At 43.9% G+C, this 72,089-nt stretch overlaps 3 protein-coding genes across 3 annotated transcripts; all 3 read right to left on the reverse strand.

Annotated features, from left to right (window-relative positions):
- Positions 1-4,216: 4,216 nt before the first annotated feature.
- Positions 4,217-5,173, reverse strand: LOC123348411 (olfactory receptor 11A1-like). The gene has a single exon (XM_044985933.1). The coding sequence runs from the start codon at positions 5,171-5,173 to the stop codon at positions 4,217-4,219; it is 957 nt and encodes a 318-aa protein (XP_044841868.1).
- A 15,921-nt stretch (positions 5,174-21,094) lies between these two features.
- On the reverse strand, positions 21,095-22,024 carry LOC123348412 (olfactory receptor 6B1-like). Its single transcript, XM_044985934.1, has one exon. It carries the CDS (start codon positions 21,866-21,868, stop codon positions 21,095-21,097), a length of 774 nt encoding a protein of 257 aa, XP_044841869.1. The 5' UTR covers positions 21,869-22,024.
- Positions 22,025-30,217: 8,193 nt separating this feature from the next.
- LOC123348414 (vomeronasal type-2 receptor 26-like) lies at positions 30,218-49,642 on the reverse strand. Its single transcript, XM_044985935.1, has 6 exons — positions 49,572-49,642; positions 41,825-42,116; positions 37,176-38,033; positions 34,169-34,396; positions 32,698-32,824; positions 30,218-31,137 (listed from the first exon to the last, which is right to left on the reverse strand). Exons 1-6 carry the CDS (start codon positions 49,640-49,642, stop codon positions 30,218-30,220), a joined length of 2,496 nt encoding a protein of 831 aa, XP_044841870.1.
- Positions 49,643-72,089: the final 22,447 nt, after the last annotated feature.

Below are 72,089 nucleotides of genomic sequence, written 5' to 3' on the forward strand. Positions count from 1 at the left end.
TGGTTCTGCTTTGAGCAGGGGATTGGATGACCTCCTGAGGTCATTAGGATGATTAGATGACATCCTGAGATCTCTTCTGACTCTAATATTCTATGATTCTGTGATTCTAAATACAGATATTGGCTTCAGTGACAAGAATTCTGATCAAGTGACAAACTTTGTATCATCTCGTCACTTTGGGATATTTTACAGAGATTGGAACCATTAATGGAGAACACAAGAAACACAGACCACAGGGTTCTGTGGTTATATCACAAATGGAATAGGTTTCTGGCAGTCTCAAAAGGCATCAGAATATCCTTTCCAGAAATACTTGAGAAAGAAAGAGGGAAAACGTTATAGTATGACTTAATATTTGACTCTTTTGCCAGGGACAGTTAGTCACTTTTTTTTCTGGTCAGGTTTCCTGCAGGTAAAGTAGATTTACACATACTGGATGAACAGTCAGAACCACAGACCATTGTAAATCCCCATTTATAACTGTCATTTTTCAGACTGGGTGTTTTCAGTTTTTTGAAAAATTCCTGAAAAAATAAAGATTTTGAGGTTTTCCACAGGAGGGTGCATGGATGGAATCACCCACCATTTCTGCTAAACAGATCCCTGCAATGCTTAATTTGTGCTAGGGCTTTCCAGGGCTGAGCCCAGTACCTCTAGGCTTGGCCGTTCATAGCCCTGACACCTCTGGGATTACTGTCTCAGTTATGAATGTAAAAAAATTGTTTGATCACCTCTTTCATTACAAATTAAACATTGGATCCCCGCTTTTGTTTAATTTGAGAAATAGAGACATTTCCCCAAGATTGGAACAAATAATGGGGAATCTAATAATTATAAACTAGAACGTTTTTGTGGTATATCACAAATAACTAGGCGTGGAAGGACTTGATTTTGATCTGTAAATATACACAAAGATTGATTTCACCATACACACACAAACAGACAAAAAATATTTAAATTGATAAAAATTGAAATTTACTGATAGGAAAGTAAGAAAATGCTTCCTGACAAATTAGCGTTTTATTTAAGGATATTTACTTTGTATATTTTCACATGTGATGTTGACAATTTGTGTTTAAATAGTTCTACAGCTTAAACTCTTTGATTCTCAATATATAATGTAACTTTAAAAATGTCTGATTCCCGCATACAACTGTGAAATATAAATAGATACCAAAAAAAAGTTTAAAATACATATTTTTGTGGAATGTATAAATTTAAATAATTTAAATTAGGAAAAAAAGTCTTAAAATAATCACAGATTATTATTAAAAATTGACTTTTGCCAACCCTAAAAATAACCTCAGACAATTTTGGAATAATTATTTAAAACAAAACACAAGAGGAAAAAAGAACAAAGGATGTCATTATGCCATAATACCCATTGAAGTCACTGTGAACTCTTCCCTCCATTTTGGTCAGCATTGAATTTATTTGTCAAATCTTGTTTGGATACCCCGAAACTCAACGGAGGCTTAACGTCAATAAATCTATAAAGATAGAAAATGGGATTTTCACAGCAGTTTAGGAAATTTAGTTACCCTAGGTTACAGAGCAGCTTTTAAACTAAGAGATGGGGAAAAGCTGACTGATGCAGAGGAGCACATGGATCAGACAAAGATTTCTCTTAGAGGAGAGTCTATTGATAGAGATACTCTAATTTTAGTCAGGAGGAGAGGATGGAAGAGGATAAAGTAGGGACCAGATCAGATAAAAAACATTCACATACAAAAGAATCTGACACATCAGAAAAAGCCAGACAAATAAACAGTGACAAGTTTTTAAAGTGCTTGTACACAAATCATAGAAGTCTAAATAATAAGATGGGTGAACTAGAGTGCCTTGTAATAAAGGAGAATATTTATATCATAGGCATCACAGAAACCTGGTTGAGTGAGGACAATCAATGGGACACAATCATTTCAGGGTACAAAATATATTGGAAGGACAGAACAGATCATGCGGGGGCGGGGAAGTGGCACTATATGTGAAAGAAAATATAGATCAAATGAAGTAAAAATCTTAAGTGAATCTGCATGTTCCATAGAATATCTATGGATAGTAATATCATGCTCTAATATAACAGTATAAATAAATATTATATAAATATAATATAACAGTAGGGATCTATTATCGACCACCTGACCAGGACAGTGATAGTGATGATGAAATGCCAAGGGAGATTAGAGGGGCTATCAAAATAAAGAAATACTGGGGGATTTCAATTATCCTCATATTGACTGGAAACATATCACCTCACGATGAAATGCAGAGACAAAATTTCTCGATGCTTTAAATGACTGCTTCTTGGAGCAGCTGGTACAGGAACCCACAAGGGGAGAGGCAATTCTTGATTTAGTCATGAGTGGAGCACAGGATCTGCTCCAAGAGGTAAATATAACAGGACCGCTTGGAAATAGTGACCATAATATAATAACTTTTAACATTCCTGTGGTGGGAAGAACACCTCAACAGCCCAACACTGTGGCATTTAACTTCAGAAAGGGGAACTATGCAAAACTTAGGGGGTTAGTTAAACAGAAGTTAAAAGGTACAGTGACTAATGTGAAATCCTTGCAAGTTGCATGGGTGCTTTTTAAAGACACCATAATAGAGACCCAACTTCAATGTATACCCCAAATTAAGAAACACAGTAAAAGAACTAAAAAAGAGCCACCGTGGCTTAACAACCATGTAAAAGAAGCAGTGAGAGATAAAGAGACTTCCTTTAAAATGTGGAAGTCAAATCCTAGTGAGGCAAATAGAAAGGAGCATAAACACTGCCAGAGAGGAGTTTGAAGAACGGCTAGCCAAAAACTCCAAACAGCTTGGCTTGTTTAGCCTAACCAAAAGAAGGTTGAGGGGGGATATGATTGCTCTTTATAAATATATCAGAGGGATTAATATTAGGGAGGGAGATCTCACAAAACTAAGTGATTGGGCAACAAAATGGCAAATGAAATTTAATGTGGATAAATGTAAAGTAATGCACATTGGGAAAAATAACCCCAACTATACATACAATATGATGGGAGCTAATTTATCTACAACTAATCAGGAAAGAGATCTTGGAGTCATTGTGGATAGTTCTCTGAAGACATCCACACAGTGTGCAGTGGCAGTCAAAAAAGGAAACAGGATGTTAGGAATCATTAAAAAGGGGATAGAGAATAAGATGGAGAATATCTTATTGCCCTTATATAAATCCGTGGTACACCCACATCTTGAATACTGTGTACAGATGTGGTCTCTTCATCTCAAAAAGATATACTGGCATTAGAAAAGGTTCAGAGAAGGCAAGTAAATGATTAGGGGTTTGGAACAGGTCCCATATGAGAAGAGATTAAAGAGGCTAGGACTTTTCAGCTTGGAAAAGAGGAGACTAAGGGGGGATATGGTAGAGGTATATAAAATCATGAGTGATGTGGAGAAAGTGAATAAGGAAAAGTTATTTTCTTGTTCCCATAATATAAGAACTAGGGACCACCACATGCAATTAAGGAGCAGCAGGTTTAAAACAAGTAAAAGGAAGTTCTTCACACCGCACACAGTCAACTTGTGGAACTCCTTGCCTGAGGAGGTTGTGAAGGCTAGAACTATAGCAGGGTTTAAAAGAGAACTGGATAAATTCATGGAAGTTAAATCCATTAATGGCTATTAGCCAGGATGGGTAAGGAATGGTGTCCCTAGCCTCTGTTTGTCAGAAGGTGGTGATGGAGAGAGATCACTTGATCATTACCTGTTAGGTTCACTCTCTCTTTGGGCCCTGGTATTGGCCACTGTTGGTAGACAGGATAATGGGCTGGATGGACCTTTGGTCTGACCTAGTATGGCCATTCTTATGTTCTAGCACCCACTGACTTTCAATGGGAGTTTGATGTATAATTGTCAAATCCCACCTGTAAAAATCTCACTCATTCACACCATGGCTACCCACTCTTCCTTCTTCTCATTGCAATAGGATAATCACTGCTGCCAGTGTCAGAGAAACAGAAATAACATTGGGAATAAAAAATAAAGAAGTTATGACAATTTACACTAGCTGAGGATCTGGCCTTATTGACATGAATACATTTAAATAAATGCAACTGAATGGCATATAGAACTCTAAAAAATCCTCAGTATCTTCATGCTATAATGCAGAATGCCTTGGCTGACAGGAACCTGGGCCACCTAGATGGTTCATTTGTGACCAGTTAATAGATTTATTGCCATTTCAATCACCCTTTCTGAACACCCTACCTTTCTGGACAGCTCTTCTCAGGGCCTCCTTGACATCTTTGTTTCTCAGGCTGTAGATGAGGGGATTGATCAGGGGTGTCAAGACAGTGTAAAGGATAGAAAAAATTTTGTTCAGGGCTTTCAGTGAACTGGTGTTGGGTAATATATAGACAATCATTAGGGTGCCATAGAAAACTGTAACCACAATAAGGTGGGAAGAGCAGGTGGAAAAGGCCTTTTGCCTCCCGGTGGCAGAAGGGATTCTCAGGATGGTGGAGATTATATAAACATAAGATGTCAGGGTCAAAATAAATGGGAAAACAATGTCTATGGAGGAGAATATGAGGGTCACCAGGGTAACCAGACTGGTGTCACTGCAGGAGAGTTTAATCATGGGGGTGAAATCACAAAAGAAATGATCAATTTCATTGGGGCCGCAGAAGACTAATTGTGATACCAGACATATTAATATGGTAAGAACTATGAATGAACTTAGCCATGATCCAACTGCTAGCTGCATACAAAACCTACCATTCATAAGGGATGCATAGTGCAATGGTTTACATATCGCTAAGTATCGATCATAAGACATCAAAGCTAGCAGATAACACTCAACAGTCACCAGGACACCAAACCAATAAAACTGCACAATGCAGCCCGTCACAGAAATGGTCTTGTCTCCAGTCAGGAAATTGTTCAGCATCCTGGGCAGTATGGTGGAGGTGTAGCAGATTTCCACGCAGGACAAATTCCCCAGAAAGAAGTACATGGGGGTGTGAAGGTGCTGATCAGACACAACTATCGCAACAATGAGTATATTTGCAGTCATGGTGACTATGTAAATCACTAGAAACAGCAAGAAGAAAAGAATTTGCAGTCCAGGGAGATTCCCAAATCCCAGCAGAATGAATTCTGTGATAGACGTTTGATTTTCCCCTTCTGCTTTCTCCATTCTCCATGTGATGCAACTAGTGATTGAGAAAAACTAATGATCATTTAAGGAATTTGCTGTACAATTAAACTCAGTGCACTTCCCTCCATTTGATACCATATAAATTCAAAGTGCAGGATTATATTCTCTCTCAAATGAGCATCTGCTTCATACCCAGATGTTTCATAGGGTACTGGGATGGAGAAACCCAACAGCTCACCCAAAGAGCAGGACCACAGTTAATATATTCCTCTTCTACACCTGCCCTCACATTTATTCATGCATTGATTCACAGATTTAAAGGCCACCAGATGATTAAATCATCTCATCTGATGTCCTCTAGAACACATGCCAAAGAATTTCCAGAATTATCCCTGCATTGATCTTAATAAATTGTGTCTGGCTAAAACATGTTTTCCAGAAATACACTCAGGGCCAGATTTTCAACATCTTTAGGTGAGTAGTGAGATTTTCAAAAGGACACAGGCAACACAAGTGCATTTATTTAAATGTCTCTTAGGCAACTAAATGCTTTTAAAATTCCATGAAGTGACTAAATACCTTTAAAAATCCATCTTGCTCTTGGCTATACAAGAAGGCTGTGATAGAGTACCGAATAGAAACCAAGTCTCCCAAATGACAGGCTAGTGCCCTAAGCATAGGACTATCCTTCCACTTGAAATATAAGATGGAGCATTAAATGGTCAGAGAAAGTTTGTCCCACTGGTACCACTGCTTCCTTATCTGTAAGAATTTCCAGTCTCCATTCAGCGCACTTCCAACATACAGCTCTGTCCCGTGTGGTGCTCAGAGCCTTCCAAGAAATGCTAAGGGTCCCTCAACTTCCTCTGAAATTGAGGAAGAAGATACTGAGTGGGAGACCTGTAGTATCTCATAAGATTGGGTTGGGAAACTGAATAGGAAACTGTTCCCAGAAAAGTCTGGGTAAGCCGATGAAAACCCGCTGGAAAATTGTGGTGAAATGTCCTTGATAAAGTAATGAGATGTCCAGGAGAGGGAGATGGACAGAGAGCAGGAGAGTGAGGGACATACAGATGAAGGGATATGGAAGGTGATTGACGGATAGATGGAGGGGTGTTTATGGGAATAGACAGAGGTTTAAGGAGTAGGTAGATAGATGTGTAATGTGATCAGCAGAGATATAAAGGGATGTATAAGGGGACAGATAGAGAGACAAGTGTGCAAGGTAAAGATGGAGGAGTAGATAGAAAGACAGCCAGAGAGATTGTGTAAGAAGCTCCATTGAGGAATAGATGGAGTTTTATGAAATAGATACATCTCCATTGTGTTTCATCAGTTTCCCTAGCAATAAATCATGGTATGATTCTAAAGCCCTTACTCAGGCAAAGCTCCCACTAAGTGAGGACACTATCTAACAAGCATGTCTTTCCAAGTAAGGGCTGAATCTGAGTCAGAGTTTGAAGATTTGCCCCGATACTAGTCACACTCACCTTTAATCCTCAGCATGAAGCAGTGACCTCTCCATCAATGGTGACTGGGTCTGGTCTCGCAGTCAGTCTTGTCCCCTCAGTTTCCTGGGGAGACACCTACATGTTGCTGTTGGTATGGGCCTCTCTCCTGCTGCTCAGCTTGATTGTTTGCACGATACAAACCCTTATTTGACTCCTGCTCTGGATTCTCACAATATTTATTGGAGAAAGCAGCCTCCCCTGCTTAACTCTGCTGCTGAGATCTCCCTTGGGCCTGCTACTGGTGATAATTAGAATTACCTTCATAGGGGAATTAACAATAAGTTGTTTGTCAAAATAGTGCAATACCAAAGCCAATGGCATTGACATTGGGTGGAGACATCCCCCGGGGTGAATTTATCAAAATGGGGACACTATATCCTAGCAAAGAGGATAGGTAAAGTAAAGATAGAAGCTAGTGAGGAACAGTGAAATTTAATAGAGTCCCATTTAAATATAACACATGAAGGCAAGCAACTGCATATTGACAAAATGTGGAAGTGCCTCTTCATACAGGCTAGAAGTCTACTAAAAGGTTGAAATAGAATACCTGGCATTAAATGAGGATATTGATATAATAGGCATCATGTTGTTGGTGGTAAGTTAGCGGAATGAGGATAATCAATGGGACACAGTAATAACAAGGTGTAAAATACACCTCTACCCTGATATAACACTGTCCTCGGGAGCCAACAAATCTTACCGTGTTATAGGTGAAACTGCGTTATATCGAACTTGCTTTGATCTGCCGGAGTGCGCAGCCCTGCCCCCCCGGAGCCCTGCTTTACCACATTATTTCCGAATTCGTGTCATATCAGATTGAATTATATCATGGTAGAGGTGTATGTAGGAATGGCAGAGTAGGTTGCACTGGGATGGGGAGTGGCATTATATCTTTAAAAAACATAGAGTCAAATAAGGTGAAAATTTTGAATGAATCAAACTGTACCATAGAATCTCTATGGATAGAAATTCTGTGCTTCAAAAATAAGTAAAGCAGTGGGAATACACTACTGACTATCAGACCAGGATGGTGACTGTGATTGTGAAATGTAAAGAGAGGGTAGAGAGACTACAAAATAAGAAAAGTACAAACGCCTGCATAGGGATTATTTAAAAACACTACAATAGAGGCCCAGTCTAAATATATATACCAAATCAGAAAAGACAATGATAGGACCAAAAAAAATCCCACCATGGCTAAAAGGCAGAGTAATGGAGGCTGTTAGAGATAAAAAGGCATCCTATAAAATTTGGAAATCCAATGCTAGTAAGACTAATAGGAAGCTGTACAAATTCTAGCAAGCTGAATCTAAAAGTATTGTAAGTCGAGCCATAACAGAATTTGAGAAGTAACTTGTTGAAGTAGACCAGAAGCAGAAAGCTTGCCAAACAGGCAGTGGGACCACTACATGACCAAGGTATTAAAGGAGCACTCAAGGAAGACGAGACCATTGGAGAGAAGCTAAATGAATTATTTACACCCATCTTCATTGCAGACAATGTGGGGGAGATACTCAAATAAGAGCTATTCTTTTTGGGTAACAAATTTGAAGTAAGACCCCACACTGATGTGTCAATGGAAGAGGTTTGAGAACAAATTAATAAATTAAACAGTAATAAGTCACCAAGACCAGATGGTATTCATCCAAGAGTTCTGAAGGACCTCAGATATGGAACTGCAGATCTACTAACTGGGGTTCATAACCTATCACTGAAACCATCCTCTGTACAATATGACTTGAAGGTAGGTAACGTAACACCATTTTTTTTAAAAAAGGGATCCAGCATTCTGGCATTCTGGTGACATGGCCTGTCCATCTCATCTGTGATTTCATTAACAGAGTACGGATGCTTGGAATGCCTGCCCGTATGAGAACCTCGGTAATGAGGGTTCCAAAGAGGATGGAGCTAGGCTGTTTTCACTGGTGGCAGATGACAGAACAAGTTGCAGTGGGGGAGGTCTCGACTGGATATTAGAAAACAATTTCACTAGGAGGCTGGTGAAGCACTGGAATGGGTTACCTAGGAAGGGGGTGGAATCTCCATCCTGAGAGGTTGGAGACCCAGCTTGACAAAGCCCTGACTGGGGTGATTTAGTTGGGTTTGTTCCTGATTTGAGCAGGGGTTGGACTAGATGAGCTTCTGAGGTCTCTTCCAAACCTAATCTTCTATGATTCTATGATCTGGAATCTTGACTTGCCATCTTATCCTCATCAGTTTCCTCAAACAGCCCATGTGAAAGTGATTCAGCTTCACAGCATGGTGCCTGTACACCATCTGGGTTTTGCATGCGTACGTCAAAGTTGGCAACACAATGTCTTTGTAGACCTTTAATTTTGTTTCTTGACTAATGCCTCTGCACTCCCACATTTGCACGTAGCCTACAAAAGGCCACACTTGCTTTGGCAATTCCGGCTTTGGTTTCATCATGAATGAGAACCACATGTGACAGTGTACTGCTGAGGTAGGTGAACTTGTCCACTGACTGGATGGTTTGGCCATTCATTGCGACAGTACATTCTATGTCAGGCTTTCCTGGTGCAGGCTGCTACATCACTTCTGCCTTTTTGATGTTGATTGTGAGACCAAAATTATCACAAGCTGAAGAGAAATAGTCCATACTCAGCTGCATGTCAGTCTGAAGCCTGGTCTACACTAGCCGTTTAAACCGGTTTTAGGAGCGTAAAACCAATTTAACACCACACCCGTCCACACTAGGAGGCACCTTATATCAATTTTAATGGCTCTTTAAATCGGTTTCTGTACTCCTCCCCGACGAGAGGAGTAGCGCTAATATTGGGATTAACATATCGGAATAGGGTTAGTATGGCCGCAAATCAACGGTATTGGCCTCCAGGCAGTAACCCACAGTGCACCACTGTGACCGCTCTGGACAGCATTCTGAACTCTGATGCACTGGCCAGGTAGACAGGAAAAGCCCCGCAAACTTTTGAAATTCATTTCCTGCTTCCCCAGCGTGGAGAGCTCATCAGCACAGGTGACCACGCACAGCTCATCTGCACAGGTAACAATACAGTCTCCTGAGAATCGAAAAAGAGCCCCAGCATGGACTGCACGGGGGATACTGGATCTGATCGCTATATGGGGAGAGGATTCAGTGCTAACAGAACTGCGTTCCAAAAGACAAAATGAAAAAGTATTTGAAAGAATTTCTAAGGCTATGACGGATAAAGGCCACAGCAGGAACTCACTGCAGTGCAGAGTGAAAGTTAAGGAGCTCAGACAAGCCTACCAGAAAACCAAAGAAGCAAACAGTAGGTCCGGGGCAGGTCGAAAAACATGCCGCTTCTATGCTGAGCTGCATGCAATTTTAGGGGGCTGCGCCACAAGTACCCCACCCCTGATCGTGGATTCCGAGGTGGGGGTTGTAATCTCTGCCATGTCTGAGGACTTTGCGGACGGGGAAGATGAAGATGAAGAAGAGGAGGACGACCTAGCAGAGAGCACACAGCACTCCATGAGCCCCAGCAGCCAGGAGCTTTTTTTCACCCTGACGGAATTACCCTCCTCCCAGCCCTCCCAAGCAACTATCCCAGACAATGACGCCATGGAAGGGACCTCTGGTGAGTGTACCTTTGTAAATATCAAACATTGTTTTTTAAGCAAGCGTTTTTTAATGATTGATTTGCCCTGAGGACTTGGGATGCATTCGCAGACAGTATAGTTACTTAGAAAAGTTTGTTAACATGTCCGGGGATTGAGCGGAAATCCTCCATGGACATCTCTATGAAGCACTCCTGGAGGTACTCCAGAAGCCTTTGCAGAAGGTTTCTGGGCAAGGCAGCCTTGTTTCGCCCACCATGGTAGGACACTTTACCACGCCATGCATGTAGCAAGTAATCAGGTATCATTGCATGGCAAAGCATAGCTGCGTATGGTCCCGGTGATTGCTGGCATTCAAGAAGCATCCGTTCTTTATCTCGCTGTGTTATCCTCAGCAAAGTGATATCGTTCAGGGTAAACTGGTTAAAAATCCGGAATTTAAGTAAGGGGGATGGCCATTTTCCTACTGGGTTCGTGGACTGCAGCAGCTTAAAAAAAACCCTTTCCTGCACGTAGCCAAGCGGGGGGAGGGGAGGAGTGAAATGCTGATGATCTTTTTTGTGTTTGGTCAGCGGGGCTTCCCCAAGCTACCAGCCACGCAGTGGGTGGGGGGTGGGGGGGAAGGGTGTTGATTAGCAGGGAGCTAGTATTAGCCATGCGTTGGGGGGAGGGGTAAATCACTACAGACACCGAAAGACAGTGGCTTACCATGGCCGCATGCAAGCTGAATTCTGATACCCGGACCTGTGTCTGTGAGATCTGTAACTCCAGAGCTGCAGGCACTCAGTATTAAGATGAAAAATGCGACCTTGTAGGGAAATCACATGTGCTATGTAAGGTGAATAGTGCTGTTCACTGTGAAAGAGTATAACCATTGTTCTGTAAAATGTATCTTTTTAAATATTTCTCTCCCTCATGCAGCTGCAAATTTTGCAAGCGTCCCTCCTCCATCCCAAAGGCTAGCACAGATAAGGCGGAGGAAAAAGAAGACGCGAGATGAAATGTTCTCGGATATTATGGAAGTTACACGCAAGGAAAGAGCTCATCTGAATGAGTGGAAGGACGTGGTATCAAATTACAGGAAAGATGCCAGTGAACGTGAGGACAGGAGGGACACCCGAGATGAGAGGTGGCGGCAGGAAGACCGGCAGGAAAATCAGCGGTGGCGGCAGGAAGATCAGCGGTGGCGGGATGCAACTCTGGGGCTGCTGCGTGATCAAACTGACATGCTCCGGCATCTGGTGGAGCTTCAGCAACGGCAGCAGGATCACAGAGTGCCGCTGCAGCCCCTGTATAACCACCCTCAACCCTCATCTTGTTCCACATCCTCCTCACCCAGACATGTAAGAACGCGTGGGGGGAGGCTCCGTGCACCCGCCCACTCCACCCCCGTGGACAGCCCAACCAGAAGGCTGTCATTACTGTGAAATTTTTAAATGGCCTTCTCCATCCCTCCTATCCTCCTCCCAAACCACACCCTTACTTCTCTCCCTCTTTTTATAATGAATTAATAAAGAATTCATGATTTTTATACTATAGTGACTTTATTTGCATAAGTAAGCTGTACTCAAAGGGGGAGGGTGAGTTGCTTACAGGGAATGAGTCAATCAAGGGGGGGCGGTGTTCATCAACAAACACAGCAGTGTACCCTGGCCATTGATGAAGCTCATTTTCAAAGCTTCTCTGATGTGCACCGCTTCCTGGTGTGCTCTTCTAATCTCCCTGGTGTCTGGCTCCGCGTAATCAGCGGCCAGGTGATTTGCCTCAGCCTCCCACACCGCCATAAAGGTCTCCCCCTTACTCTCACAGAGATTGTGGAGAATACAGCAAGCAGCAATAACATAGGGGACATTGGTTTGGCTGAGGTCTGAGTGAGTCAGTAATGTGCGCCAGCGCGCCTTTAAATGGCCAAATGCACATTCCACCACCATTCTGCACTTGCTCAGCCTGTAATTGAACAGATCCTGACCACTGTCCAGGCTGCCAGTGTATGGCTTCATGAGCCATGGCATCAAGGGGTAGGCTGGGTCCCCCAGGATAACGACAGGCATTTCAACATCCCCAACTGTTATTTTCTGGTCTGGGAAGTAATTCCCTTGCTGCAGCCGTTTAAACAGAGTAGTGCTTCTGAATACGCGAGCGTCATGAACCCTCCCTGGCCATCCCACGTGGATGTTTGTGAAACGTCCCTTGTGATCCACCAGTGCTTGCAGCACCATTGAAAAGTACCCCTTCCGGTTTACGTACTGGGTGCCCTGGCGCTGCGGTGCCAAGATAGGGATATGGGTTCCATCTATCGCCCCCCCACAGTTAGGGAATCCCAGTGCAGCAAAGTCATCCACTATGGCGTGCACGTTTCCCAGAGTCACAACCTTTCATAGCAGCAGCTTAGTGATTGCTTTGGCTACTTGCATCACAGCAGCCCCCACAGTAGGTTTTCCAACTCCAAATTGATTCCCGACTGACCGGTAGCTGTGTGGCGTTGCAAGCTTCCACAGGGCTATCGCCACTCGCTTCTCAACTGTGAGGGCTGCTCTCATCTTGGTATTATGGCGTTTCAGGGCAGGGGCAAGCAAGTCACAAAGTTCCATGAAAGTGCCCTTACGCATGCGAAAGTTTCGCAGCCACTGGGAATCGTCCCACACCTGCAACACAATGCGGTCCCACCAGTCAGTGCTTGTTTCCCGGGCCCAACATCGGCGTTCAATGGATAGAATCTGCCCCATTACCATCAGGATCTCCAAAGCGCAGGGGCCCGCGGTTTGAGAGAATTCTGTGTTCATGTCCTCATCACTGTCATCACCACGCTGCCGTATCCGCCTCCTCCTCACCTCGGTTTGAAGGTCCTGGTTCACCATATACTGCACGAGAGTGCGTGAGATGTTTAAAACATGCATGATTGCGGTATTGAGCTGAGCGGGGTCCATGCTTGCTGTGTTATGGCGTCTGCACAGTTCACAAAGCAAAAAAGGCGCGAAACGGTTGTCTGCTGCTTTCAGGGAGGGAGGGGTGAGGCTGTACCCAGAACCAACCGCGACAATGATTTTTGCCCCATCAGGCACTGGGATCTCAACCCGGAAATTCCAAGGGGTGGGGGAGGCTGTGGGAACTATGGGATAGCTACGGCAGGGCCGGCTTTAGGCCAATTTAACCAATTCCCCTGAATCGGGCCCCGCGCCTAAGAGGGCCCCGCACCCAAGCCCTGCCAGTGCACTGTACCTGGGGTGGCCCAGCTTCCCCAGGGGGCAATTTAAAGGGCCTGGGGCTCCCAGCAGGGACTGGAGCCTCAGGCCCTTTAAATTGCCACCAGAGCCCCACTGCTGGAGCCCTGGAGGCTATTTAAAAAGTTTGAGGCTCCCCTTGCTTCTACTGCCCCGGCCCTTTAAATAGCCCCTGGAACCCTGCCGCTTCCCCAGGGCTCCCGCGGCTATTTAAAGGGCCGGGGTGGTAGAAGCAGGGGAGCCCCGGGCCCTTTAAATAACCCCCAGAGTCCTGGGGTAGTGGGGGGCTCCAGCTGCCTCTGCTGCCCCAGTCCTTTAAATAGCCCCCGGAGCCCTGCCGCTTCCCCAGGGCTCCCGTGGCTATTTAAAGGGCTGGGGCGGTGGAAGCAGGGGAGCCACGGGCCCTTTAAATAGCCCTCGAGCCCCGGGCTGCTGCTGCTACCCTGGTGGGGGAGGGAGGAGGAGGAGGCACTTACCGTACAGGGTGGGCTGTACCCCCTGTACCCACACCCCCTGCCTGCACCCAGCCCCTGCCTGCAGCCAGCCCCTCACTCCCTGCCCTGCCTGCAGCCAGCCCCTACCCGCACCAGCCCCGCACCTCCAGCCCTGTCTCCAGACAACCCCTGCCACACGCCCCTGCCTGAAGCCAGCCAGTCCCGCACTCCTCTGTCTCCAGCCCTGCCAACCCCTGCTGCACCCCCCTGCGGCCCTGCCTGAAGCCAGCCAGCCCACCCCACATCCCCCTGTCTCCAGCCAGCCCCACACCCCTTGCCCTGCTTGCAGCCAGACCCTACCTCCAGTCAGCCCCTGCCCTGCCTCCAGCCAGCCCCATGTCCACTGGTGCCCTGCAGTTCCCAGGGCAGTAACCCTGCACACCTGCTTCAATGAGGCGGGGCAGGGAACAGCTGGGACCTACACATGTGCACACCCTAGGGTGACCAGACAGCAAGTGTGAAAAATTGGAACAGGGGTGGGGGGTAGTAGGATCCTATATAAGAAAAAGACCCAAAAATCGGGACTGTCCCTATAAAATCAGGACATCTGGTCACCCTAGCACACCTCCAGGGAGTGGAGGGGACCCACACATGTGAAACAGAGCTCATTTCTAGTTCAGGCCCATCTTTTTAAAAAAGAACTTTAGGTGGGGTTAACATACAGCCGTATTTTCCCGGACATGTCCAGCTTTTTGGTTCTTAAATCGCCATCCGGGAGGAATTTTAAAAAATACGGACGTATGGTACCCCATTGGTACAAAATATACATACTGTGGCACATCCCTTAAAGCAGAACTTTTTACAGAGAACCTGTTGCTAAGAAATGAAAGGCTTTTTTTTACATTTTTTTTTTTTTTAGTCATCCCTGCCGGGGCCCCGCCGAAAATGTTCGAATTGGGCCCCGCACTTCCTAAAGCCGGCTCTGAGCTACGGAATAGCTACCCACAGTGCAACGCTCCAGAAGTCGACGCTAGCCTCGGACCGTGGACGCACACCACCGATTTAATGTGTTTAGTATGGCCACGCGCACTCGATTTTATACAATCTGTTTTGCTAAACCGGTTTCTGTAAAATTGGAATAATCCCGTAGTGTAGACGTACCCTGAGATTTGGAATTCAGAGGACAGTCATCAGCAAACTGAAGATCATGAATAGACACTTCCTGTACCTTCATCTTTGCCTGTAGTTTCCTTACATTGAAGAGCTTGCCATCAGTCCAGTATCAGATGCCAATCCCGTTGTCACAGTCACAAAAGGCATCTGTAAGCATGGCAGAAAACATCATACTGAAGGCAGTTGGGGACAACATACAGCCCAGCTTGATTCCATTGGTGACTGGGAATGCTTCAGATGACTCACCATCAACCATAACATGAGCGAACATGCCATCATGGAATTAGCAATCCATTGAGATGAATTTCTCCAGGCAACTGAATTTTGTCATGGTCTTCCAAAGGCCTTCCCAACTGACTGTATCAAAAGGTTTTGTCAGGTCAATGAAAGTCATATACAGGTTGGAGTTCTGTTCCTGGCATTTCTCCTGAAGTTGACAAGCTGCAGACACCATGTCTGTGGTCCCACGTCCTTTCCTGAAGCTACACTGACTCTCAGGCAGGAGCCCTTGTTCAATATGTTTCACAAGACAATTCAGCAGAATTTTGGATAGAATTTTGCTAGCTATTGACAACAGGAGATGCTCTGAAAGTTGTTGCAGGATTGTATGTTACCTTTCCGCTTGTACAAGTGGACAATGGATACATCCTTGCACTCTTGGGGTATAGATCCCTGAGTCCACATTGACTGGAAAAAATCAGTCAGTTTCAGAGCCATGTGCAAGCCTCCGGCCTTATAGACTTCTGCTGGAATAGCATCTGCTCCAGGTGCTTTGCCATTTGAGGGCAAGTCAATCTCTTTTTCAGTTTCAGTCAGCATTGGGGGATCAGCAAGATATATGGTGATATCAGTCGGGGCATTCGACCAATTGCCTCCTTGTTAATATATGATTGTTGATTAAGGATGTTGTTTAAGTGTTCTGCCCACCTTTGTAGTATCTTTTCTTTGTCAGTGAACAATATGGTGCCTTTGACACTCAGTATTGGCGATGTTCCTGATGGCCATGGCCCATAGATTGTCTTCAGAGCATCACAGAAGTTCTTCATATCATCCCTTTCTGCACAGGACTGAATCTCATCTGCCTTGTTGCTCAGCCATGACTTTTGCATCTCTCTAAGTGTGCGTTGGACCATCCACTTGATGTCGAAGGCTACTTTCTTAGATGTTGAAGTACTGTCTCATAAACAGGCCTTATGGAGCTGATGTTTCTCATTCAGTAGTCTCCCTATGTCAGTATTGTTTTCATCGTTACTCCATCCTTAGAGGTTTTTAAGGCCTGGATTGACAAAGCCTTGGCTGGGATGATTTAGTTGGTGCTGGTACTGCCATGAGCAGGGGGTTGGACTAGATGACCTCCTGAGGTCTCTTCCAACCCTAATATTCTATGATTATATGATTCCTGGTGAGTAGTACCTTATTATCTATGGAGTTGGATTTCAGTGGAATAAAACTCCAGATCCTGTAAGATATCTATCATACTGACCCTGTGTTGGTGGGAAGCAGTTTGCAGGATTGGGGGTCTACCACTATGGGTTTGTCTACATTTGAAACACTACAGTGGCACAGCTCCAGCTGCACTGCTATAGCGCTTCAGCGTAGCCGCTCCTTACAGTAACAAGATGGATTATCCCTTCTGTGTAAATAATCCACCTCTCTGAGAGGCAGTAACTAGGTCAATAGAAGAATTCTTCCACTGACTTCTACACTGGGGATTAAGTTGGTTTAACTATGTTGCTCAGAGGTACGGGTTTTTCATGTTGCTAAGCAGTATAGCTGGGTTGACCTAACTTTTTTATGTAGATCAGACCTATGAATTAGAAAGGAACCTTCAAGGAGTTAGGTGTACCAAAGCCTAACTCCCTTAAGTTCCTTTTATACCCATAACATAATATATTTATTCAATATAAGGAAGAGTTGCAGATAGTAGCTGGCTTATGTTGGTGAAATACAGATATTGGCTGCTGTCACAAGAATTATGCACGCTTCTTCAGGAGCTGCAGAAGGGGACTTTCTTTCCAGACCACAAGTTCACACTGGAGGATGTGGAAATGCCCATAGTAATCCTGGGAGACCCAGTGTACCCCTTACAGCCCTGGCTCATGACACCTTACACAGGGCACCTGGAGATCAGCAAGGAGCGTTTTAACAACAGGCTGAGCAGGTGCTGCATGGTAGTCGAACGTGCCTTTGGCCATTTAAAAGCTCGCTGGAGGTGTTTAAATGGCAGGCTAGACCTTACTGTGTGAATCTAAGGGTGACATGTTTGCTTAGGTATAGAACATTGAGGCAGAGCATTTGGCTGCGCAGTTTGAACAGCCGGATGCTAGGGCTCTGGGCTCCTCTGAACATCAGAGAGGCTTTGAGGAACCACTTTGACAATGAGGGGCAGTAACACATGTCTGCTTTGGAGTTGCTTCCCTGTTGCAACCATGTACTATTTTGGGGCCCAAGATCCATGCAACACAATGCTTTAGAAGCCTGTTCCTGAGAGTGAATTGCTTGCTATAGGCTTTTATAGACCACAGAATAAAAACACTGTACCATTAAATACCTTAGCCTTTTTATTTATTGATAAAAAGGGTAAAACCTCACAACTGTGTGTAGGTCCAGCTATCATTGTGCAAGCTGTGAGAAGGGATGGAGTGATGGGGAAACTCAGGAGTGCTGTGGAGTGAAAAGGAATGTGTGAGCATAGAGGGAGGTGGGGTTGGCAAAGAATTGTGTATCTGCAGCAGAGGCGCTCGAACTGCTCAGTCTGCAGCTGTATCAAGCACTTGAGCATCTCTGTCTGGCCTCCATAACATTTATCATCCGCTCTGTTGCTTGCCTAGCAAAAGCAGCATTCTCTTTTCTGTCCTGCGTTTTGGCTTCCCAGCACTTTTTCCATGCTCTGCTCTGTCTCTCATCGCACTGCAGCACCTCATGGAATATCTCCTCTTTGCTTCACTTAGGATTTTTTCTTATCTGTTGCAGCCGGTCGGCAGGGGTCCGTGGTGTGTTCCTCAAGGTCTGTGTTGAACAGAAAAGGGATTGTTACATTCCAGCAAACAATTGAAACATTTTAATAAAAAGAGTATTTTGCTAGTAGAAATCACTGAGATTCTAGGCAGGCGCACAGCCCCGTGAGCACCCCAAATCATGAGTTCCGGAAGTGGGAGGAAGGCAGTTGTGTATAAGGACAAAAAGGTCTCGGCTTACAGGGAAGCTTTTCAGGGAACTCATTCTAAAATTATCCCACAGTTTTTGACAGGCAGCCAACCTGCTGGCTGACATCTTGCTGATGAGAGTGACTAGGGAAACCAAGGTTCAGCTTTTGAATGCTTGCGGCTTTAACCCCAGTCTATATGCAGCTCAGCTATGTGGTGCTTTGGTCCCAGTTCCAGTGATTGCTAAATGGCATTGTACAGTTTCCTACAATGGGGGACTTAAAAAGACTGCAATCCCTTGGAATCTGTGGCAGAGGATTAACAAGTACCTCTCTGAAACTTTTCAGAGCCTCCCTTCGGAGGATTCCCTGCAGGTCTCAATGTCCATCAACACCCTGCTTGGCCATGCAGATTAGCTACATAGGGCAATGTCCAGATCACAGAAAACACTACCTGTGTCCCACTTTTCGATTCCCTACACAAGCCACAGCAACTTACCCGGAAGTCTCATCTGCTTCCTGCTCCCCGTTGAACACTTCTGGAGTCAAGAAAAGTTCCTGGCTGCCTGCCACCCAGATGACCCCGCTGGGAGAACAACAACCTCTTCTAGCTCGACTTCTTCATCCACAATTCCCGCCTCAGGTTACTTCTCTTTCAGCAGCCTATGAAGTATCCACAGGGTAATTGGCGATGGAGGTGGGGTCACCACCGAGGATAGCATTAAGCTCCTTATAGAAGCAGCAGGTCTAAGGTGCACCCCTGGAGTGATGGTTCGTCTCCCGCACTTTATGGTACGCCTGCCTCAGCTCCTTTATCTTCGCTCTGACCTGCTGAGTGTCCTGATCATAACCATTTTCACAAAAGCCTCGAGAAATTTGCCCATATGTGTCCCAATTCCTATGGGTCACTCGCAGCTCTGACTGAACAGACTTCCTCTCCCCATATACTGATCAGATCCAACAACTCAGCCGTGGTCCAAGCAGGAGCATGTTTGGGATGATAGCCAGACGTGCTCACCTAGGAAGCTCCTCTGGGAAGCCAGCAAATGAGATTTAAAAGAGATTTAAAAGTTCCCCAACTAAATCATCCCAGCCAGGGCTTTGTCAAGCCTGACCTTAAAAAACTCTAAGGAAGGAGATTCCACCACCTCCCTAGGTAACCCATTCCAGTGCTTCACCACCCTCCTAGTGAAAAAGGTTTTCCTAATATCCAACCTAAACCTCCCCCACTGCAACTTGAGACTCTTACTCTGTGTTCTGTCATCTGGTACCACTGAGAACAGTCTAGATCCATCCTCTTTGGAACCCCCTTTCAGGTAGATGAAAGCAACTATCAAATCCTCCCTCATTCTTCTCTTCTGCAGACTAAACAATGCCGATTTCCTCAGCCTCTCCTCATAAGTCATGTGCTCCAGCCCCCTAATCATTTTTGTTGCCCTCCGCTGGACTCTCTCCAATTTTTCCACATCCTTCTTGTAGTGTGGGGCACAAAACTGGACACATGTACCTGTTATGTAATGTAGCTCGTGTACCTGTTATGTAACGTCAGTTCGTTGCCAGGACACTTATCTGATTGATTTATGTACCTGTGGTCAGAGCTTCCACTTAAACTCTATTTTCAGCTCCCCAAAGACTTGGGGTTTTTTGTTGTGTAAACGGGTGGACTCACCCCTGCAGAGCCTCCTACTGGTTGCTCTGGGGAATTAGCTCTATTCCAGCCTGGAGCGCCCTCTGCAGGCCGGTGATCCACCTGTTTGCTACTGGACCGAGTCCTTCCCAGGACCCCGGTGCCTCTTTAACCTATAACTGGGTTTCCCCCTCCCCAGGGAACCCCCACCTTCTATCCCCACCTTGCCTCACTGTATGGCTACTGCCAGTCATTGTCTAGCCCCACACTCTGGGGCAGACTGCAGTCTCAGCCAACTCATCCCTGGCAAGGAGGGTTTGGACCTGCTGCTTTGTCCTACCCCTGGGCTGCCCTCTGCAACCCACAGTACCTTTGGCCTATAGCTAGGCTGCAGCCTGGGGCTTTCCAGGCTGGAGCTCCCCAGCCTTTCCCCAGCCCTGCTTCACTCAGGTACCTTCTCTCTAGTTTCCAGCAGCCAGGCCCATCTCCCTCTGAAGGCAGAGAGAGACTGCCTGGGCTCTTGGCTCATAGCCTTTTATAGGGGCCAGCTGTGGCCTGATTGGGGTGTGGCCCAGCTGCGGCTACTTCCCCAATCAGCCCAGCTTGAGAGCAGCAGCTCTCAAGCCCTGCCAAGCTGCTTTCAAACCCCTTAAAAACCCGGAGCAGGGATCCACCCTGCTACAGTTGAGTTGTTTCTCTGTGCAAAGTTTATCCGTTCAAATTTCATAGATCTCAAGTCTCATGATAAGTTACTGAAGCTAATGTCTTACAGGATACAGGCCTATAGGTTTTTCTTGCATTACTGCTGAATGTAATGCAAAGCAGAATATAATGCAAAGCAGTAAATATAATAAAAGGCAAGCTAGCCCACTGGGCTTACAGTAACATCGAATATAACAAAGGCAAATTAGCCAACTGGGCTATAGAAAAGAAAGAAAGAAAGAAAGAAAGAAAGAAAGAAAGAAAGAAAGAAAGAAAGAAAGAAAGAAAGAAAGAAAGAAAGAAGATTGGATGTTTTTCTAAAAGATCTGCTCTAGGAATTATTTTGAGGAACTTCTATGGCTTGTGTTGTACTGGAGGTCAGATTAGATTATCACAATGGTCTCTTCGTGTCTTGAAATCTATGATAGATAGATAGATAGATAGATAGATAGATAGATAGATAGATAGATAGATCTCCTTTAACATAAAGTTCAGTGCATGCAGATTGAATGTTTATGATCAGAGAAAATAATTGAGCCCATCTCTAGTTAAAGTATTTTTTAAAAGAGATAAAAAGTCATCTTCAGAGCTTTCTTGTGGCCGCTAATACTGCACGAAGAAGCTTCTTCAGAGCCTCACGAACTTCCTTGTTCTTCAGACTATATACAATGGGGTTTAGCATTGGTGTCACCACTGTGTAAAGCAAAGAGATGACCTTGTTGAGCACCAGAGGGTGGTCTGAGGAAGGTACCACATACATTGCAATCAGAGTCCCATAGAATGTGCTAACAATGATAAGGTGAGAGGAGCAGGTGGAAAATGCCTTTTGCCTCCCAGTGTCGGAAGGGATCCTCAGGATGGCCCTGAGAATGCAAATGTAGGATGTCAGGATTAAAAGGAATGGGATCAGGGATACAGCTGAAGAGAAGAAGAAAACCATGATCTCAACCAAGTAAGTATCAGAGCAGGAGAGTTTTATCAGGGATGTAATATCACAAAAAAAATGGTCAATCTCATTGGGGCCACTGAAATTTAAATTAGAAAGCAAACATATGGTTATTGATGTTCCTATGAAGCCAATCGCCCAGGATCCAGCTGATAACTGAGTGCAAACCTTGCCGTCCATGAGTGTCATGTAATGCAGTGGCTTGCATATAGCTAAATATCGATCATATGACATGACAGTGAGAAGGAGACATTCAGCAACAGCCAGGGCACCAAAGACATAAAACTGCATCATGCAGCCTGTGAACGATATAATGTTATCCTTGGTTACCATGCCAAACAGAAACCTGGGAACAAGATTTGTGGCATACCAGATTTCCAAGAAGGATAAATTTCCTAAAAAGAAGTACATAGGGATGCGGAGACTGTGATCAGTCAACACCGTAATTAAAATAAGGAGGTTTCCAATTATTGTCACAAGATAAGTAGCTAAAAAGACCCAAAAGAGGATAATCTGGAGTTTTTCAGAGTTTGAGAATCCCACAAGTATGAATTCGGTGATGACTGTTTGATTTTCTTTACACTTCTTCACCAGATGAACTTTCCCTAGAGAAAATAAAATGATAGTATAATTACTTGTATTTAGTCTAGGCAGAATTCCATTGTTATTATTGTAAGATTCTGACAGATATTTATTTTAAAATGATTTTTTAAATTTTTACCAATTTAAATTTTCACACTTGTTAGAAATTAGGGGGGGGGTCAGACAATAATTATGTAATGACCGCTGATGGTGAGAGTCAAAAAGTTAAAGCTTTATAACCATTAAAACACCGAGTGTCAATATCATATGTCAAAATTGTTATATACTTGGGGGCAGCCGGTTTAGGAAGAAATCACTTGAGGCCAGACAGCAGACAGCTAACAAAACTACCATTTTATTTACAGACTCAGAAAGCTCACCCAGCCGGCTGAAGCTGGCTGAGCTATCCCCTAATAATCTAACTCAGTTACCATAGGAACCAAAAACCATGACAACCAAATACACAACAAAAATATACAAAGTAAACAGCATTAAATCAAACTCTCAGTAATTTTCAAGGCACATTTTTCTTACTTTGCCTATCTGTACATTGATATTATTATCAATGGAAACATTTTTTTCATTGGTTTGTGTTTATACTGGGAAATCAAAATGTACTGATATTTACTGATAAAAAGTCTTATCTTTCCAAGCCTACACATATTGCAGTAGTACCTGTTGTACCTAACCATCATCAGAGCCCCATTATGTTAGCTTCTGGAGAAAGACATAATAATAATATATAGTCTTTTGTCTGGCAAAAAACCATTCCCTGGAACCTAACCCCCCTATTTACATTAATTCTTATGGGGATATTGGAGTGGCTTAACATCGTTTTGCTTAAAGTAGCATTTTTCAGGAACATAACTACAACGTTAAGCAAGGAGTTACTGTATAGAGATAGTCCATTTCAAACCCTTAGGAACAAAAGAAACTTCTATATGTAGAGATTTTTCACAAGATTAGATTTACACTTTTTATATACTTCCACTTGCAATGGGCAAAACTCCTTATTTGAGTTACTTGTAATTACATTGGAATACCCATTTTCTTTGCTTACTCATTTTTAACACTACCAGCTCTGCTTTGAAACTCGGACATTAACACCTGTGTAAAGTAACTGCCAAGGGTGAAAGTGTAATTGAATGGAAGGTACAGCTAGTTGCTTTCTACACTTATGTTGTAAAAGTTGAAAATCTGCGCAAATTGCAAGACAGCAATGCAAAAAATAGTCATGAAGGAATTGATCCTAAGGAGGACTTAACTTTGAATCATTCCCTCTAAAAGCACACACACAGCTCAACTTAAATGACTATATCTGCCTGTTGGAAGTAGCAGTAGATTCATATCAGCCACTAGAATAGATACAGCCCTGTAGTGTGTTAATGTTGGCTGAAGAAAGTAATTGATGTCCAGGTATGGAATTTGTAGCGTGTGTTGGGATGCATCACTGAACATGGGGACAGGGGTGGCTCCAGGCCCCAGCATGCCAAGCACGTGCTTGGGGCGGCATGCCGCGGGGAGCGCTCTGCCGGTCGCCAGGAGGGCGGCAGGCGGCTCCGGTGGACCTCCCGCAGGCGTGCCTGCGGAGGGTCCGCTGGTCCCGCAGCTTTACTGGAGCTGCCTGCCGCCCTCCCGGCAACCGGCAGAGCGCCCCCCGCAGCATGCTGCCCTGCTTGGGGCGGCGAAATGTCTAGAGCCGCCCCTGCTTGGGGAGGTAGGCTCATGTTTAGGTGTGGAGGGGCTTCAATGTAGCTATGCCAAGGATTGGTGCCAAATGTTTCTGCACCTTTCTACATGTGATCACTTGTCTACAGTTTTTATATAGCAACAACCTCCATAATATATAGGCAGTGAGATTAGGAGAACTTCCAATGGCACACAGAGTAAGTAAAACATGAAACTAAGATCACCATTAAAGCAAAGGTACCCACATTGTGGATATGAGAAGAAGGCATTGCACTGACAGCTCAGATCCCATTGAAATCCCTTTGAAAATACCAGCATTCAAGAGGAGTAGGATCAGGACAACATTTTCAAAGTTCACTAAAGGATTTAGACATAATTTCCATTATAATTCATGGAAGATCTATGTCTAAACACCTTATTTGGGTTTAAAAATCTCAGTGGTGCATAGCTGGGTACCTTAGCCCCCTCCTAAGAAAATAAATGAGAATATAATTGACATCCCCTGAGGATCTTTGGCCAGAATTTCCATGTTATCTAGGTGTCTAGTGGGATTTTCAAAAACATCTCAGTGCCTAACACCCATTGAAATCAATGAATTTTGATGCCTAGGTGCATTTGAAAAATACAATATGTGTATAAATTCCTTTAAAAATCCGATCCCTTGCATTTGATGTGATTACTTTTCACAGACTGGGGTTTGACTGGACTAAAATTCTGCTCTAAACACCCAAATCCTATCACAATAGTGCGTATGTTTACCTTTCATTCTCTTTAGTAATATCCTTTCCTTCTTCGTGGACATTCATTGGCTACCTTAGGGCTTCTGCTGTCCTTTTTTTCTTATGTACTCCCATCCATGACTTGATGACTTGCCAAACATCTTCTTGAAAGAATGTGCTGGGAGTGGTCTCCTATTACATACCTTTAACAGGGTCATATATCTCCTCTTGTGCTAAACCCATTGGGGTTAATTACAATGATTATATTTTTGAGTGTATTTCATAGATTAACAAATTAAGATTCTAATTTCAAAGGGAATATTTGTCATTTGGTTCACTGGCACTACCCAGCAAAGCCTCAGCTTTCCTCGCAAAGATTTATTTTTTCTCAAAAAATTGAGAACCCCAAACAGTTTTTTTTTACCATAAGATGATTTTTGTTCATTTGTTTTCCATTTGTGTTGGGAACCAAATTTTGTGCTTTCAGCATTTTCCCTCATTTTTCTTTAGTTGTCATCTGCACATTTCTTGGCTTTCAAGTTTTCTTTTGTTGGACACAAATTTGAATTTTTTCACTAGAGGTGTTGACTAAATTAAAATATTTTTATTAATATTTTTCAGCAGAAAAATAAAACATTCTCCAACAAGTTCAACTCATGATACTTTGTGTGCATATTCCAGTCCCAGCAGACAGTGGGTCTGATGCTGACTCTACAAAGCCAATGGACTTACAATTAATAAAACTGCAAACCCTTCCTCTCTTAGGTGGTATAATCTTCAGAATAAGGGATTGTGTCTTCTTAAGTGTTTACACATCACCAAGAACAAGAGACTTGGTGTTGATTGTCCTCTCTGGATGTTTCTGTTATATCAATCAATCAAACACCACCACAAGACCAAAATCAGGTCTTGTGACTGCATCATTATTTGCAAGCAGCAGCTGATGTCCACATTAGGGGTCTGAGAGGACAGTTTCTGAAATTACTCAACTCTCATGGATTTACATATTATGAAGAAACAGAAGAAAAAAGGGAAATATTGTCTTCAATGAGGAATAAGGGTAAAAAGCACCTCCACAGATCACAGTTCTAGAAAAGAATGTATGATGTCTACACTGCAATAAAACACCCGTGGCATTCTTGTGTGTGCTGATTTGGGATTGTGGGACTCAGGCTTCTGGACTATAAAACTGCAGTGTAGACTTGGGGACTAAAGCTGAATCCCAGGCTTTGGGAAACCAGCACCCTCACAGAGTCCCAGAGCTGAGCCTGTACATCTACCCTGCAATTATATAGCCCCAAACCTGAGAACCAGAGATTCAAATCAGCTGGCATAGGCCACCCAGAAGTGTTTATTGCAATGTAGACATACCCATAGTTAGATATCTACGGGTATTCACTCAGGACCAGATTTTAAAAAGCATTAAGGCACCTAATGGGATTTTCAAAACCATCTAGTCACCTCAAACTCAATGAAACATTGGACTTAGGGTACGTCTACACTTACCTGCCGGTTCGACGCGGAGAGTTCGACTTTTCGGAGTTCGAACTATCGCATCTGATCTAGACGCGATAGTTCGAACTCCGGAAGCGCCGCGGTCGACTCCGGTACTCCACCTCGGCAAAAGGAGTTGGCGGAGTCGACGGGGGAGCCGCGGAGTTCGACCCCGCCGCGTCTGGACGGGTGAGTTGTTCGAATTAGGGTACTTCGAATTCAGCTACGCTATTCACGTAGCTGAATTTGCGTACCCTAATTCGACCCCCGCCCTTAGTGTAGACCTGCCCTGAGACTCAGAGGCCTGGATTCAGTTCTTGGCTCAATCTCACACTCTTCACTTGACCTTGCTCATAACTGAAGAAGGCACTTGGATTGGGATTTTCAGAAGGTCTTAATGGAGTTAGACACCCATTATATTCCAGTGAGAGTTAGGTGCCTTTGAAAATCTCACCTATAAGAAAATTCTTAACTTTAGACACCTGAGTGGTCCTTTGAACTTCAATGGTACTATTCATGTAGTTACACACATGCTTTGCTGAACTGGGATCTTCATCTCTCCGGGTCAGATTTTAAAGTTATTGAGGCACCTAAAGGAGCAGAGAGGCACCTACTGACAGATTTACACAGACAGGTGTCTAATGGGATTTTTATAAGACCATATAAATGGCCATACTGGGTCAGACAAATGGTCCATGTAGCCTAGTATCCTACCTTTTGATAGTGGCTGCTGCCAGATGCTTCAGAGGAGGTGAACAGAACAGGACAATTATCAAGTGATCCATCTCCCATCATCCAGTCCCAGCATCTGGCAGTCAGATGTTTAAGGACACCCAGAGCACAGGGTTGCATCCCTGACCATCTTGACTAATAGCCATTGATGGACCTATACTCCATGAACTTATCTAATTACTTTTTAATGTAGTTATAACTTTGGCTTTCACAACATCCCCTGGCAATGACTTCCACAGGTTGACTGTGTGCTTTGGGAAGAAGCACTTCTGGGCCAAGTTCCGGGCCAAGCCTTCAGAATGAGAGAAAAGGGCAAACCTGCCTCTGCCCAGACTGTGCAGGAAATCACCCCACCCTCCTGGAACTGCCCTCTGGGGATGCAGCTGGAATTGTATCTGATTGAGAGTTCCAGAGCCTGGTCCCTTTGCTGTCACACCATGAAGGTGAATAGAAAAAAGTGCCATTAAAGTTTAGTTTCATCTGATTTGTAATCACAGACATGATGATGCATCGGATGAAGCGGGTTTTAGCCCACAAAAGCTTATGCCCAAATAAATGTGTTAGTCTCTAACGTGCCACAAGGACTCCTCGTTGTTTTTTCCATACTCTAACAATACCTGCTTGAAGTGAAAAATTAACTCAACCCTCGCTATGGAGTCATGACCAGCACCTCCATCATGTATCAGTAACATATGGGCAGAAAATATTACAGGACTTTGTAATTAACTGAATATTAAATTTTGCAAACCCAGGAAATTCTGAGTAATGGTTACATTTAAACCAAAACCAAATCTGCTATGGGAAGTAATGTACAGTTAGGGCATGCAACCGCCTTAACTATAAATTAAATGATTTAATGTGTCTTTTAAAAAACAGTTTATTCTAATCAGGGCCAACTTAAAATGTTTGACTTTTTGCTTTGAAACATTTTTGTCTTGAAATTTATGTTTGTTTGCTTTGGGGGGGGGGAGGGTGAAACACCAATTCCTGCTTTTCCTTGCTAACTTTATTATTATTACTTGTTTTAAATTATGCAATAATGCAGATAACTAAGCCAGTCAGCCAGCTGGAAATGACGAAACAGATACAAGAACATATTGCAGGTCCTTCACACTTCTCTGACAGTGAAAAATGGCCATGTATTAATTATTGTGCTAGGTGCTGTACAAACAGAGAACAAGACAGTCCCTGCCCCACACATTTTACAGTCTAAGTAATCTCAGTTTCAATGGGCAGTCTGCTCTGGCTGCTTTACACCACTCAGTCGTAGCCCAAAGCAACCAGGGGTTACCAGGAATCTGGCCCTAAAATTGAAAATAAATTAAATAATTTGTCTCTGGAGGCCCTGGTTGCAGGTCTGTACTTAAGGCTCAGATCCATTTTGCATTTAAAGTAGAGATTCAGTGTCTGGGTTATTCCAAGACAACATAACCTGTACTCACCTTGAGACTATTACCAGTTACAATCAACACTAGGGTGCAGTAAAGGGATGCAGTAAAGACTGGTAGTGCACACCAGTAAATTACATTAGAAGGAGCAACCAAAAAAACCCCAAAAAAACAAAAAAAACCCCCAAGAGCCAGTGGCAGAGGGAAAAACAAAAACAAAAGAAAAAAAAACCAAGAGCCATTGGAGCAGAGGAAAAATTGGTGGGGGCTGAGCACCCACTGGCAGCTCCATGCCCCGCCCACCCGCACCAGCTCACCTTCGCTTTGCCTCCATCTCCCCTGAGCTGGCTGCCGCGTCCTGTTTCTCCCCCCACCTCCAGGGCTTGTGCCGCCATACAGCTGATGAGCGCAAGCCTGGGAGGGAGGGGTGAGGAGGAGGAATGCGTCGAGCTTGGGCAAGAGGCGAGGCCAGGGCAGGGATTTGGGGAGGGATCCAATAGGGGAGGAAGGGACGGAGTTGGGGTGGGACCAAGGTGGAGTTGGGGCGGGGGGCACAAGACCCCTCCACCTGTGCGCTGGAGGGCAAAATATCAGGACAATTGGTGTCCTGACCAAACATCGATCAACAAAGCAGGACAAACAAGTAAATACCGGGACAGTCCCGATAAAATCGGGACATCTGGTCACCCTACTTACATGCTGGGAAAAGCCCTGAAGCCCCCGAGGGCTGGTGCCGAGAGGGGGGCAGAGCCTGCAGGCCCCCAGCCTGGCTCTCTCTCTCTCTCCTTCCCCTCTCCACCTAGTACCTTGTGTGCCCCACTGCAGCTGGGCTGAATCTCGCCCCAGGGGACCCAGCCAAGGGACACCCCATTTCTCTCTCACTCTCCCGGGGGTCTCTCCCGGAGTCAGGGTCACCGTCCACTGACGGAAGAGGTGCCTGGAGGTTGCGGGGAGTCTCGCTTGCTCAAGTGGAGATGACTCCGTCCAAGGTAGACTTGTGCCTGCAGACATTCCCCGCTCCGGCCTCACCCTCCACAGGGGCTTGGTAGTCCCGCCATTTAGTATCAGGGCAGGACACAAGGGTGAGGAAGTGAAATGTGTGGAGCACAAGTGCGTATAGTTGTTTCTTCAGGGTGGTTCAGAAGCGAACCAGCTGCAGGACATGCAAAGGGCTCGGATTGTGGAAGGGAGGGCTCGTGGGTCAGGGGCCTGATGAAAAGGTCTGGAGCCTGGGGAGAGAGGTGGGCGGGGGAGCACCCTCTCACAGTACCCGCTCAAGGAAAACCTGAGAGGTGAGTGACAAGGCTGCCCCAACCTCCAGGAGCACATGCTGGGGGGTCAGGAGGGTGGAGAGCCCCATGCACCAACTGTGCGCTCGGGTTTCCACGCAGTCTCCCCTGTTGTAGTCTAGGAGGTCTCCGATTCTGCTGGTTTCTGCCAGGACCAGCCTCCAGATAGCTGGGGCATGGTGGAGGTTATGCTGGAAATGTGGGACATGGTGAGAGATATTGGGGCTCTATTAGAGGTACTGTCTGAACCAGGAGTAGGCAACCTATGGCCACTGGTCTGGGGGGCTCCGCATTTTAATTTAATTTTAAATGAAGCTTCTTAAATATTTTAAAAACCTTATTTACTTTACATACAACAATAGTTTAGTTATATATTATAGACATAGAAAGAGACCTTCTAAAAATGTTAAAATGTATTACCGGCACGCAAAACCTTAAATTAGAGTGAATAAATGAAGACTCAGCACACCACTTCTGAAAGGTTGCCGACCCCTTGTCTGGACTATTAAGCTTAGGGTTTGTGGAACAGAGTCACCCCAGTAATTACACAAGACTGGAATTCTTTTTGAAGATCTGCTCTAGTTTAAATGATTTGGAAGGGGTTCCCTGCCCCGTGTTCTGCATGAGATTAGACTAGATTATCAAAATGGATGGCCCCCTCTCCTTAGAATCTATGAGTTATTTCACTGAAAACCCAGAGCAGAACATGTCACTTAGAAACACCCACAAATCAATGACTATTTTTGCATTCCAATTACATTTTAGCATTTGGGGGCTGGCTGGGGAATCTGTAATAGACAGAGCCAGATTCGCCCCAGGACAAAATCAGTAAGTTAAATGGAGAGATATCATCAAAAGGGCAAAATTTCATAATTCTTGAGTCCCAGATTTGGATTTCCTAACTAGCTGCTCCCTAGTGTTCAGGTCAGGCCTCAGCACAATGATGTAGCACTTGGGGATGAAGATGCAGCCAAGTAGCCCAGCGCTAGAGGCCAAGATAGAGAAGATCTCCACAGCCACCATGTATTTCCCCTTGGTGCTCAGGTAAGTGGAGATGAAGGAGACCCACATGCTGCAAAACACTAACATGCTGAAGGTGATGAACTTGGCCTCATTGAAAGTATCAGGCAGCTTCCGGGCTAGGAAAGCAACCGTGAAGCTGACAATGGCCAGGAAGCCCATGTAGCCCAGGACACAGTAGAAGGCGATGTTTGACCCCTCATTACATTGCACTAAGATGTGTCCAGCCTCTGATTTCATGTCCAGGTCTGGGAACGGGGGAGCAGTTCCCAGCCAGACAGCGCAGATCCCAACTTGGATAAGGGAACAGGAAATGACGATGGAGCCGGACAGTCTTCTCCCAAGCCACTTCCTCATGCTGGCTCCTGGCTTCGTGGCCTTGACGGCCAGGACTACAGTGATGGTTTTTGCCAGTACAGAGGAAACAGAGACAGAGAAGATGACACCAAAAGCCGTTTGTCGGAGAAGGCAGGTCACCCGGCCAGGCTGGCCAATGAATACCAAGCTGCAGAGGAAGCAGAGCAGGAGGGAGAAGAGAAGAACATAGCTGAGCTCCCGGTTATTGGCCCTCACTATGGGAGTGTCCTGGTGCTTAATAAACATTCCTAGCACCAGCGCTGTGAGAAGAAAAAATAAAAGAGCAACAGAAGCCAAAACAAATCCCAAAGGTTCTTCATAGGAAAGGAAATCCATAATCTTGGGGATGCATTTATCTTGGTCCTTGTTTGGATACTGATCTTCTGGGCACCTATTACAATGATCCGCATCTGAAAGAAAGAAGATGATGTCTCCTTATCTCAAACATATCACAAGCCAGTTTAGCCAGTGCCCATTCAGATGAAATGAGCCATTCCCCACATATCAGGTGATCAAGAGGGAATGACATCAGAGACAGAGAAGGAAATTTAGGGGCTCAGATACTCCAGCGATAGATAGATAGATAGATAGATAGATAGATAGATAGATAGATAGATAGATAGATAGATAGATAGATAGATAGATAGATTGTAACTCCACTTAAATCAATGCAATTATTCTAGGGATACATTTCATCCAGTCAGCTCTTACAGCAAAGATTAAACACATTGAAGAAAATTATTTACATCTGATGTTACATTTATACATTCAAACTGCAGCATATATACATTCAAATTATCAGAAATCGAGTCTGTTTTGATTTATCAACACCGCAGGTTGCACCATGTTGTTTCTATTTGTTGACGAGATGAATGGAAGTCTTAGAATCACATTTGTGCTGTGAATATTGAGGACTGTCTATTCAAAATTCCCTTTTAGCAGATATTCTAAAATATTTATTTAAAATTTGCTGTTTCCATGATCCTTCCTCCAATAAATTCATATTTTGGCAAATACTGAAGGTGAATGACCAGAGTCATAGCAACATTTTTACCAGGTAGAGCTAGTCATACATTTTCCATTCAAATCTTTTTGAATGGAAAATCTGATTTCCACAAAATGGAAACATCCCATGGGAAAATGTTAATTTTGTCTACATTTTCAATTTACCAGAAGTTTTCTGGTTCCCAGACTGGGCTACATTTCCCATGATGCAACGTGGACATGTGACTTCTATGGTGGCTGAGTTTGGTGCATCATGGGAAATATAGTCCAGCCAGGGAGCCTGGCTCCTGGGGTAGAATGGGGACATGAGTCATCTAAACTATAACTCCTATGTTGTTCCAAGAGCATGGAGAGATTGATATGGACTCAATGCAAAATGAAACATTTCATTTCACGTCATTTTGACTTTTTTTAATTAAATTTTTCAATTTTTTTATTTCAACTCTTTTTTCCCAATTTGGGATGAAAAAAAATGTCTAAATACTGGTATTTTCCACAGGAGAGAAATCCAGATATTTTAATCAGCTCTATTTACATCTATTTTTGTACATAATTCCCCAAGACTTTCCCTTTTAAGGGGTGATAATTCTATGTTGACATCATACACACATAGAAGATAGATAAACATCTAAAATACTCTTTCAAGAACGTTGCAATGTCACATGACTTTATTTCTTAAAATCCAGAACTTTAACACACAAGCACCCAAACCAGGCAGAGACAAAGCAGGCTGCTCCCTAAAGCAGAGAGGAACAATTCCTGCCCCCTTACTGAAGACCAGCTCCTAGGAGAATGACTCAGATCACACACTTCCTTACAAAGCCCTTTAGCCTGCTAGAGTAGGACCAGAACTGATTCCCACCCCCCCCACCCAACTAACCCCCCCTCCCCCACACTCATAAAGTGATAACTTGCAATTCCAACACAGTCCTCAAAACACCACCAATTCCTCTGGAGACACTTACCTGTCTGGTATGAAATGGTCCCTTCTGGACATGGAGCACAGTTATAGCAGCAAAGTGGCTCCCCTTCCCGCACTGTCCTAAAGTATCCAGGATGACAGCTCTCAGTGCACACAGACCGTGGCACTGTCTGAACAGAAATAATAGGAGTGGGTTAACAACAGTAGGACATACAATCATTGTAGGGTTTTTGTATCACTGCCCAGCAGCTCTGAAAATTGACTGGTTTGGTGACCTGATATAGTCATTGCACTGATCACCCTTCATGTAAAGATCTCAGAGCACTGCACAGATGATGGGGAAAATCATTATCTCCAAGTTATACAGAGTGAAACTGAGGTCTAGGACGAAAAAGAGAGCTGGCCTGATTTTCACTCCTGGACCTTCCCCAGTTTTACCAGAATCAGATCCACTTCCTTCCAGAGATGGGAACATAGCCCAACCTTTCTAACTTCCCATCAGAACCACTAGCTACTGGCACATATGACCTCTCGGAATTATTGCTTTTGGCAATGGCTAAGGGTTGCAGACTTCCATGATGCCACTTGTATGAATAAGAGCATCTGATGTGGATGAGGAAGAAAATAAGGCCCAAAATTAGAGACCAAAGATTGGAAACAATAATTTAATGCAACCATGATGTTCCCAAATTAGTTTTTATGCTAGTGAATTTGGACTCACTATTGCAAGATTCTGAAAATCCTTGTGTATATGAGCATGATAAAGCCCTATTAATTTAAAAAAGAAGTGAAGAAATATATCTTTCCATTTTATCAGGCACCTTAATGCTATGGCTGAGATTTTCAAAGCCATACAAGGGATCTGGATACACAATTTTCATTAATTTCAGTGGGAGTTGAGTGGCCAAATTCCCTAGCCTACTATCCTATATTTTGAATAAAACTGGCTAGAAAATATATTTTTTCTCTCAGGGGATGATTTCACAGAAAATTTTGATTTATGTCAAAATTTTTAATGAAAATTTTCAACTTTTTGCAGACAAACCTCAAACCGGAAAACTAAAAATTTTTGGAAAACTGAAAACTTAAAATTTAGCAGTTTTCCTCTGAACATTATTGGTGGTTTGGAAAGCAGATGCTATCCATGAAGGTTTTTGTTTTATTAAAAACCCATTTTTTCTAATAAATAAATAAATGAACGAATGAACAAACAAACTAACAAACAATCTACTTCTTCCAGAAATATATTTACCACCCCTACTTCCGAAAACCCTTCCACTCATTCTGAGTGTAATCAGAGAATTCTGACCTTATATAGAAGAAGGTAGCAAGTATCACATTATATTCTTGGCTCTTTAAATTTCTCCTGCATGGGGGCAGGGGCACATCTCTGTTACAGGAACTCAGTGCTACCCAATGGGATTCATCCTGCCAGGCAGGAGAGATCTCCAAGGGCCAGGACTGTAACACTTTCCAGTTCCCCTGTGACACTGGAACCTGCAATGATTCCCCACCTGATTGAATCTGCTGTTCCAAACGATGGCCCTCTCATTAATGGTGAACTCTTGGCCTACAGGAGCTCGCGGGTCCATGTGGCCCACTTCCACTCTGACAAAGGAATCATTGGGGAAAACGATCCAGTTTAAAATGTCGTATCCAGCTGATGATTCACCGTTCTCATCAAAATACAGTTTGTCCCCGGCACTGTTGTTAAATCTGACATTTTTCAAAAAAGGGTGGAGCTAGATTGAAAGAGAAATTGGCAGGTGTTACAAAATGCGATAAATGGCTGCCAATGTACTGAATCCATCAAAATGCAACTTACAAACTCCTGCCTTTGGGAGCGTATGTCTTCCATTTTCTCTGGGACAGGGTGACTTTGAAAATTAAGCTATTTCTGAGCTAACACACTGAAAATTGAGAGGTTCCACATTTTTCAAAAGGGATCACTGTGCATTTTATGTTCTCCAGGGAAATAAGTAACACTTTGTTTTAAGAGTTCATGTTTATTATGTGGATCTGGTCAGAAAAGGAGATATTTTTCTCCCATGGACAATTTTGATTTTTTGTTAAAAATCTCCAAGTTGTAGGTTTTTTTAGATGGAAATTGTCTAAAACTGAACATATTCAGTTGAAAAATTCAAAAAACTAATTTTTTCTCCAGTTTTTGGTTGACATTTTTAGTTTTGGAATTTTCAGTTTTCCACTACAATAAAGGAAATTTTAGGCAAAAGCATAGACTTTGCATTAAAAAAAGTTAATGTAAAAAAACAATTTTCTGTTGAAAAAAAAAGTTGCAAATGAAAATTTTTGACCAGCTCCCTTATTTTGTACTAAGGGACAGATTTTTAAAAGTATTTAGTAGGGCTGTCAATTAATCACAGTTAACTCATGAGATTAACTAATTTTAAAAAATTTTGATTAAAAAAAATCACGATTAATCGCATTTATAACAATAGAAAACCAACTTAAATTTATTAAATATTTTGGATGTTTCTCTAAATTTTCAATATTGATTTTCATTTACAACACAGAATACAAAGTGCACAGTGCTCACTTAATATTATTATTTTATTACAAATATATGCACTGTAAAAATAACCAACAAAAGAAATAGTATTTTTCAATTCACCTCATACAAGTACTGAACTGCAATCTCTTTATCGTGAAATTCTAACTTACAAATGTAGATTTTTTTTATTATATAACTGCACTCAAAAACAAAACTGTAAAACTTTAGAGCTTACAAGTCCACTCAGTCCTATTTCTTATTCTGCCAATTGCTAAGACAAACAAGTTTGTTTACAGGAGATACTGCTGCCTCCATCTTATTTACAATGCCACCTGAAAGTGAGAACAGGTGTTCACATTGCACTTTTGTAGTTGGCATTGCAAGGTATTTACATGCTAGATATGCTAAACATTCATATGCCCCTTCCATGCTTTGGCCACCATTCCAGAGGACACGCGTCCATGCTTATGATGCTCATTAAAAAAATAATGTGTGAATTAAATTTGTGAGTGTATTCCTTGGGTGGAGAATTGTATGTCTCCTGCTCTGTTTTACCCACATTCTGCATATATTTCCTGTTATAGCAGTCTCGGATGATGACCCAGCACATGTTCATTTTAAGAACACTTTCACATCAGATTTGACAAAACGCGAAGAATGTGAAATTTCTAAAAATAGCTACAGCACTTGACCCAAGGTTTAAGAATCTGATGTGCCGTCCAAAATTTGAGAGGGATGTGTGGAGCACGCTTTTAGATGTCTTAAAAGAGCAACACTCTGATGCGGAAACTACTGAACCAAACCTCAAAAAAGAAAATCAACCTTCTGCTGGTGGCATCAGACTCATATGATGAAAATGAACATGCATCAGTGCGTACTGCTTTGGATGATTATCAAGCAGAACCCATCATCAGCATGGAAGCATGTCCTCTGGAATGGTGGTTGAAGCATGAATGAACAAACAAATCTTTTGCGCATCTGGAACGTAAATATCTTGCAACGCAAGCTACAACAGTGCCATGTGAACGCCTGTTCTCACTTTCAGGTGACATTGTACACAAGAAGCTGGCAGCATTATCTCCTGAAAATTGTAACCAATCTTGTTTGTCTGAGTGATTGGCTGACCGAGAAGTAGGACTGAGTGGACTTGTAGGCTGTAAAGTTTTACATTGTTTTACTTTTGAATGCAGTTTTTTTTACATAATTCTACATTTGTAAATTCAACTTTCACGATAAAGAGATTGCACTACAGTATTTGTATGAGGTGCATTGAAAAATACATTTTTTTGTTTTTACAGTGCAAATATTTGTAATCAGAAATAAGTATAAAGTGAGCACTGTACACTTTCTATTCTATGTTGTAATTAAAATTAATAGATTTTAAAATGTAATAAACATCCAAAAATATTTAAAATAACTGGTATTCTATTGTTGTTTAACAGTGTGATTAATTGTGATAATTTTTTTTAAATTGTGTGATTAATTGAGATTAATTTTTAATTGCTTGACAGCCCTAGTATTTAGACACCTAGTCAGATTTTCAAAAGCAACTAGATGCCTAAAATCCAGTGGCACATTGGTGCTGGTAAAAGGCACTTAGTTGCTTTTGAAAAATCCCAGTATGCACATAAATACCTTTAAAAATTTAGACCTAAGTATTTACTTGAGAAGTGGTGCACAGAGAACTTTCAGAATGATATCTCAGGATTTGGGAAGCCTCCAGCACATTCTTCAAATAAATAATCATAAATATTTGCTGAAAAATATAAGTTATTTAGCCTCATTCAACTTCCACTTACAATAGTTTCTCCTCAGCCTACCTTCACTGGCTTCAGTAGAATTGCTCCTGATTTACACCAGTGTATGTGATCAATTAATTAATTATTATTATTATTTTTATATATTTGGGAAATATCCTACTGACAATTTTGACACTCCCTAAACAGAAAATTTAATAGGAACATTAATTTTGAAACTCTTATTGGTGCTTCTGTTAGAAGAGCTGTTACCTCCCATGGCTGGATAGTCTGAAGCTCCAGCAGATGTCCCTTCCCCATGACTTCCTTTTTGGATTTGGATGAGTACAGGGCATGTAGAGCTTGAGCCACAGCATAGACACCATTGTAGATACTGTAGCTGTGGCTTGACATTTTCATTTCAAAATCAGAACCCGGCAGGCTTTCCAGTTCCTCCTTCCCTGAGCAATTTCTCCCGCCCTTTATTGTCAAGCCAGCATAGGGAATTGAACAATTAAATACAGTGTGCCAAAATCGCTGAATAAAAATATCTCCTTGGGGTTGGTAAGGGTTGAGGGTCCGGAGGAAATCTCGGAATCCTGGCACCTCTTTTGTGTGTACTGCGAAGGACAAAGCACCGTGGAAGGGTTTTAAAGTCCACCTATTCAGAGCAATATACGAAGTGAAATCCCACTGAGCTGTCGTGATCCAAACCTTCCCTATCGGTGTCAGTGCTGTTTGATAGTTTGTATGTAAAAACAGTATCAAACCTAGTAGGGAGTCTGTGTCACCATAGACAACAATCACCTCAGCCTTTGTCTGGGAGATACTGGAATGTAGCTTAGATGTTTTCTCCCTAAATACATGGACCATGGAAGGAGAAGGGACGTGAGGGGCCCGTTCTGTGAAGGCAACACAGATGCTGTTCCTAATGAGCATTGGCTTCAAAGTCTGCACAAACTTTTCTCCATTATCATCATCCGAAGCGATTAGGCCAACCCAGGTCCATCGGAAATGCTGCATTAACCGAACCAGTCCCAGAGACTGAGGTACTTCATTTGGCAGCATCCGGTAGACAGAAGGGAACTGGAATTTATCAGTCAGGATGGCGTGAAATGAACCATAGCTGATCTAAAAGAGAAAATATGTTGATTTTTAGATTTCAGTGAAAAATAGAGTTGATTAGATAATGTTTTCTTCTTTATGTGGAAAATTTCTACACAGATGAAAAAGTTTTTTCTTGACTAACTCAAACCCCAAAATTTTCAGCAGGCAAAACCAGAATTTTTTAGCCAAAACCAAAATTATAACAACAAAAAATTCAGCCAAAAAACAAAATATTCTCAGTTTCCAGGTTTCTGTGTTCCCAATGAAAACTTGAAAATTTTCAGGGAAAGCAGACAATAGCTTTTTAAGATTTCATTTAACCCCAAAGGCAATTTTCTGTCTCAAAACTCAAGCCAACCAAGCAAACAAATAAACAAATGTTTCAACAGAAAATTTCCAGCTAGCCCTTCTGAATCTTCAAATAATTTCCTGCAAATAAATTAAAAAAATCTGAATTTGCTTCATGTCTTCCTGTGCTTGTTCGTCATTGGCTTCTCATGAATATAGTGGAAAGGAGATCACTGGCTGGAATGTTCCCAGAAACAATAAATTGGGGCACATTCAGAAAAGGTGACTTTTTAAGTTGTAAATGTTAGTGCTTGCACCAGAAACATGTTTCTAAGAGTAACACTCGGGCAATCAGTGAACTTCTAGGTCCAGTCCAAAGTAACACATCTTGCATTTTAATACTGTAGCCCACAGAGTTAGCTTAAAAATATTTTTATGTAGCAGTACCACAAGATATACAGGCCTACATCCTGTAAGACATTAGCTTAAATAGCATAAAGCTTGAATTACCCAACAGTGACCCTCAGTTATTAGGGAACTGGGAATATTATATTTAAGATTTTTCTGTATACAATGATACTAGGTAACCACAAGAATACGAACTTGTACCAGCTTTTCAGTATTTTAGGATAGGAACATCTGAAGCTGCATAACTATAAACTTGCCTTGGCAACGAATTGACGTATATGATAATAAGTTAATACACTAACTTATAGGATAAGGATACCCCCCATTAATAGGGTGAAGAAATCAGTATTGGACAAAGGAGGACAGATGTTTATATGAACATGCATGGTAGTCACCAGACACTATAATAGGCTTGACCACCATTTAAACATTGAGATCTTGACCATCGGACTCGCTTGTCATGCCAGAGGCAGGATAGGACCCTTGTGGAATATTGCCTATCTTCCACCACTAGATAACCAGGAGAAGGGAGTAAGTATGCATAAGGTATGGTGTGGGACACCACCTTAATTCTCCACTGCAGCTACTTTCTCATGTGGGTGGAACATTTGTGGTTATACTAATTATGGTAACAAAACTATTTAAAGCTTTGCTTTGCCCTCTGTGTGAAGTAGGGTGACCAGATGTCCTGATCTTATAGGGACAGTCCCAATATTTGGGGCTTTTTTTAATATGGGCTCCTATTACCCCCTACCCTGTCCCGATTTTTCACACTTGCTATCTGATCACCCTAGTGTTAGTGTTGTCAATGTGTATATCGGGGTTCCCAACCAGACACTGAACTTAATTCTGTTGTGATTGACTCGGACTAGAACCTTTCAAACCTCAGAGATTTAATCAGTTACTAATTGGAAATTCTCAAAAGTCAATAGAATCCGTAACCAATCAATGAATCAGGCAACACTACTGAGTAACTATACACATTCCAATAACAACCTACAATCTGACCCACAAGATTCACTTAGGAATTTTTTTCAACATCAGGGCCAGTTTCACCCTTGGGTAGAGACGCGGCCACATGAGGAAAGTGGTAGCAATGGGACCACTTAAGTGAAAATACATGAGTCCTGCAGCTGCCTTGAAAATGGAGTTCATAGAAGCTAAACAGCTAGTGGACATTATGGACATTATGGAGAATGCGGGATTGTTTGTAATAATTTCATGAACTATGTGCATGACTCAGTTTACCCACCCACATTATATTGCTGCCCACAGGGGTTAATTACTCCCCTGAATAAGGCATGGGGGGATGTGACATATGCCCTTCTGGTTGCAATCAGCACAGATGAATGAAGTATCCTTGAGAGAGAATAGAAGACCAAATGACTAGGCATTAACTTTAAATTACTGGAAAATAAAACTGCCTGAATATATGGACACATCACAGCTGGATCTGGAGACAAATGAACTGGCTGTGAATAGCCCGTTTTTTAAGTTTTACTGCTGCCCAAGGCAAGGGGACACAGGATAAGAGAGAGCCACATATTAAGATGGTATGCAACAAAGTATGGAAATTTGTGTCTGCCAACATAAACTCAAACACACTTGGCTTTCCCATGCTGACGTTGGGACTGTCATAAATATAAAGGGAAGGTTAACAACCTTTCTGTATACTGTGCTATAAAATCCCTCCTGTCTGCAGGTCCAGCCAATCGCAGCTCCCACTGGCTGCGGATCACTGCTCTGGGCCAATGGGAGCTGCTGAAAGCAGCGCAGGCCAAGAGACTTACTGGCCGCCGCTTCCAGCAGCTCCCATTGGCCTGCAGGTGTGAACCGTGGCTAGTGGGAACTGCGATCGGCCGGACCTGTGGACGGGGCAGGTAAACACACCGGCCTGGCCCACCAGGCGCTTTCCCTACACAAGCAACGACCCCTGTTTGAGAAACCCTGCTGTGAAGGGTTAAGAAGCTCAGCTAACCTGGCTGGCACTTGACCAAAAGGACCAATAAGGGGACAAGATACTTTCAAATCTCGGTGGGGGAGGCTTTGTTTTTCTGTTCTGGTCTGTCTGTTCTGTGTGCTTGCCGAAGACATATCAAGGAAGCAAGCAATCCAACTCCATTAGAATTAGTAAGTACTAGCAAGGGAATGCATTAGCTTACTTTTATTTTGGCTTGTGATTTTCTCTGTGCTGAGAGGAAGGTGTTTTCCTGGTTTTTTTTTTGTAACTTTAAAGTTTTGCCCAGAGGGAAATCCTCTGTGTTTTGAAACTGATTGCCCTGTGAGATTATCTTCCATTCTAATTTTACAGAGGTGTTTCTTTTACTTTTTTTCTTTCTAATAAAGTTCTGGTTTTTTTTTAAGAATCTGATTGATTTTTTTAGCATCCTAAAAAAACCCCAAGGTTGGTCTGTGCTCATCTTGTTTATTCTCAAGCGTCCCCAGAAAAGATGGTGTAGGGCTTGGGGTGATATTAGGGGGGGAGTAGGAACTCCAAGTGGTCCTTTCCCTGAGTTTTGTCTAATCACTTGGTGGCAGCGTTACCTAATCCAAAGTACAAGGGAGAATTTGTGCCTTGGGGAGTTTTTAACCTAAGCTGGTAGAAATAAGCTTAGGGGGTCTTTCATGTGGCTCCCCACGTCTGTACCCTAGAGTTCAGAGTGGAGAGGGAACCCTGGCAGGGACTCTCAAAGGTTGTGTTCCAGTAGAATACTACATGCTGGGTTTTTTTATGAAAAGGATGATCTGGGTCAGATTCCATTGCTCCCTGAAGGGATAGATGTCTCTAACAGGAGTCTGAACTCATTTGGATTTGCTGGAGAGCCACGGAGAGAAACAGGGATGCTGGAGCCCAGAGGTCCAGACTTGGAGTTGAAGAACTGTCTGATTTGCCTTTGCGCAAAGCTACTCCTAGAACTTGTCAAATAATAGGGGGACTGCCAAATACTGTGTAGAATCTGAGGCATTAAACTCCTTGGAGATCCCTGACAGACATATTTTCCTATGCCCCATCTCTGTCCCTGATACCATTCCTCTGAGGTCAGTAAAGTTACACCAATGGGGACTTTGGCCCCTGTCTGACTGAGCTGTGAAACCCATCCACACTCTACAGTCCTTACCTGTGGGATCTTGTAGATGCCTAAGATGGTTGCCATCTGGATGGAAGTTTCAGACCCGAGCCCCCCGATGACAGCTGACAACTTGTCCTGGGTGTCACAGTTGTAATTTGGGATCATTCCATTCCTGGTGGAGAGCAGGGTAAAAGAGCTCTCGTAGGTCTTCCTGGCACTGAAAAAGCTCTCATAGATGCGGAATCCCAGTGTGATGTTGGGTAACAGCTCGGGATCCTGGTTGATCTTATTAATGGCAAACACTAAGGCCAGGACATGCTGGTAGTTCTTAGGCAGGAGCCTGCAATGAGATTTAAATGGTGTGTCAGTTGTGCACCCTCCAGCCACGGAGAAAGTTGCTGTTGGGTGGCAGGAAAGACAGAGAACTCTACACCCCACCTGTTGCTTAGGAATGAGAGCTATTTCCAGTATCAAGGCTGAGTCATCATTGTGGCTAGTGCACACAATGTTGCCAACTTCTGAGATGTTATCAGGAGCCCTGCAATATTTGGTGTTTTCCTTAAAGCCTCAGCTGCAGGAATCATGTGATTAAGGGACAATCTTTCTTTCTTTCTTTCTTTCTTAGTAAAGGTTAGATTTTAAAGGTATTTAGTTACCTAGTGGAATTTTCAAAAGCATCCAGCTTCCACTGGGCGAGATAGGAGCTTAGATGCTTTTGAAAATTCCTGAGACACCTAAATACCTTTAAAAATGTGGCCCAAATTGTGTAGCCCTCATGGTCACAGAGAAAAGCTTTAGAACATATCCTAAGTGTAAACAAAAGGCCAAGAAACCAGAAAACAACTCCCCAATTATAGCTAGTTTAATGATTTCTCAGCAAATCTCAGGATTTTGTGAGGGCTGACTCATGATACAAGTGATTTGGGTCTTCCCCCTGCTGGGGTTATTTGCACCCTGATACCCTCTGCCTAGGGAAAACCCACTCAGGACTGGATATGTATAAGATTTAGTCCTCCAGTGGCTTAGAAGGATTGGGAAGGGACACTAACCAATCGGGAGACAGCAGGTAGCTTAGAAAGGCTGGCCTGCTTCATGCAGGGGTGGAGCTGGGACAGGAGAGGAGCTTCCCAGGCTAACCAAAGGGCAGCACCAAGCTGTTGCTTTCTGGGTTTGCTTACACATTTAAAGGCGCACCCAGCTCAGTTTTGAATGTAACTGTTAAAGGACTGACACTGATCACACTGCCTGAGTCGTCTTGCTACATGCAGGCTGCCACAAAGTCTTTAGCAGGCTCACGAACATCTCCCAGATAGACCCATCCCTCCCCAGTCATATTGCAAAGGTATTCTCAGGAAGGCTTCATCACAGAGTTAGGTTTCAGAGCCCATCCAGAACTGCCTGACATTTCATAAACTCATCCAGGCTAAGGCCAGAAGGGTTCATTATGATCAGCCCCTCTGATCTCCTGCATAACACAGAAATTTGCCCAGTGATTCCCAAATCAAGCCCACTTCTTTGGGTTGAGATATAGCTCTGTCTTTTAGGAAGATGCAGCCAATCTTTATTTAAAGCTGGAAAAATCAGCTGCAATGGTTAATTACCCTCACTGTGAAAAAATACACTTCTTATCTCAAGCTTGAATTCATCTATCTTCAGCTTCCAGCCCCTGGATTCTGTTACACATTTCCCTGATGAATTAAAGAGCTGAATGTGATCAGAAATCTCTTATAATTACAGACACTGATTAAGTCACTTCTTAGCCTTCCCTTGCAGAAATTAAATAGATTGAGCTTTACGGGAGGCTTTCCAGACTTCAGATCCAACTTTTGGAATCCTGTCCAATTTTTCAACATCCGTTCAAAAACGTGAAGAGCTGAACTGGAAAATAATGGCCTCACTAATGCTGTATAAGAAGACTGCACACACTTCTATTTAGTATGCACATGCTTATGCATCCAAGGATCGCATTGACTCTCATAGCCATTGCATTGCAGTGGGAGTTCCTGTTGAGTTACCTATCCACCAAGGCCTTTATTTCCCTATCTTAGTCACTGATTTCCAAAATAAAGCCTCTATCCTAAAAGTGTGACCTATATTTTTTTTCTAGATCCATGACTTTGCATGTAGCTATTGTTCAAGTGAGCCCAGTTTACCATGAGACCCAGATCTCTCAGTAGACCCAGCCCGTCCTTTTATCACTATCTATCTGTCAATTGTTGTGTCATCTGCAAACTTTACCAGCAATGAATCTGACACTTTCTTGTAGTTCACTGATAAAGGTATTCACGTGGTACCCCACTAGAAATTCCCCCATTTGATGCTGATTCTCCATTTGCAATTATTTTTTGAAATCTGTCAGTCAGCCAGTTTTTAATCCATTTCATATGGACTACATTGATTTTGTAAAATGCATTCTTAAATCAGAATGTTGCGTATATTATGCCAATTCTTAAATTCATCACTCTGCCAGACACCAAGAATCATGGACTCAGTAGAGACATTGGTTTTCTGTCTTATTACAGCAATATGTAACCCACTAATTCTTCTTTGTCCTACGATAGCAGAGGTATTAATTGCCATGTGCATTTTGAAGGCTTTTTTGCAACATGTGTTAACTCCTGATGCTTGACAGTCTGTTGCACCTTGTATTTAGCTGTGAGACTGATTACCTTTCTTTGATCTGAAGTTCTGTGGAGCTCAAAAGCTTACCTCTTTTATTAACAGAAGTTCGTCCAATAAAGGATAATACCTCACCTGCCTGGTCTCTTTTATGTCAACACAGTTACCTTTGCCAGCTAAATCTATAAGCTCATAAAAGTTATATCAAGTTTGTCTGACAAAACCTATTTTCCATAAAAACACACTGGTTTGCACCATTTATACTGCCATCATTTAGTCCTTTATTGGTAGCATCCCATATCAGAATTTCTATCATTTTGGCCAGCATCAGTCTCAGACTAAAAACCTGGGCGTCCCTCTTTTAAATATTGGTGCATTCATTTGGTTTTGTTTCCCCCATTCCTCTGGGACCTCCCCAGTAAAACACAATTTGTTTAGTAAAATTCAAAACTCCTTGTCCAGTTCTTTTAAACTGACTGGATGCAAGTTACCCAATTCTGCAGACTTCAGAATATTGATATTCAATAGACTTTAAAGAGACCAGAGACAACCCGCTCTCAGTCACAACAGTTTTGATTTGTAATATGAACCTACTTATTGTGTAACACTCAGTGCATGGGATCTCACCCCTTTTGCCACATTGAACAATAAAGCAATACTTACATGAAGTACTTAATGTACCAAGGATGGGGAGGCTGCTGGAAGGATTCCAGGTCAAGCATTGAAATAACCTGAGAGAGGATCCCACCAACAATGTGGTCTCCCTGCCTATAATAGTCTGAGTGAGTCGGGAAGGGTTTCTTCATGAAGCACATGGCAATTTGGATCTTGCAGATGGCCCGAGGCAGAAACAGCAGCAACAAGAGGCAAAAAACCATTGTGAGACTTACAAAAATATCAGGCCAAGTTAAAGCTAAAAGCTGACTTCTCAGCACCCTCCCCTTACAATGCTAGCTGCAGCATGAGCCTTGTTAGAAGCAAACACACACTGTAAGCACCGTACTTAGCTAAATCTGGAGGCCCACAGATTCCAGCCTAGGTGTTAAATCTAAGGGGAAACATTAAAGCATCAACATGAGGCTATGACAGTAACAGAGCCCTGCCTGACCCTAGCCCAGACCTGAACATTGCATGGCCCAGGGGTGTACTTATAAGGGTCTTCAGCGATGGGTGCAAGGCATTCCCAGCTCTTGCATTACACTCTGGAGTTTGTGTTATTGATTTTTCTCTGTGGTCTCTGGACTCCACCAGGCCTGGGCAAGGAGGGGAATCAATCATAGTAATTTGCTAATTACAGGGTGGATAATCACCTCCCCACAGGTCTGCGTCTCCCAGCACACAGTAGCTCAGCTGGAGAAAACATGCTGGTGAGACCTCAGACACACTGCTCTCCAGCCCACAGAGGGAGGACTGGTGAGACCTGGCTGACCCATAGTGAGGAAATACTGACAGAAGAGCCAGGAGCCGTTGACTCCTTGTGACAGGAGCCTTTTGTGTCTATTCAGAGAGGATCATTGCTCTGGCCACCTCGGGCTCCTCACATATCACTGTGCTGTACCTCAGAGCTTCCCAGCAGGGAGAGAGCCCACAGCCCCCTTTTCCAACAGCCCGGGCCTGGCCACTGGGCCTAACAGGGGGTTTCCATCAGCTTGTGGGGCCTGTGGCACAAGGACGGGCAGTTCTGATTCCACCAGTAGGACACATGCACTTAGCCGGTCTGTTACAAGAGATAGAGGGGTAGCCGTGTTAGTCTGGATCTGTAAAAGCAGCAAAGAATCCTGTGGCACCTTATAGACTAACAGACGTTTTGCAGCATGAGCTTTCGTGAGTGAATACCCACTTCTTCGGATGCAAGTGGTGGAAATTTCCAGGGGCAGGTTTATATATGCAAGCAAGAAGCAAGCTAGAGATAACGAGGTTAGTTCAATCAGGGAGGATGAGGCCCTGTTCTAGCAGTTGAGTGAAAACCAAGAGAGGAGAAACTGGTTCTGTAGTTGGCAAGCCATTCACAGTCTTTGTTTAATCCTGAGCTGATGGTGTCAAATTTGCAGATGAACTGGAGCTCAGCAGTTTCTCTTTGAAGTCTGGTCCTGAAGTTTTTTTGCTGCAGGATGGCCACCTTATTATCTGCTATTGTGTGGCCAGGGAGGTTGAAGTGTTCTCCTACAGGTTTTTGTATATTGCCATTCCTAATATCTGATTTGTGTCCATTTATCCTTTTCCTTAGAGACTGTCCAGTTTGGCCGATGTACATAGCAGAGGGGCATTGCTGGCATATGATGGCATATATTACATTGGTGGACGTGCAGGTGAATGAACCGGTGATGGTGTGGCTGATCTGGTTAGGTCCTGTGATGGTGTCGCTGGTGTAGATATGTGGGCAGAGTTGGCATCGAGGTTTGTTGCATGGATTGGTTCCTGAGCTAGAGTTACTATGGTGCGGTGTGCAGTTACTGGTGAGAATATGCTTCAGGTTGGCAGGTTGTCTGTGGGCGAGGACTGGCCTGCCACCCAAGGCCTGTGAAAGTGTGGGATCATTCTCCAGGATGGGTTGTAGATCCCTGATGATGCGCTGGAGGGGTTTTAGCTGGGGACTGTATGTGATGGCCAGTGGAGTCCTGTTGGTTTCTTTCTTGGGTTTGTCTTGCAGTAGGAGGCTTCTGGGTGCACGTCTGGCTCTGTTGATCTGTCTCCTTATTTCCTCGTGCGGGTACTGTAGTTTTGAGAATGCTTGGTGGAGATTTTGTAGGTGTTGGTCTCTGTCTGTGGGGTTAGAGCAGAGCTCCAGTTCATCTGCAAATTTGACACCATCAGCTCAGGATTAAACAAAGACTGTGAATGGCTTGCCAACTACAGAACCAGTTTCTCCTCTCTTGGTTTTCACTCAACTGCTAGAACAGGGCCTCATCCTCCCTGATTGAACTAACCTCGTTATCTCTAGCTTGCTTCTTGCTTGCATATATAAACCTGACCCTGGAAATTTCCACCACTTGCATCCGAAGAAGTGGGTATTCACCCACGAAAGCTCATGCTGCAAAACGTCTGTTAGTCTATAAGGTGCCACAGGATTCTTTGCTGCTGTTACAAGAGAGACATTCGCAAGATATTTAGGTACCTAACAGAGTAGACATGTGCCCAGTGGGATTTTCAAAAGTGCCCAAGTGAAAGGAATGGGAGTTAGCCTCTAACCTGCTTCAATGGCTTTAAAAATCTCACTAAGCACCTAAATAGCTTTAAAGATCTGTCCTATCTGCATCTTTGGGCACCTCAACTCCTATGTAAAACTGGCCTACAGTTTATTTCTTAAGGAAACAGTTCTGAACATCCTGCTGATGGGTCCAAACTAGAAAGTAAAGCAGACCAGGAATCGAGATGAAACTGACACATCTGTTTCCGGGAGAGGTGTTACCAAAAAAAAAAAGGTTTGAGCAAAGATGAAATGTTGAGGTTGTTTCCATTCTGCAGAGTTGAAAAATAGAAAAGAAAAAATTTTCTTTTTCACAAAATATTTTTGTAAAACAAATGCATGTTTTTTTCCCCCTGGAAATTGTATATTTTTGATTCCTCAGTCCCTTTTTCCTCCTTATTTTCCCTTTTGCCACTGAGTGCCATAGAATGAATGATGTACTGACTATTCTCAAAGTCATTGGAACAAGGGGCATGGACTCTTGGTTGCTTATCACCAAGCTTTGTGTGCTAACCACCAGGCTACAAAGCCTCTCAGGCTCTCCCCACTCCTTGACTTTTTAAAATTATTTATGCAAAGTGGAACAGCTTCAACAGGAGAGACTGAAGAACCCCCTCACCCTGTACCACCAATCAACATATCCCATAGGGCAGTGGTGAGGGTACTCACTGGAGAAGTAGAAGGTCCCTGCACAAACCCTTTCTCCCGTTCAGAGGGAGGAGCTGCTTGAACTGGGTGATCTTCTACATCCCCGGTGAGCACCTTACCTGCTGGGCTAACAGATACAAAGGTGCCCCTCCCCAACTTCTCTGTTAGTGTTTGGGTCCTGATCTGGGAGGAGAACTCTGAGCATGAAGACAGGAACACCTGTCTTCCCCAGAGCAATGGTGGGAATGTGTTCAGATGGAAACATAGACATACAGGGAACAGTTACTGCAAAAATCTAGGTTTCAAACAAAGGTAGGCACCTACAGGGCTCAGCGACAGCAGAGTGGGCTTTCTGTGGATCCCAGTGGTGCCTGGCTCTGGGATTGAGGTGCCTAAGTCCCTTTGTGTATCAAATCTGTAATGCCTAGTGGGATTTTGAAAAGTATCTAGGTGACTAAAATCCATTTAAATCCATGAGTTTTAGGTGCCCTGGTGCTTTTGAAAATCCCACTAGGCACCTAAATACCTTTAAAAATCTGGCCCTAATCATTTCTGGAAATTCTATCCCCAACTCCCATTGAATTCAATGGGTGCTGGGCACTGTCTCCCTTAGGATCCCCTGAAATCCCAGCCTTATTTTTTATGCATTTAGGGCCTCATCCTGCTCAGAAAAATACTGCTTATCAAGAGATCACAATTCTGTGCCAAATCTTCCCAAACCTCTATAAAAATACTACTCCCACTGCTGTCTGTGGGTTTTAACCATGTATAACAGCTCTGCACCTCTCAGGTACAATGGTTTCATAGAATCCAAGCCCAGAAGGGACCATTGTGATAATCTAGTTGGACTTTCTGTATAACACAGGCCTCAAAATACTTCCTAGAGCAGATCTTTCAGAAAAACATCCATTCTTCATTTAAAAATTGCCAGTGACAGAGAATCCAACATGACCCATGGTAAATTGTTCCACTGGTTAATTACCCTCACCATTAAAAAATTACACCTTATTTCCAATCTGGAAACTTCCAGCCATTCAATCGTGTTAGACCTTTCCCTACTAGACTGAAGAGCCCATTATCAAATATTTGTTCCCCCTTGTAGTTATGTATACTATACTGTAATCAAGTCACCCCTTAACCTTCTCTTCCTTTGGTTCTTGAGACTGAGCTCCTTAAATCTATCACTATAGGGCAGGTTTTCTTGTCATTTAATTATTCTCGTGGCTCTTCTCTGATCAATTTATCAACCTCCTTCTTCAATTGTGGACTCCAGAAGTGGTCACCCCAGTAATAAGTACAATAATCTTTGTATTCCTACCTGAGATTCTCCTGTTTATGTACCCAAGGTTCCCATTAGGCCTTTGACCCACACTATCACACTGGGAGCTCATGCTCAGCTGATTATCCACCATCACCGCCAAATCTGTTCCAGAGTCACTGCTTCCCAGAATGGAGTTTCCTGCCTTGTCAATATGGCCTACATTCTTTGGTCCTACATTTATGTGTATCCCGCATTAAAATGCATATTGTTTGCTTCTGACCAGTTTACCAAGAAATCCAGATCTCTCTGGATCAGTGATCTGTTCGCGTCATTATTTACCACTCCCCCAACTTTTGTGTTATCTAGTGCCTGGGGATCTGTAAGGACCAGTGGCACCTGGCAACAAGTACCCAACTCAAGTACTCATGCGGAAATAAGGAAACAGATCAACAGAGCCAGATGTATACCCAGAAGCCTCTTACTGCAAGACAAACCCAAGAAAGAAACCAACAGGACTCCACTGGCCACCACATACAGTCCCCAGCTAAAACCCCTCCAACACATCATCAGGGATCTACAACCCATCCTGGACAATGATCCCACACTTTCACAGGCCTTGGGTGGCAGGCCAGTCCTCGCCCACAGACAACCTGCCAACCTGAAGCATATTCTCACCAGTAACCGCACACCGCACCATAGTAACTCTAACTCAGGAACCAATTCATGCAACAAACCTCAATGCCAACTCTGCCCACATATCTACACCAGCGACACCATCACAGGACCTAACCAGATCAGCCACACCATCACCGGTTCATTCACCTGCACGTCCACCAATGTAATATATGCCATCATATGCCAGCAATGCCCCTCTGCTATGTGCATTGGCCAAACTGGACAGTCTCTATGGAAAAGGATAAATGGACACAAATCAGATATTAGGAATTGCAATATACAAAAACCTGCAGGAGTACACTTCAATCTCCCTAGACACACAATAGCAGATCTAAAGGTAGCCATCCTGCAGCGAAAAAAACTTCAGGACAAGACTTCAAAGAGAAACTGCTGAGCTTCAGTTCATCTGCAAATTTGACACCATCAGCTCAGGATTAAACAAAGACTGTGAATGGCTTGCCAACTACAAAACCAGCTTCTCCTCCCTTGGTTTTCACACCTCAATTGCTAGAAGAGGGCCTCATCCTCCCTGATTGCACTAACTTCGTTAACTCTAGCCTGCTTCTTGCTTGCATATATATACCTACCCCTGGAAATTTCTACTACATGCATTCGATGAAGTGGGTATTCACCCACGAAAGCTCATGCTCCAATACGTCTGTTAGTCAACAGTGCTAAAGATGTTGATTGTTTTATTCACATTCAATGACTTCTGTGCAGAAGGCTTGACATACAGAAAAGTGATGGAGCCGTACCAGGTAGTCATGACAGTTAGATGGGCTGAGCAAGTGGAAAAGGCCTTTTGCTGGCCTTGAGATGATGAGATTCTCAAGATGGTGTAAATGATGTAAATGTAGGAGACCAGGGTTATTGCACATGAGACAACAACAACAATTGAGATGATGAATGCTGCCAGTTCTACGAGGTGTGTGTCTGTGCAGGAGAGCACTATCCCATGAATCTATGTCATAAACAAAATGATTGATGATGTTAGGGCCACAGAAATACAACCTGGATATTAGGGATGCCACAACAGAGATATCCAGAAACCTAAACAGCCAAGAGGCAAGGGCCAGCTGAGCACAGAAGGTGCTGTTCATGAAGTAGCTGTAGCGCAATGGGTGGCATATGGCCAGATAGCGGTCATAGGCCACGACAGCTAGGAAAAAACATTCTGTAGAACCCATGGAGAGAAAAAAAAATGTCAGGAGGCAAACTGTAAAAGAGATAGTTTGGCTTGTGCCCAGCATGACACCAATGGCCTTGAGGACACATGCTGTGGTGTACCAGATCTCCAGGAAGGAGAAATTGCAGAGAAAGAAGTTCATCGGGTGTGTAACTGTTTGTGGGTCCACACTAAAGCTATGATGGACACATTCCCTAGGATCGTTAGGATGTACACCTCAGAAAAGAGCACAAGGGACATCTGGAATTATCAAGTCCCGGGAAAGCCCAGTAAGATGAACTCCTGCACGCTGGTTTGGTTTTCTGTTTTTTTTACTGGACTTGAAGTCCATCTGCCAAGACATAAGAGAACATTGGAGGCAAGCAGTTAAAATGCTGAATTCACTGTGAGATGCTACACAATCTTGAATGTTCAAGCACATCATTGTAACATGTTATCCTATTGCAATGACTGTCAACGGCCTTGTCTAGATGAAGTGTCAGTGTGTGGCAAGCAAGGGTGTGAATCTACACCATATGTTCCAGTGTGGGTGCTGGTACCACTCACTAAAAAATTCCCATTTACCACTCCTGTTTTAAATTAGTGGGAAGCAGCAGGTTTCACGTGAAGTCTTAAAGCACGTTGACACTGCACACTTCTTTTGACAATGTGTATGGTATATGCACAACTTATCCCCTAGCATGGATAATAATAGCTATGTAGATGGTCAGCCACTGCTTAGGCAAGTAGAGTAAAGTCATGACTGAACTCTGTGGGCATGTACCCACATGGCTCTCTACTAACCTAAGTAGCATCTCCCCCGTCCACACTGTTATTGTTAGCAGTGTAGTGTCTCACTGCCTACCTGCCGCAGGAGCCTTTTGCTGCAGTGGGGAAAGGCTACAGCAGCAGGGATTTGCCTGAGCATTCTCCTGCAGCCTTCCCACTGATGGAGTCTTTCCACACTGCAGAGTAAGTCTCTGGCAGCAAGTTTCTGTCAGAACATTTCTCCTCCACAGTGAAGTACTCTGGTAGTGGGGAAAGACTGGCAGTTCTCCCAGGTAAAGCCTTTCCTCACTGCCTCTAGAATGTGTAATGGACTCTGCATAACCAGGCTGGTCTCCTGGTGAAAGCACCGTCCTGGCAGCCTGGAGACCAACATTCTAGTCCTGTCTTTGCCAAACCCTCACTACACAGGGGGAGCTTTGGTGTGTTACTTAAGCCTCATCCCCTCAGCCTCATTTTCCCCACCTGTCAAATAATGGCAGATGCCAAAATTGGACCCCTTCCAATTTTTGAGCACAGACAAAGAGCTGGACAGAGGAAGCCACAACCGTGGATTTTAGTGATTCTACAAAACCAAGGACATATGCTTCATATACTTGACACCATCTCTAGGGACCCAATCTATTCCCCATTTCAATATATACTGATATTGAGCACTCCCGTGACAGAGGGATGCAAGCTGGCAAGTGTCTAAGGGAGGTATTGTACCTTGAAGGCATGTTTCTGAAACACTGGGTAAAATGTTGAAAGCTGTAGGGGCCAAATTCTTAAAGGTATTTAGGTTCCTAACCTCATTGAAATCAATAGAAGTCAGGTGTCTAACCTGCTGAAGGGCTCTTTTGAATCCCTTAGGACATCGACCTTCAACTGATCTCCAAAGAAGATTGCAGCTTTACTTAGAAGCTACAGTCTGTACTGCTTGTGGGAGAATTAAAAACTTACAGAAGGGCTAGTTCCTGAGGAACATTCTAGAGAATTTGCCTCATGTTCTTTTCTGTCTGTGAAGTTTGGCCAACTCACACAGTTATGTATTGGGACTGCATTAAACTTCTGACAACTCTTGCATGCTCTAGCCTCATGCTGTACCTGCCTCCATGAGCTGTGGGCGTTCTCCTGAACAGAGTTGAATGAAAAATAAAAGTAGAAAAGGGTCTTGAAATGAAAAAAAATAGTTTTGCAATAAATTTCAAAAATGTGAAGTCATTTTCATTTTGAAGGATTAAAAATGGACCATTATTTCAAAGTTTCTTTCACAATTTTCTAAAAATATGTTTCTCAAAACTTCTCTCTCTCTGCGGGTTGTGGGAGTGTTTGGAAAGGAGGTTGAGAATGTTTGTGTTTTGCTGATCTCTCTGTGTTGCTTTCTATTGGGAAAATGGGATTTGGGGGATTTTTGTGTTTGTTTAGTTTTCGTATTAGTTGTGGGTTTAATGTCAGGATTTCTTTTCGTTTAGCCAGCCAAGTGGGAGAAGGACCTCAATTTGCTGTGGATTCTGAGGATTTAACACATGGTCCCACTCGGCGTCATTTTTCCCCCGCTGTAAAATAATAGCAAATGCTAAAATCTGACCCCGCCCCCGCCACTTGCTGGAGACAAAGAGCTGCACAGAGGAAGCCATAACAGTGAATTTTATTGTTCATACAAAACAAAGGAATTATGCTTCATATATTTGATATGATCTACTGGCACCTAATCTATTCATCATTTCCTTAGACACAGATACAGACCCGGTGTAAGCAAGGTCTGAATAAGCTTTTCCCTGACATCTAGTGACACGTTGGGGGAGAGAAGTCCATGTTTGCATAGACACACCTACTCTGCCTAGGTGCATAGCATGATGGACCTGCTTTGCCAAAATGATCACTTTTGGCTAGTTTTGGGTTACAAATTGCTTCTGTATTGCTTCTGTTCTGTATTGTTAGGAGGAACCCCCTAGATAATGAACCCGGCCCTTGTTGCTGTTGACTCCACTTGGCAGAAGGGTCACACCCATAACGGGAAGTAAGCTGCACCATCTCAAACATATAAGGGAAGAACTGCACCTTAGAGCTGTGTATGTGAGATACAGGGTAAAATGTTTTTAAGGTATCTAATGACCAGATTTTTAAAGGTAATTGTGTGCTTAACTCCCATGGAAATCAATAGGAGTTAGGTGTCTAACATGATTAAAGGCTTTTGTGAATCCCTCAGGACATCTACCTGCAACTTTGGAAGCCTAAATAGCTTTGAAAATCTAGCTGGGACAAGGCTTGTAAAGGTATATAGGCACTAGTGGGTATTTCAAAGACATCTAGGCCCCAAACACCAGTTGAAATCAGGTGATATTGAAAATTGCTGTTATGCAGGTTGTGAAACCACCTTTCTGTACCAGCTGGTGCTCCCATGAAAGTCTTTGCATATGCAGCCCCACTCCTGTTCACTGGCCCAATATAAGGTTGTTCAAGACAGGGAAAGTTGGCCTTGTGACTTTTTACACAACTTTGGGAAACTGGACCTGCATTGTGGGTCAGTGTGTGTTCACCTCACACCAGACCCACTCAGACAAATCACCAGGAACAAGGCTTTATTCTGTAAAGAAGCACTGAACAGGATTACAGTTCAGCAGCCTCCTGTCCGCTTGACTGCTGTGTGCTCCCAGCGCAGTCAGTGCTGAGATCTCCTGCTGGTGGAGGATGCGGGGGAGGGCAGAGGGTATTCCCTGGCAGGGACCAGGAAATTCTCCCAACATGCCCCAGTTTGTAGTCCACAACTTGCAGTTCCCATGTCTGCTGCTGCTGAAGTACACTGGACCTCGGGCTGCATATATGCTGGCGAGGTGACTGTGTTTATTGTTCATGATTGCAAAATCCAGGTTTTGATTGAATGTCAGTACTCTTTCGAGCAGGCTTCCTTGGTTCTCATAAACTGAGGGAAGAGTGACACACTCCTGCTGTGAGCTTGGGTGCTTTTCTGCCCTCCAACTTTCCCAGGTGGATTTTGTGGAGCCAAACTGGCTTTATGCTGGGACTGGATTATATTTTGGGTTGGAATTGTGAGGGAGTTATGGAAAAGCTAGAGGAGAGGATGCAAATTTCAACTGGTGTTTGTCTCAACTTTCCTTCCGAGGATGGGTGTTAGTCATTAATAATGTAACTGTCATTATGTTGTGGCATAAGGGTCTGGTTTTGGATCCTGCACCACACTTTTTAGGAAAAAAAGTTCAGAAGGTTCCTTTGATGACCATATAAGAAAAAATCCAATCTCATTCTGGGGTGCAATCCAGACCTTCTCCTGCAAACGTAGGAACCTCACAGTACTTTACTGCTGCAGCTCCCATCTGGGCCACTCACAAATAGCCTTCCAGCATGCAGGTAACAGTGTGAGTGTCTGTGTATAGATGCAGTCTGCCAGCCACATGTCACTCACAATCTGGCTTCCACCAACCTGGGTTACCACTTGCAGGGTGACCCCAACACACTCCCAGAGATTGATTTTCCTCCAACATGTGTGTTCTGTACTGTCTAGTTCTCTCCTCGTCAGTCCAGATATTTTAGGTTCATTGCCCCTCTTAGGGGATCAATATACCACTATAGTTACCCAAACAATTCACAACACCAGATTAGTTTTAACTGAAGAAAAAAAAGAAGTGTATTTACCGATACAGAAATAGATTTTAAGTGAGTACAGGTATAAGGTATTAAAAGTAGAAATGGTTACAAGACAAAATAAAGATAAAGCACTTTCTAGTGCTAAACTTAACAAACTAGACATGATTCAATTACCACACATTTCCAGTAACATTGCCGACCAGGTTCTTCAGGGGGATCTGCTCCCAAAGGACAATGGCTGTTTCTTTTGTCTTTTAGGTGAAAAGAAGACAGATGATTAGAGAGAGATAACTTTGGGTGTTTTGCCCCTGCCTTTTATACTTCAGTTACCCTTTCAAATGCATTTTCCTGAGGGTTATCCCTAGATAAAGTTCATTTCCTCTGTGTGGTTGGAGTCAAATAATCTGGTGGTGAACGAGGTTCCTTACTGTTTGCCTACATACAGATCTATCTGTTCCTCCCCACTTTTCTTATGAGAGAATGGCCACTTGGTAGGTGATTGTCCATCAGCTTTGATGACACCTGGCTAAAGGTGTCAGCTTTCTCCTTTGTCTTTGAAAAACAGATTTTCCACTCCCCAAATTTGTTTGGTAAGCACGCTTCAATCAAGACTTCAGCTTATGTTTATAATTTTACATATAATGTTACTACACACATTTCTTCATGATATTATTGATGAGTTATTAGCTTTCAAATGACACCTCACAAGGCATATTTTGCACAACAATTATTGTAATAGTGTATATAGGATGTTAATACAATGTTGCATTCCATCACACCATCATTTGCTGATGCAGAGTAGTTTATTTGGAATGGGGTCAAGGTCTCTTCGATATTTTGAACAATGTTGCTACTTTTCCATTACAGTCTCTGTGGCAGCTCTTGTCTGGGAATGAGCCTGTTCCTTGGAAGTAGCTGACCTTTGCTTTTCTTTAGCGAGCAGGGTTTGGCTTTTGATAGGAAACTTTGCCTGCCTCAGTTTTGAGATGTTACCTGTTTTAATGCTTGGAGATTTCTTAAGCTGAGGCTGCAGGACTCACAGCTGGACTTCCCAGGGCTACTTGCTGAACCCCTTGCTTATAAACCGGCAGTGAGGATTCCTAGCCTTGTTTCTAGGAGTCTTCTCTCTTTCCTTATTGCAGCAGGTGTAACAAAACTGGTTTGTTGAATTGATTTTACTAATTGTACATGGGTCTCAGCAGATATCTTGTCTGCCAAATTGGGTTTTCATTTGATTCACTGATTATCTTGGTTTTTATCATTGGTGCAATCTGTCCTCCCTAGGGGCAATATTGTCAGTCTGGACAGCTGCCTCCCTGAGTGAGGTATTCCTGAATGTGCTAATGTTTCACTTTGCTGCCTCTTGTTTTTCTTGTGGACTGGCAGCTTGCTTGTCTTTAATGGATCTTCTGAATTTACTTCCCATATCTTAAGCTATAAGTCATTGTATATGCTTGTGGTAAAGATTCATCACTTTTGAATGTTTCTTGGGTTGGGCAACTGTTTTTGGATTTGTATTATTTGTGTTACTCTGTTTCTCAGAATGGATATTGAAAAAATTTTTTGGTGCATTAACAATTTCAGATGCTATTGCCTGTAGCAAATAGCCGACGCTACTGTGGTGGGGCCTGCACTTTTTCTTGGTCTGGTGGGTCAGGGTGCCACCCTTTGCCCCTATTCTTGGGCATTGTGGGCTTCACTAGTGCCCCAGTGGGAGACAGAGAGGAGTGGGGAAGGGACCCAGGTTTACTCTCCTACTCAGGATCCCAGCCCCTTCAGCTCCGCTTGGGCAGGGTTTCCCTTCCCCTCTGGCTAACAGCAATAATCCTCCAAACTCTAGTCAGCTCTCCTTCCCTCTCTCTGTCTGACTGAAGCAGGGTATTTTTATTAGGTCTTTGCCGCCAGGTGCTCCAATTCCGTGTAGTAACCTTTCCCTCGCAGCCCTGCGCAGAGGATTCAGGGGGCCTGGGGCAAAGCAACTTTGGGGGCCCCTTCCATAAAAAAAGGTTGCAATACTATATTCTCATGGGGGGCCCTGTGGGGCTCGGGGCCTGGGGCAAATTGCCCCATTGTCTCCCCCGACCCCCACCCCCGGGCAGCCCTATTCCCTAGTCCATGGGAAATAAGGCCTTGATCTTCCTAGGGCTTATATACCTCCCATATACAACTCTTCTACTGCTCTCTGGCCCTGCTGTATCACATGCCATATCTCAAACACACTATTGCTCTCTCTCTCTCCCCATATATATAGAATCATAGAATCTCAGGGTTGGAATCTCAGGAGGTCATCTAGTCCAACCCCCTGCTCAAAGATGGACCAAACCTAACTAAATCATCCCAGCCAGGGCTTTGTCAAGCCTGACCTTAAAAACCTCCAAGGAAGGAGATTCCAAAACCTCCCTGGATAACCCATTCCAGTGCTTCACCACCCACTTAGTGAAAAAGGTTTTCCTAATATCCAACCTAAACCTCCCCCACTGCAACTTGAGACCATCACTCCTTGTTCTGTCATCTGGTATCACTGAGAACAGTCTAGATCCATCCTCTTTGGAACCCCCTTTCAGGTAGTTGAAAGCAGCTATCAAATCCCCCCTCATTCTTCTCTTTTGCAAACTAAACAATCCCAGTTCCCTCAGCCTCTCCTCATAAGTCATGTGCTCCAGCCCCCTAATCATTTGTCTTGCCCTCCACTGGACTCTTTCCAATTTTTCCACATCCTTGTTGTAGTGTGGGGCTCAAAACTGGACACAGTACTCCAAATGAGGCCTCACCAATGTCTAATAGAGGGGAATGATCACATCCCTCGATCTGCTGTCAATGTCCCTACTTATACAGCCCAAAATGCCGTTAGCCTACTTGGCAACAATGGCACGCTGTCGACTCATATCCAGCTTCTCGTCCACTGTAACCCCTGTCCCTGCCTGCAGGTATATGGGATCTTGGGGAGCAATTACCACACGGGTCGGGTGCAAATTCATTTCTTTATTAAAGGAAAAAGGGAGTGGTGAGAATTTAACAATGAAATACGATGGGATGGGGTGTATAGGGGGTTTACAATAGACAATGATGTTGGGGGGAGGTTTCTTATTGAACAATGTAGGGAGTTCTAACAGTGGGGTACAGTAAGTGGGGTTTAGCACAATGGGATACAGTACAGTTAATAAGCAACTCAACTTTATATAGGAACAGCTCTAGATACAGTGTGGAATGTAAAACATACCAAAAGGAAATGCAAAATAAAATAGTAGCTTCTATATAGAATGGTCAACAATCTTAGATAGAATGTATTAAGTGATTGGTGGCCTTATACACAATGTAACACAATAGTATTAATGCAAATACAAAGTATATCAGAAAGGTGGAAGTAAAATGTGAATCACAGTGCAATAATACATATGGGTGATAAGTGAAATTATGCAGTGTAGACTTAATTTGTGAGGCTGTGATAGCAAGAGTGTACCCAAAGGCTGGGTCAAGAAACAGGAGGGGGGAATGATAGTGGCAACTGATGAGAGATGCAGCTGCAAGCAGTGAGAGACTCTGAAGCCCTGTGAGGTCAGGACAACAGAGCAGTGTGTGTGTGTGTGGGGGGGGGGAATTTGGGAAGTTCAGATGGTGATGCAGACGTGGGGGAGAAAGCAGCAAGAACCTTATCTATCCTCTAACTTAATCAAACTTGTATAAAATGACAAGCAGCTTCTACAAAGTAACAAAACAGGTACAGAATACAATCAGGCAATGACTTTTTAAATCTATCTTAACCGATGACTAGGCAAAACAACAAATATCACAATTCTAAGCAAACTACAACAAGCAGCTATATGGAGCAACAAAACAACGAACTATAGCAAGGCATGTGAGACTTACAAGCTTTATAATCTTAACAAACTATGACTTATTAAACTAAAGAAACAAAACCTATGGTGCACCTTATGCTATGGGGAAGTTACAGAGGGCAGAGTGGTATGTGCCCAGAATACAGCTCCCAAGGCAGCCCCCAAGGAAGCCAAGGGAGGTGGCTGCAGCAGTGGATACAGCTGAAAACAGTGAGTCCAAGGCAAAGCCCACAGGAGCAGAGCTTAACAGCAGCACCAACTTACTTTTAGTAGCAGAGTGCCACGGAGTTTAAGAGAGAGGTTTTAAAACACAGACCAAGGTTTAGCTTGAGTCTGTGTGCTGGGGAGACAGAGCCAGCAGCTAAAATAATAAAACAAAAGTATAGAAAGTTACACAGAGGGATTCTTACCAGCCCCCAAGGCAGCAGCAGAGGCAGAAGCAGCAAGAACATCAGAAGGCTTGGTACAGTCTAGATAATCAGGATATCTCTCAGGCAGCAATTCGTTCTTCATGGGGGGGTTCAAAAAACGGGGGTACGCTCAAAAATAAAACGAGAGCGGAGAAAGGATCCCCAGAACTCCCTGGCTGATCAGACCAGGCAGCAATGCAGGAACCTTTCTAAAGTCTGTTCAGAAAATGTCTGTTTATAAAGGCAAACATAGGCAGCTTCCCGCCAGTAACTCTGATTGGCTCCCCCTCTTACAGGGAGGAGAGAAGGCAGGGAGAAGACTGCAGGCAGCCACAGGCATGTCTGGGCAAGTACTGTGCAATAGGTGACTCAAAAGCACATGAGGTCTATGACTCATGCCCAGGATCTTAAACACACAATAGGTCTTGCAGCTCTGGACATTGCCTACCCTACACCAAGCCCAGGTTTTAACAAGGTGATAACAGGACTAACCCTTTGAACAGGGCAGTGGTCCCACTTAGCACAAGTGGCCATCCCTTTGAGAAGGGCAGTGGCCCTGTTAGACAACTTAACATCCAGGGAGGGGCGGCCACCGGAGGAGAACAAGAACAAAATGGAGTAAGGGGACAGCTGTAAGAACAAAATGGAGCTGTAACAGACAACCCCTAGGTCCTTTTCTGCAGAACTGCTTCCTAGCCATTCGGTTCCTAGTCTGTAAGAGTGAATGGGATTCTTCCATCCTAAGTGCAGGACTCTGCACTTCTCCTTGTTGAACCTCATCAGGTTTCTTTTGGCCCAATCCTCTAATTTGTCTAGATCCCTCTGTATCCTATCCCTACCCTCCAGCGTATCTACCACTCCTCCCAGTTTAGTGTCATCTGCAAACTTGATGAAGGTGCAGTCCACGCCATCCTCCAGATCATTAATGAAGATATTGAACAAAACCAGCCCCAGGACCAACCATTGGGGCACTCTGCTTGATACCAGCTGCCAACTAAACATGGAGCCATTGATTACTATCCGTTGAGCCTGATGATCTAGCCAGCTGTCTATACACCTTATAGTCCATTCATCCAGACCATACTTCTTTAACTTGCTGGCAAGAATACTATGAGAAACTATATCAAAAGCTTTGCTAAAGTCAAGGAATAATACATCCAATGCTTTCCCCTCATCCACAGACCCAGTTATCTCTTCATAGAAGTCTATTAGGTTAGTCAGGCATGACTTGCCCTTGGTGAATCCATGCTGACTCTTCCTGATCACTTTCCTCTTCTCTAAGTGCTTCAGAATTGATTCCTTGAGGACCTGCTCCATGATTTTTCCAGGGACTGAGGTGAGGCTGACTGGCCTGAAGTTCCCCAGATCCTCCTTCTTCCCTTTTTTAAAGATGGGCACTACATTAGCCTTTTTCAAATCATCCGGGACCTCCCCCGATCACCACGAGTTTTCAAAAATAATACCCAATGGCTCTGCAATCACATCCGCCAACCCATTTAGCACCATCCGGCCCCATGGACTTGTGCTCATCCAGTTTTTCTAAATAGTCCTGACCCACTTCTTTCTCCACAGAGGGCTGGTCACCTTCTCCCCATACTGTGCTGCCCAGTGCAGCAGTCTGGGAGCTGACCTTGTTTGTGAAAACAGAGGCAAAAAAGCATTTGAGTACATTAGCTTTTTCCACATCCTCTGTCACTAGGTTGTGGCAGGGGAGGCGGGTCCAGAGGGAGGGACAGGGAGATGGGGGAAAGGGAATGGGGCTAAACACTCCTCTCTCCTAAGCTGTATGCAGGGAAGCAGGGTAGCAGCATATAGGAGTGAACGTTAGGGGGTACTGGGGGGAAGGGAAGAGCAACCACCCCTCCCTGCTAGGCTGCAGGCAGGGGAGCAGGACGCCAGTGGTGAGGGGACACAGGCAGGTAAGGTGCTGGTGGTGATGGTGGTGGTAATGGGGTCCTCACTTCTCCCTCCAGAGGAATGGAGGTGGGGATGGGGGGAAGGTTAGAAAGGCCCCACCTTCCCCACACAAGCAGCAGTCCTCCAGGGAGGGAAGGAAGGAGAGAGCTCCAGACAGCTGGGCCACGAGATCAGACTGACCAGTCGCTGTAGTGGGGCCAGTGGGCTCCCTCCCCACAGCAGTTCAAGGGATCATTACACTCCCCTTGTCAGGCGGAACCTAGATCACCCTGCCCCCTGTGCTGGAAGTCTAAAAGGCAGGCCCTGCAGCACAGCTGGGTTTGAACCTGCGGAGGAGAAGGACACTTCCCCTGTTGTGCAGCATCCCAGAGGGGAATATATGCCTGGTGTTCCTGATCCTCAGACACCAATAAGGACTGGCCCAGAGGAGCCGGAAGAGGCCTGGAGGCCACAGGTATCAACCCCCTGGGAGGCAGGAAGTGCAGCGTGTTGCAGCTGGATCCCCGCCGATGGAGGGGCAGCCGATCCTGCCCCTGCTAGGGCCCTGGGTTGGGACGCAATGCAGTAGGGTCCCCCTGCCACCCCACCCCAGGTGGCTAACTCCTTACACTTCCCTGAGAAGCTCCTGCTCTGGAGAAGGATCCTCTCTTACCAGTCAACTGTAGACTGTTTCTTTGCTGGTTGTCTGAGCTCCACCCAGGCTCAAGCCAGCCCTGAGACTGTTGTGGCTGCCTGAGCCTCCTCAAGCCCAGGCCCCAGCTCAGTTATAGACTCTGCCTAAGGGTTGGCAGCAGGAGCCGCCCAAGTTGGTCCTGTTGGTGTTAGGGTTACACCAATGTAAATGAGATACTCACTCACTCACTCACTCACTCTATCTATCTATCATCAACCTTGCACATGTAACCCTTCTGCCCCTCTGAGTTGGCAGCAACAAGGGCCGGGTTCAGTATCCAGGGGTTCCGTTTCAATAACACAATGCAAAACCGGCTCGAGCCCCCACCCAGTGACCTGGGACAATTACCTACCACCCCCCCTGGGCGCCTCTAGGAGGCAATACTTCCCCACTCGCAAGCACAAAGTCTGAGTGTAGCAAAATCCTTTTAATAAAGGAGGGAAACAATGTGGCATCACGTTGGAGAGACACCACAAACAGGACTATACACAAACCATAAGCAAAAAAAAACCCACTTCCAAGTACATTTGGCACTGTCCTTTCCCCCTTAGGGTCTTAAGTCCAATCACCCCAAAGTCCAACAACCCAAGAGTCTCTGTCTCTGGTCAGTGCCACCCCAGAGTTCAAAAGTTTATCTGCAGAGTTTTACGCCCCCAGCCTGGGTGGAAATGGGGGGGGGGCGCACACACAGGGTGTTAAAGGACACCTTACGTGGGCCAGGGCCGACTGCCCCGCTTCTCCGTGGCGTTCTGCTGCAGCCTTCACCACGACTGGCTCCACTCCATCAGCTGTGCCGCTCCTCCAGCCAACCTGTGAACCACATCAGCCGTCCCCGCGAACCGCTCCACACTGCTCACTGTTCCATGGACTGCGCCAACGTGCTGCAGACTGCTCTGCTCTGCTAGCTGCTTAGCAATCAATCTTCAGGCTCCCTTACTCAGTGATCTCAGCTCAGTAAGCTTAGCTCTTTTAGTGATTTCAGCTCTTAGTGGTTTCAACTTGAGCCCCAGTGCCACCTTGGCCAAACATGAATTCAGATCAGCAGCCTCCAAATGGACTCCTAAAGGATTCAAAATTAGCTCTGCTCTTTAACAGTGGAGAGAGGAGGATGTGCAATTGGTGTTCCAGGCCCTCAAAAGGGGCCCATACCATCAGGTACACACACCAGTCCCCAGCCTCTCTCCCTTCACTGGGTTTTGTAACCCATGTCCCTTGTCTAGCAAGTACTATTTAATGTAGGTTGAGTCATTTCTGTCATAAAGCAGTCTCATAGTTCCTCATTCACATAATTAAGGTAACAGCACTTTTTTCTCCTTCCTGCCCCAATAACAAAGAAATTGGGGATTCCACAGTGTGAAAATAACCATCCCATGCTGCTGTGTGTTATGCTAAGTGGAGTGGGTTTACCAATGCAAATGCACATTCCTAAAATTCCTTTGCCCACTCCTCATAATGTACCACCAGATGTCAGGGTAGATCTCATCCTGACTCTGCTTACATCCATAAAATGAGTAGCCATAGCACTAGTGGGGTCTCTGGCTCTTCTTATTTTTTAGGATAAAAACTCTGATCAAGGTATCAATGCATTTGTTCTTTGTGGATTTTTTGTTTCTTTGTTTGTCCATTTTTTAATTTATATTTTTGGAGTTGTTTGATGCTTTTATTTGTTTCTTTGTTGCAGTTATGTTTGAGGAGGGAAGGCCTGGAGAGATGGGGAGGGTTTGGTTAGTGTGACATTACTTAGAGCACCATCTAGACTGCTAAACAGCTGTATCTCCTCTGTTCTCCAACCTGGGGTGCCTCTTACACTGCTCTACTGTGAAAACATTGACTCCTGGTCAGTAAATACACAGTCTCCAGCATGTCATTTGCTCCCCAGGTATATAGTATTGAGTGCTACTAGCTAGCCACTCATGAATTACACTGCAGCAGAACTCCCCCAGACTCTCAGTCCCAGGCCTTCCCCCAGAAATGTGTTTTTTATACTGCCCAACACACTACTGGATGACAGAAGTTCATCTAAAGTTCGTCATTTCATCAAAAGGAAATTATAGGCATAAGCCTTGTTGTTCCAAATGGTTTTTCCCATACACTTTAACCCAAACATATCATTTGGATAAAACTAGAGAACAAGTTTATTGACCACAGTAAGAAAGGAAAGGTTTTAAATGGCTACATGTAATGAAACATAAAAGTCAGAATTGGTTACAAAGGAAGGGAAAGACAAAATGTAAACTAATGGCTAACTTAACGAGCTAGCAGAATTCAAAGCAAAGGCATTTCTTTCGCCACATGCTGCAGTAAATTTCACACCCTGGGTCTCTTTTCAGTCTAGAACATTCTCCCCTTCTTTCAGTGTCCTTCAGATATTAATTGATGTCATGAGCAGAGAGATGGGAGGAGGAGTGGGGGCAAATGTTTTCCTCCCCCTCTTTATAATTCAAATTCTTGTGCTAGAAACATCCTTGCTGAATCTTGATGGACATGAGGCTTGAATGGTCCCTGTGATGAAATGTAAATTTCCTGTTCAATCTTTCCTCTGTCCAAAAATGATTTTCACCAGCTGAGATACTGGCCCATTACACATTTTAAATCCATATTCTTTGTGTGTGAATTGAAACCAAAGATGAGAGAGAAGTTCCAAACCTGTCTGCACGTTCTTAGTCCTTAATTACAAGAGTGGAACTTTTAATGGTTAAGGAGCACTTCTTTCCCTCTACAGATTGAAGTTTGGAGTTCAGTGTTGCTAAGATTTTCTGTATCCAATCATCAGCTTCTATTAGCTTCTATCAGCTTCTATTAGGATGAATGGCCCGACATCTTTCTTTCTTTCTTTCTTTCTTAAGGCCAGATACTTAGTGAGCAACAATATCCCTACCTACTCTGAAGTCAACACAACTGTGTCGCTTTACACCAGCTTATGGTCTGGCCCTTAGTTTTTAGTGTTTGCCCCGGGGTACCTCCTAATGACCAACTTTGAACACCCATGGCAGCCTCAGTTGTCGGCTCCTCTGGTGGATGCATCCCAAGACCTCTGCCCCCCACCCAAAAAAAAAATCTCTGCATCCCCTAGAGGTAATTACATGGGGTTAATGAAAGAACAGGCTCTTCGAGGCCAAATGAGGTTCTGGTGCCACTGGGCTCTGAGCTATTGTATGTCACATGTCTGTTCCAAAAAAACCTAGGGACACCTTGTAAATACCTAGGGACACCCTTTGAGCTGCAGCCCTGGCTTGTTTATATCTTTGCAGGGATGCTGTCATCATGTGAGATCCAGGGCAGGCCATGTTCCCCCTCTTTGGGGACAGGGTTAACTAGAACAGGTTGTCAGAGTGGTGTACTCCAGAGGTGAGATCAGAGCTGGCCTCACAGCCCCGGAGAGCAGATTCAGCTATGCACGTGTGGGAAATGATGAGATTGAGTCCATTCTCCTAAAATTAAATGTTCATTGTTCTCCTTTGAATCTGTGTTTCTTTATAAATATTATCAACTGATGTCATTATTCACTCCATCAGAATATAGCATCTACTTATGAACACTGGGGTATTTATTGGCAAATATCTAGACAAACACCACTTCAGTCAATGTAGTTAACAGAGGCTTACATTAATTTAAAAAGATGAATCTCTCTCTCTCTCTCCCCCTCTCTCATAATTCACAATCAAACAGAAATCTGTCTGCCACAGTGAGAGTATGCGATAGAACAAGCAAAGGTCATATTTATCTTCCTATTCAATCATACACTCTACTTTTATTTACTGTAAGCATACTGTACACAGCCATGCACAAAGATAGTATTTGAGTAATTATTATTAATATCAACATCAGCAGCCTGCAAATTAGCTTTCCTCGAAAATTTGTGATGTTTTGTTGGAAAACTGAAAACTCAGAAATCGGCTATATTGGTTGAGGCCAACAGTCAATCTAGACCAGTATCCTGTCTTCCAACAGTGGCCAATGTCAGATGCTTCAGAGGGAATGAACAGAACAGGGCAATCATTGAGTGATACATCCCCTGTCATCCACTCCCTGCTTCTGGCAAACAGAAGTATAATGATACCTAGAACATGGGGTTGCATCCCAGACTGTCTTGCCTAATAGCCATTTATGGACCTATCTTCCAGAAATTTTATCTAATTCTTTTATGAATCCCATTATAGTCTTGGTCTTCACAACATCCCCTGTCAATGAGTTCCACAGGTTGACTGTGTGTTGTGTGAAAAAGTTCCTGCTTCCTATTAATTTCATTGGGTGACCAGTGTTATGTTATGTGAAGGAGTAAATAATATTTCTTTATTCAATTCTCCACACCTTTCATGATTTAACAGATCTCTATTACATCGCCTCTTAACCGCTTCTTTTCAAAACTTGAAAGTCCCAGTCTTTTTAATTTCTCCTCATATGAAAGCTGTTCCATAATCTTAGTCATTTTTGTTGCCCTTCTCTGTACCTTTTCCCAATTCTATATAACCCTTCTTCCTCTCTGAGTTGGCAGCAACAAGGGCCGGGTTCAGTATCCAGGGGTTCCGTTTCAATAACGCAATGCAAAACCGGCTCGAGCCCCCATCCAGTGACCTGGGACAATTACATTCCACCCCCCTGGGCAGCTCTAGGAGGCAATACTTCCCCTCTCGCAAGCACGGAGTCTGAGTGTAGCAAAATCCTTTTAATAAAGGAGGGAAACAATGTGGCCTTATGTTGGGGAAACACCACAAACAGGATTCATAACACAAACCATGAGCAAAAGAGCCACCTACAAATAAGCTTGGCAATGTCCTTTTCCCCTCAGGGTCTTAAGTCCAATCACCCCAAAGTCCAACAACCCAAAAGTCTCTGTCCCTGGTCAGTGAAGCCCCAGAGTTGATAAGTTTATCTGCAGAGTTTTACTCCCCCAGCCTTGGTGGAATTGGGGGGGGGGGGTCACCGGGGTGTTAAGGGGCACCTTACATGGGCCAAGGCTGACTGCTCTGCCTCTCCATGAAGTTCTGCTGCAGCCTTCACCACGAACGGCTCCACTCCTCCAGCTGTCCCTGCAAACTGCTCCGCTCTGCTCCACTCGCTGTTCCGTGGGCCACTCCAACTGTCCCACAAGCTGCTTCACTCTACCAGCCATCCCATGAATCACTCCAGCTGTACCTACAAACTGCTCAGCTCCACTCTGCTGCACTCTGCTTGCTGCTCCAACCATCCTGCAAACTGCTCTGCCAGCCGCTTAGCAATATAGCTTCAGGCTCCCCCACTAGTTAATACAGCATTCAGTGATCTCAGCTCAGTAATTTTAGCTCTTTTAGTGGTTTCAGCTTTTAGCGAGTTCAGCTTGTAGTAGAGGAGCCTCAGTGCTGATGCACCATTGGCCCAAAGTGAATTCAGCTCAGCAGCCTCTAGATGGACTCCTAACAGAATCAAAATTATCTCTGCTATTCAACAGTGAGGAGAGGGAGGAGGAGAGAGAGAGAGAGAGAGAGAGAGAGAGAGAGAGAGAGAGATGCAATTGGTGTGCAGGCCCTCAAAAGGCACCCCTACTATCAAGTACACATACCTGTCCCCAGCCTTTCTTAATTCACTGGGTTTTGGAACCGATGTCCCTTATCTAGTTAGTGCTACTTAGTTGATGGTGAGGTCCTCTGCATAAAACAGTCTCATAGTCTTTCATTCACATAATCAGGGTAACAACACTTTATTCCTCCTACCCCAATAACCAAGAAATTGGGGATCCCATGGCTGTCAAAGTGACCATTTTTGGTTGCCGTAGGCTCATGCTAGGCAGTGTGGATGTGCCTATGCAAACAAGATCAGCCCCCTAAATTAATTCATAATTCACCACCAGATGTCAGGGTAGAGCTCATCCTGACTCTGCTTATATCTAAGATATCTTTTTTGAGATGGGGTGACTGCATCTGTACCAAGTATTCAAGATGTGAGCATATAATGATTTATATAGCAGCAATATGATATTTTCTGTCTTATTATCTATCTCTTTCTTAATGATTCCCAACATTCTGTTCGCTTTTTTGAATGCAGCTGCACATTGAGAAGATGTTTTCAGAGAACTATCCACATTGACTTGAGTCGCAACAGCTAATTTAGACCCCCTAATTTTGAACCCCCATATCATTTTATATGTATAGTTGGGGTTATGTTTTCCAATGTGTATTACTTTACATATATCAATATTGAATTTCATCTGCCATGGCGTTGCCCAGTCACCCAATTTTGTGAGATCCCTTTGTCACTCGTCACACTGTGCTTTGGATTTAATTCTCTTGAGTAGTTTTGTATCATCTGAAAATTTTTCCACCTCACTGTTAGTCCCCCACCCCCTTTTTGAGAGAATAGGGAGGCCACAGTTCACTTCCTGAATGTTAACAGACTTGGGCTGCAGCTTCATAAAACTATTCCACTGTCAATGAGCCATTACTGCTTTGCTCAGGTTTCTCAGAAGATTCCAGTTGTCCAGGTGTCTAAATTAAGATATGAGAGGAAAGAGACTGTACCTTGTTGTTTTCTGGTGAGGCCTCACTTCTTGGAATGTTACTGTTAATTGGCCAGGAGGTTGATCTGACTGGTGATGAATGAATGTCAGTATTTACTGAGCAATATGGCATAGCATTAGACCAAACAAAACTTGTAAGTCAAGCTGGCCAAACTGTGGGATTCCTGGTTTGTGAGAATGCTGAAAACTCTGAAAAGAGTTTGTTTCAGAAATACTGATAGTGACAAATGGTACTCTTATGTTCACCCTTTCTACAAAAGTAAATTTTCTACCAAGTAGATCTTGTGAGGTATTACTTGAAAACTCATAACCAGCTGGACATTATTATACTGATAAAATATGTATGGTAGCATTATATGTAAAATTATAAGATTCTACTGTATGTTCCAAGTTTAGAAAAAAAACAGCTTCAGATTAGTTCCCCGGAAACAAAGGGCTAACCAACAGCTCAGCCACATGTCACAAAATCCAGTTGTCTGTCACCTAGGTAAGCAGCTGTACTTTGGCAGAAAGAAGGGTATAATTGAGAAATGTACATATTGGCAATGGATACAGCTGGGGTTCTGTGTAAACAGACTGGCTGTTGCCTGAACCTCAACTGGAGATAATCCTCAAACTGCAGGGAATAGTATAAGAATCGATGACAACCAACATAGATCCCTTCTCCGTCCTTCCTTTCTCTCTGCTCATGGCATCAAAAACACCTCAAAAACACTGAACTCGGGGATGAGTCCTGGCTCGGAGACTTCCAGCCAGTAAAAGGCTGAAAAGAGCATGTGTTGCGAAAAAAACCTTTGTTTTGAATTTATTTACCTTGCTAAATTAGACAATCATTTGCATTTTATCTTTTATTTTCTTTGTAACCAATTCTGACTTTTTTGCCTCATTATTTGTAATCACTTAAATTCCATCTTTATGTAGTTAATAAACTTTTAAAATTTGTTTTATCTAAACCCATGTGTTTGGGAACCTCCAACTGAGATAACATGGTTTGTGTATGTCATTTTCCATTGATGAAGCCTCCATAGTCCAGAAAGGTTCTGGGCAGTACAGACACACATTTTTGGGAACATGTCTGGGACTGGGAGTTTGCTGGTGTCATTGTCCTGTAAGGTAATTCATGAGTGACTGGCCAGAGCATTCATATAATTCAGATTTTGCATGTTAGAGGCTTTCTGTGAACTAGCCAGCTGTGGTTGTTCTCACGGCAACAGTGGTTGTTTGCCCCCACCCTGAGGCCCTCCTGCCCATCTCTATATCCCCTCTCCAAAGGCCCTCCCACCTGCCACTCATGCCTCTTTGACCCACCGCAAGCCCCACCCCACCCTGCTGATCACACCTCTTCACCCACTCCACTGAGACCCCCTGCGCGCTGATCATGCCTCTTCACTCTGAGTGGACGGTGAGAGGGTTCTCAGGGGGAAGAGGCAGAGCAGGGGTTGGAAGAGGAGCAAAACAGGTGGGCCATGGGGAAAAGGAGAAGCAGCAGGGGGCCCTAGGGGGCAGAGCTTGGGCAGGACTATCGCCCAGATGCTTTTTAGTTGACAGTGCTCTAAATGCGGCAGGTCAGCGCACCTCCAAAGGGAAATGCACCACATCCTGTTTGGAGAGGCTTAACCTGCCCTGGCCGCTTATACGTGCTGCCCATGTGAAGGTGCTCCTCTGTATTGGTGTGGGTCTAATTGAGATGATAATCTAATCCTTACATAGAATCATAGAAACGTAGGACTGGAAGGGACCTCAACAGGTCATCTAGCCAAGACCTCTGCACTACGGCGGGACTACATATTATTTAGACCATCGTTGACAGGTGTTCATCTAAACTTTTATTAAAAATTTCCAATGACAGAGATTCCACAACCTCCTTAGGGAATTTGTTTCAGAGTTTAACCACCCCACCAGTTCAGATTTTTTTCTTAATTTCTAAACTAAATCTCCCTTCTTGCAAACTAAGCCCCTTACTTCTTGTCCTGTCCCATGGATAAGAAGAATGATTTAGCACCCTTCTCTTTATAACAACATGGCGAGGCTGGTGAAATCAATGGGACTGGGATCCTGAACTACCCACTCCCATGTCTGAGATGGTCTCTTCAGGTCAGGATTTGTCTCTTGTCTCTGCTGAGGCTGCTCAGAAGGTGTCATCTGGTTCCTGTTTTGATGGATGGGATGTTTGTTGGGTGCTGTCATGACATCTCCAAGGATACAAATCCAATGTCTCCAGAAAGATCAGAATATGGGGTTACTGCTCCTTGAAGCTGGGTTAAAACACATGACCTAGAGGTGACAACAGCTGCTTCATTTCTTATCTCCGGAGCCAGTCTGTCCTATCTGTAAACCCAGTTTGACATAAGTAAATTGACTTAGGTGAGGCCTCATTTCTTGGGAGACAGTAATAGGGAGATAAATGGGTCAGTAAGCTAAGAGACAGAATGTCTGTTCTAACTAAGATAAGGGGGGGATACCCAGGGAACCATCTACATTGGACAAAATAAAAATAAATAAACCAAGCCTGGAATGTAAGATGAAGTAAAACGCAACTTATACATGGACAGAGCATGCTGTACAGGGATTGGTTCCTACAAAGTGACCAGTCCGATCCCATTATGTGTGATACAATGTATAGAAAATGCAATGCAATGTGTAAATGTATGTAAAGGAAGAGGTTTGTTGTGTAACTTTGGAGGTATGGTAGGCCCTATACCCATCCCAATGCTTAGGCTGATCAACTCAGTGTAGCTTTGCTGGATAAAGGAACCTGAGTGATGAGATTAGAGTCAAACTAAGTTTCTGGGGCACTGAGTGGAATAGGTCTTGGGGGAACCCCAACAGCATCCTGCTCTGAGATGTCAGTAGCATTCACATGGAAATGGGTTATGAACTGAGATCTCAACTCTTCAGGTGTCCTGTGGGGGTGAAACCCAGAAACTGTCCTGCTCTTTAAAGATGCCTTATTGGGATACAATCTATTCCCAGGCCCTGCCACAGCATTTAGGTTGTGAATGCTGTGCAAGGGACCAGTGCTAAAGTAGGTTCTCTCAGGGTGCTTGGGTGGCCT

This window comes from Mauremys mutica, chromosome 13 (genome assembly GCF_020497125.1).
Source record: "Mauremys mutica isolate MM-2020 ecotype Southern chromosome 13, ASM2049712v1, whole genome shotgun sequence".
Classification (NCBI taxonomy): domain Eukaryota; kingdom Metazoa; phylum Chordata; order Testudines; family Geoemydidae; genus Mauremys; species Mauremys mutica.

Coding starts and splice junctions, on each gene's coding strand:
- LOC123348411 (XM_044985933.1), bottom strand. CDS start 5,173: ATGGAGAAAGCAGAAGGGGAAAATCAAACGTCTATCACAGAATTCATT.
- LOC123348412 (XM_044985934.1), bottom strand. CDS start 21,868: ATGTACTTCTTTTTAGGAAATTTATCCTTCTTGGAAATCTGGTATGCC.
- LOC123348414 (XM_044985935.1), bottom strand. CDS start 49,642: ATGGTGGATAATCAGCTGAGCATGAGCTCCCAGTGTGATAGTGTGGGT. Junction 38,034..41,824: donor GCATCTACAAGATCCCACAG/GTAAGGACTGTA, acceptor TTTCTCTTTTAG/ATCAGCTATGGTTCATTTCA. Junction 34,397..37,175: donor AGACTATCCAGCCATGGGAG/GTAACAGCTCTT, acceptor CTTTCAATCTAG/CTCCACCCTTTTTTGAAAAA.